Source organism: Eurytemora carolleeae, unplaced genomic scaffold (genome assembly GCF_000591075.1).
Source record: "Eurytemora carolleeae unplaced genomic scaffold, Eaff_2.0 scaffold113, whole genome shotgun sequence".
NCBI classification, from domain to species: Eukaryota; Metazoa; Arthropoda; class Copepoda; order Calanoida; family Temoridae; genus Eurytemora; species Eurytemora carolleeae.
This window is the reverse complement of record NW_019396138.1, coordinates 23749-84696: the sequence shown is the minus strand read 5'-3', so window position 1 is coordinate 84696 and position 60948 is coordinate 23749. Positions and strand designations below refer to the sequence as shown.

Genomic DNA, 60948 nt, shown 5'->3' with positions numbered 1-60948 from the left:
ATATAAAAAAGAGGCACAATTTACTTCATATCAGAACCATGACGATGAAAACAAATTTGGTTAATTGATAAAAAAAATGTATTATGTGATTACTGATTTTTGCTTAGAATTCAGGACAGGGGCGGATACAGGATTTAAGTGAGGGGGGGGGGGCAAGATTTTTTAGGAACAAAAAATTAATAATTAGGAACAAAAAATCGTGCCGCAGGCGAAAATTTCTTTTGACTTAAAAGACTCAAAAAGAGGCAAAATTGATGACTAAGGACTAAAAAACTAGATTTTTAACTTTTATTACTTAAATGCATGAAAATTAGGAACAATATTACAATTTTTATAAATGAGTATTGATTAAGGAACATTACTAGATATGAGCAATATTATAACTTAAGTCTAGTTTCTTACAAATTTCTAATTCTAAATTTATCGTTAGCAATAACATTTACTTGTTGTCTTTGATTTCTAAATTAAACTGAAGAAAATAAAGTCAAGATTTCCATTAATTAAAAAAAGCTTGAAATTGAAAAACACATACGATTTATAAAATTGGGAACATTTTTTGCCTCGAAATCTCAGGGAGGGGCTACGGCCCTCCCTGAATCTGTCAGGGGGTGGCGAATGTCCCCCTGGCCCCCCCCTGTACCCGCCCCCGATTCAGGGGTGTCATCATGTCTCTTTGACAAATATAATTACTGTATACTCCGTAAGAAAACGACTATTGAATAGTTTAAACATAGATACAAAGTTTACAGGGCGTTTCGTGTTAAAATTTTCGGATAAAATCTTAGCTTTTTGTTGATAATCTTTCTGATAGAACTTGATTCATTTTTAAAAAATAACATAATTTATTTAACATTGGAATTAGTGTGAGGTAACATTTTTAAACTGAGCTGGAACCCTTTCATCCGTACTTTTCGCAAACATATGACGTCTCCGACTGCGACCGTCCGAAGTACGGTGAATCACGACCCCTCTCGGTGAAAACAAATTAAAAGCGTAGTAATATTAGATTATGTGCTAACACGTACCTATATTTTGGGTGACGTCTAGCGGACAAACACTGTAGAGTACGGAGACATAACAAGTATGTCTTATATATACGTCTGTTAATTTGGGACAATTCGGGCTCTGGGCTCATGTTAACTACTCTAACGTTTGTTAGCTACAAACAATAAAACAGATAAATAGACTGACAAGCCAAATCTAGAAACCCACTTAAAACCTGTTGGAAAAATAATTTTATTGTTCTAAAAGACTTGAGAGAATTGAAATTTAACATGTTTTTAAAGAGGATTAGTTCTGAAATCCCGACTGTGAGACAATTTTGTGTGAATTGTGTGGATTATCCTGTCAATGCTTTACTCCGGAGCCGGGGCCGGGTCTAGCTTCCAAACCGTCTCTTCTCCAAGAGTCCGGTTCATCAGTTCTTCTCCAGTATCCAGACAGAACCAGTCTGCAGTACTATAAATGCCTTGTCTGTTTTTTGGGTTGAATCCAATAAACATGAAATGCCTGGACCTATCGGGTTCAATAACTAGTAATGTGACCTAGGAGGGGTCAGGTTCAGGACTCTAAAATGTTACGGTAATATTTGTTTTCATTTTTGAAAACTCACAAATAAAAACAGGAAAATCCGTGACCAACTCAAATTCTCGTTAGGAAATCAACATTTAAAAACTTATATTATTCTTAGGCAGAAGGTCCTGAAGCACCCTTAGTATTTATATCATTCAGGACAGTGCCAGTATATATAAAGCGTTTTGCTCTAGTTTTTTAATGTTTTTTAGTTTTATCTGTTTGTTGACATTAATGAGACTCATGCGCGTACACAAGGGGGGGGCAGTATTCTCTTTTACCTCCCCCACCCCTGGGATTAATAGGCAAAAGTTAAAATCAGGTGTGAAGGGTAAAAAATGAGCTTGCCCTCATCTTCCCCCTAAAAAAGTAGTTGACAATTTTGTTGGCGCTTTTCACCATTTATTTTCAAATTTTACACTAGTTTTTATATTTTATGTAAAATCTTCCCCCCCCCCCTACTTGAAAAAATAGCTATATGCATTATGCAAGTGTTTGGCATGTCTTCCCGCAACCTGTAAAGGAAAGTTGAAAGGGGGTATAGGCTGAAAGCTTATCACTTTTTTTGGCCAGGGGGGCCCCCCTTGCCAAAATCTTGTGTACGCACCTGGGACTGGACAATAAATTAGAATGTGTTTGTAAATCCTTTGCTTTTAATATATTTGATAAAAAATAATCACCTTCCTCAAATCTTCCTCTAACATCTAACAGAAGATTTCTGGGTAAGTAAAGAAATAAATTTAGAAAAAATAATTCCAATTTTCTCTTTATATTCTTGTAAAATAGAACTTTTGCAAATGCAATCAAAACTAAACTTCAGAATAATTTAAACTTTACTAAATAACTTTTCATATTTATAATAAATTTTAAAGGACATACTTTTCATTGGCCCTCCATTTGTAGAGTGCCATAACTGATTCACAACGGTACCCTGTAGAACATTAACTGGACATAAAAGGTTTTAACACAATTTTTGGCGGATTTTTCCGCCTTCGATGATCTAATTTAAAGGGCACCGTTGTGAATCGGACATTTTACTCTATAAATCAAGGATCAATTAAAATTACATATACATTCCCTTTAAAAACTGAAGGTGTAATATTAACCTAGGTCTACTAGTCGGGTTTAAATCAAACTACCAGAGAAACTTTTATTTGCAAGCTTTGTTTTTACCCGGAGAAGGTTTTAAATCTCCAGGTGGGGGTTTTCTCAGGGACTGATGGATCTTAACTTACAGAAAGGATAAAAGAGACACAATTCAGGTTTAATATCAGAAACAAGAAACTAAATTAAGGATCCATGGAAAGGAAGCATGTTAAAGTTCTTTATAAATCTTATTAAAAACTTAAAGGAAACAGAAGTCGGGGAAATTAGCAGAATAAAGAAAGTGGTTTCTTGGGCAAAAGGGCCTTAGATAAATTGTTGAAGGGAGGTAATAAACTGAAAATAGGTCATCCCAAAATGTAAATAAAAGAGCTATCAATAAGAGTTTTGATAAAAAACTTTAAAAGAATTCCTAGAGATGGTATAAAAACTAACGTAACAACCCTGTCAGAACTAAAATGAAAAAATGACAAATTTTTTAATAATTTAGTTTCTCAAGGGATTTATGTATTTTTTAACTTGTTTGCAGTATGTTTGAATATTAAAATTAAATCCTTCTATGTAGATTTCTTTTAAATACTTGTCTTTCTGTCTGTCCTTTATCCATTAAACGTCAAAACAGCTGAACCAATTGGTCCCAAAGGAATTGAGTCTTTGCAACAAACTCAAATTTTCCGATCCCTATTTCTATCGAACTGGACGGTATAAATCTTAAATATTTCAAACTTAGATTTTAACCTCTGGCAGAATTAATAGTTTGAAATATCAAAGGTCTACGACATTGAATGGCAAAGACATAGAAGTTAGAAAATCAGAGTTTGTGGCAAAGACTCAATTCCTTTGTTGCGGCAACTAACATGACCCCAGGGAAGGTTGATGGATGGTTGAAATTAAGAAATAAGCTTGGAAAAAATGTCGACATTTAATATTTTTAAAAATACAGCAAAGAAAAAAACAAGAAAAATATGCGAAAAATTAATTTTTACAATTACGAGGAAAAAATGAGAAACATCTGAACGCAAAATTCGTTAATAGAATAGAAAAGGGGGTATAAGAGAACTCTTAAAGCCTAGCATTATATTATTTTTCAAGTTCATTTACTTTGATGGATGTTCTTTCATAAGATCAATTTTCTCGTTGTTTCAGATGAAAAAATGTATTCGAATTGATTTCGGATATTTGCCATCTTAAATCATGAACTGATGATGGGAAATTTAAACTCAATTTACGTACATACTCCATAGTTACAGATGTACAATATTCACATTTATCCATCTTTCTGTGGACGGGGAAAGTGAAAACAAATAGTTAAAAGTGTTAAACTGATGCATGATGGAAATATGTTTTAAGTTCTAGTTATTAAAAACGTGAAACTTATTATTAGAAACATTCTGGAATGGTAAATTTTTCTTTTAAATCTAAAATGTGAAACCGTTCAAATCTATTTTCAATTCCACGAACAACCAGTGAATTCAAATCCTTTAAGCTTGTGTGTTTTAAATTGAACTTTGGCCGAAGGAGAAATGAGAAAACGAAATAAAGTGAAATAAAGTGAAATATTTTTCGAATTTTACTAATACTGGAGCATTTCTTACCTCCAGATCATCTTATCACTGTTTGATAGACCATTTTTTGGACTATATCTCATAGACCTCAAGCATCTCCGAAAAAAACTCAAAGAACATTCTGAAGCATCTATAGACCAAAGTAAAAGAACTGTATGTAGCATTTATTATCTAAGGTTCCAAGAACCGAAGCATCTATGATCTAAGGTTCCAAGAACCGAAGCATCTATGATATAAAGATCCTAAGCGGCAACTTCCCCAAGTACGTCCTAGCTGCAGCGCTCGTCCCCCCCCCCCATTGCTCCCTGCGGCGCCTAAGAAGGCCTCACATAACCCTTAGGAAGTTGCCGCGTGGGAAATTGCACATTTGGGAAGTCTCTCTTGGGAAAATACAAAACCGCAGTTGTTCGCAACTTTTATATTATCAAATAAGCTCTTCAGTACCCTAAAACCTCTACCATCTCCCCTCCCCCACTCTCTCATTGTGGCCTCTTGGACTTTATATTTCCAGTAAACCCAAGTTAAGAATTTTGACATTTACTCATTGAAAATTGAATCTGATGCGAGCGGTGACGTAATACCAAAAGCAGAAACCTAAGCGTTGCGACACTTTAGAGTCGACACGGCGCAGTCTTAAAACTTATACATTATTTTCAAAGTTTTCTGGATCTTTGTGTAATATAGAGTCATGTTATGGATTAATAAGTGCAATCGAGAACCTTTAAATGTTATAAATTTATGGTTCTAGAATAGGTAGATCTCTTTTTCTATCTCTGTAATCTGTGTTCCATACATACTGTACTAAAACCAATCCTGGAAATTTGGGAGAGAAGAAATAATTTGATGAGGACATCTCAGAACTGGGACGTATATGTGGGTTTGCATTGAGAGGGAGAGGGGGGGGGGGGGGCTTAGGGGACTAATGCTGACAAAGAATTTTTCAGAGCAAGCATTAATATGTGTCTAGTGCCTGGTGTTGTCGCCTGCATTGGTTAATCAAATATATGTATAATGATCCGGACTTCAAGCTGATTTATAGATTTAAACCCAAAAAACGTGTTCTAAAGAAGAGAATGATTATGGAAGGTTTTGTTGGTTTCCTGCACATATGGATAAAATTATGCACGGATGAAGTTATATAGACCAGGGTGGGGGAGAAGGGTAAAGAGAGATATTTAGTGGAGCTCGCTCAGGGGACGGAAAGGAATAGAAGAGACCCCCCCCCCCTGAATGTCCGGGTTGAGATAGATAAATAGATGGCTAGAAAGTTAGCAGTGTAAGATGGTTCAAGGGGGGTCACATATTTCTGCTTTCTTTAATTTTCAGCTATTCAATCGATCAATCAATTACTCAGGTGGTTCATGAAATATTCACTTTAGGATTCTATACATCATACATATTACATATGAATTATACAGGCAACATGGGTACATTTACCATCAGCACAAAACCTATTCACGTGTACTGTTAAATCTAATAAACGAAGCAACATACAATACTTAAGCACAACTCAAAATCATTCAAATTTCAGAAAGGAATGGATTCTTTGCCTCAAACTCTGATTTCTAACCTCTATATTTCTGCAACCCAATGTCTAAGAGCTTGGATATTTCAAACTATGAATTCTGTTTGATTAAATAGTCTAAGTTTGAAATATCAAAGGTTTACACCATCATGTTACAAAGATATACGGATATGAGTTTGTGACAAAAACTCACTTTCTTACTATGGAAGACGACAACAAATCTTGGTTACAAACAATAGCTAAGGAAACAAATCATACACGAATCAAACCAACAAACCACACATTCATACAATATTCATGATCACAAAATAATGATAACAAGTATAATCCATACATAGAGGATTAATCGATTAATCAATGATTAATTATATCATTTTGAATAGACAGGATAGACAGGATAGACAGGATAGACAGGATAGACAGGATAGACAGGATAGACAGGATAGACAGGATAGACAGGATAGACAGGATAAACACGAAATAAACGATATAATGTTAACGTATTAAATAGAATTTACTTTTTTCAGAGGCATATTATTATTTAAATGTGTAAAATATATGTTTCTAAAAAATTCTGAGTATAGAAAAAATTGAAAAAGAAAAGGAAAGAGAGGTATTGGAGAGATAATCTAGAGTATGTAAATCTATACTGCACTGATCATTCTGAATATTGATGAAGGTAGATAGTATATACTGGATACTTATACAGTTTTCAGAGTTCTAGGTGAAAACTGGATACCTATCCAGAGTTCTTGGTGGATACTGGATACTTATACAGTATCCAGAGTTATAGGTGAATACTGGATACTTATACAGTTTCCAGAGTTCTAGGTAAATACTGGATACTTATAAATTATCCAGAGTTCAAGGTGGATACTGGATACTTATACAGTATCCAGATTTTTAGGCAGATACTGGATACTTCTACAGTATCCAGAGTTCAAGGTGGGTACTGGATACTTATACAGTTTCCAGAGTTTTAGGCAGATACTGGATACTTGTATAGTATCCAGAGTTCAAGGTGGGTACTGGATACTTATACAGTATCCAGAGTTTTAGGCAGATGCTGGATACTTCTATAGTATCCAGAGTTTAAGGTGGATACTTATTTAGTATTCAGATATTTACATGTAACAGATATTTAGATTGTATACTGTATAGATATAGTCATTTTCTATTTACAATAACTATCTATTTTCTCCAGATAAGAATATAGATATTTCAATTAGCATAGAATAGGAGTTTAGACTTATTAGATACAGAATAGATATAATGACAGGCTCTAGTTAGAACAAATATATAGAGTAGGTTTAGTTGTGGTTAGCTAGAAAAGTTGGCTGAATTGTGTTGAATCAAGTAGGTCTAATCATGGAAGAAGTTAAATAGAGTAGGTTTAATTTTATTAGAAGTTTGATGAAGTAGGTTTAATTGTGTTACAAGTTTGACGCAGTAGGTTTAATTGTGTTACAAGTTTGGTGGAGTAGGTTAAATTGTGTTAAAAGTTTGATGAAGTAGGTATAATTGTGATAAAATTTTGATGAAGTAGGTTTAATTGTGATAAAAGTTTGATGGAGTAGGTTTAATTGTGATAAAAGTTTAAAGGATTAGGTTTAATTGTGTTGAACGTTTAATTGAGTTTTGATAAAGTAGGTTAATTGTTATAATAGTTTGATGGTGGTAGGTTTAATTGTGATACAAGTTTTAAGGAGTAGGTTTAATTGTGTTGAACGTTTGATTGAGTTTTAATAAAGTAGGTTTAATTGTGATAAGATTTTGATGGAGTAGGTTTAATTGTTTAAAAGTTTGATGCGGTAGGTTTAATTGTGTTAAAAATTAAGAGCAGGTAGAGTTTTACTGATCGGAACGTTGAGTAAGAGTAAGGTTCAGACAATAGAAGAGAATAATAATATTTTAGTATAAACCAGATTGAAGTTTGGATCAATTTTGTTGTGTAAACTTTAGAAAAGTTTATCCATCTGTTCCAGGTCTGATACATAAACTTATATACAATATAGTAATCCTTGATACTGTATATTTACAGTACTTTACAGAGCTAGAGTTCATATGGTTTATACAAACAAGAACACAATATACTCCTATGTTTTCCTTCCAACCTACTGCGGTTAATCTCCTATAAGTACTTAATTTTCACGCCTTTTTACAAGGTTTTCAACTCTTTGTTCTCAATCATTGATTTGGAGAGTTTTAAATCAAAGATAAAACTTGATAAACTTGAAAGTAAAATTTATTCTTATCCTGCTTTTCTCTCTTGAAAACACATTACTCTTAACTTATTTTTAATAAATTTGTTTGTACATATTTGTATATCGTTTGCAAACATACATCTTCTCATCTCGAACCCCATTGTATGTATTGTTTAATGCAATGGTATGAACTAAAAAATAAACATTCCAGCTCCAGTATATCAGGTTACCTAGCTCCAGTCTATACATCTCAGATCTCCTTTACATCTGGAACATTCTTCGGGATAATCAGTACTGTATTCAGGATTCTAGTAAAAACAACATAGGTTTTAGAATACATTCAAGAGTATAGATAGGATACTCAGGANTAGAGATATATTCAAAACAGAGTTAGGGAAGTTTTCTCAATGAGAGATGTCGAGAGATGGGATGATTAAAGAAGGGTTGTAGAGACATAATACCAAATAAGATCATATCATTAAGTTGACCAGTATTTAATTTTAAAAAAACCTAAAGAATCAAAGTTGACAGTTATTTTCTTATGAAAGGGAATTTACGAGAAACTATGCTTGTTTACAATATGTGTATTCGTGTCATTTTTCTAATCACAAGAAATTATGAAAAAAAGCTAAAGCATTGAAAAAAAGTATATTTTCACTTCAATAAAAAGACATCTAGTTATAAATGTTTTTTTAACATAATCAATTCTCTGAAAAAAGTAATTTGTAACTTTTTATAATGGATCATATTATATTAGATAGTAAACATATTTTTATCCATTTAATTATTTCTAATAATTTTGTGAAGAAATGCCCTAGAATATATAAAAACTTACAATTTTAAGAAAATGTTAAATCCATTTTTAGTGACTCTTTTAGTTAAACAATCTATATACTTTGGTTATCTGTCTGTCTGTTTGTCTGTCCGTTTGTATCCAAAAAACGGTTGAACCGATCGGGCCCAATTTCTTTTTGGACCTCACATGACCACAGGGAAGGTTTATTGATTCTCAAAATTACAAAAATTTTGTGTCCAAAAGTTTTTGATTTTTGTTAAATTTAGTAAATTCACGAAAAAAAGTATTTGTTTTTGTCATAGTTTACAAAAAGAAGATGCTTACAGATAGAACCACAATTATAAGTTGAAATAGAAGATGAGCCTAGTTATATAAATGATTCACAACAATATCCTGGTTTCCTCGCTTTCTGCAATTTTCTTGCTGATTTTTGCTGTAGAAGTGCATTAGTTAACCTCGACGATGATGTCATTTACATCTAAAAATTAAGTTATCTTTTTGAAGTTTTAAATTCATAGTCGCCATTTTGAATTATTTTCAGCACTATTGATGGTCCTTTAGTGATTTTTATAATTTTTGCCTTAAACATATTCTTTTAAAAAAGTAATCTGAACAATTAATTATCGACATTTTTTATTATTTAGTTTCTGAACTGAAGAGGTTTCTATCTCCGGGACAGGATGAAACGGTTTTATTCTCCGCTACCTCAGATATTCTCATAGTTAGAACAAACCAGGTTATATTTCATTAAAGGGACTAGACACATGCACTTATCATGGTTCAGTAAATATTGTAATTTTTAGTTTTTAAAACCAAAAACTATTTAAAGTGTCAACTATAAAAAATATTAAACTATTAAAAAGAAATTGTTTAGATTATAAAATAGTTTTGAATTATTGATTTAAATAAAAGAATTAGTTAAATTAAATAATGTTTGTTTGTTTTACTGTATCAAATATATTTATAATGATTTATAATATATACAAGTAAAATAGAATAAATAAAAGACAGTACAGACAGTACAGACAGTACAGACAGTACAGACAGTACAGACAGTACAGACAGTACAGGCAGTACAGACAGTACAGACAGTACAGACCGTACAATCCACATTTCTTGTTCAAGGGTATGAAGTAAACAGTTTTGTAATTGAAAATTTTAAAGTTTAAAACTGTGTAAATACCATACCTCATACTTTTAGTTATCTTCCGTTATATAGAATTTTAGCTGAATGGAGTACCCGTGTTGCCCAGGTTTAAAAAAACTTTGTACAAAAAAATTTAATTTTTTTCGCCTATGCCATTTCCCGGGGCATCCATTGGTTCCCTAAAACATTTGCAGCCAGCTGTTAGAACAGCAATAAAGAACTTATTTATAGATATTATATTGATATACAGGTTTTCCAGTTTGAAAACTGTTTGATTCTGATAATTACGTCCCATTGTATCTGCAGGAGAAATTCACAAGTTACTATTGTAGAGAATCCACATTGAAAATAATTAAATTTAAAAGAGATAAAAATGAATTTTTCTTTCATTCTTGATCAAACAGAGGTTTCAATAGTACCGTTGTAAATCGGACATGAGTAGAGTAAAGCTGAGAGTAATTTGAAAATACGACAACAATCTCTTTAAAGTCTTATTCTTTGTGTCTAACCCTGTAGTAACCTGTTTATATAATATATATGTATATTGCACTGGTATAAGAGTACTTCATATACTCTTCAAGTATAGATAAAGTATTCATGTATTGATTGATTGATTGATTGAGAACTAAATATTCCCCAGAATTTTCTTTACTCGCTAGAGACGCTGAAATATTATAAAAAATGAATACATAGTGATATAAAGTTTAAGGTGTCATCTCTTCGTCCATCAATTATAAATAATGAACACTTTCTTCGTCATTTTCTCCTCATCCCTTTTTCTTCGTCCCTTACTTTTCGTCCCTTTCTCCTCGTCCCTTAGTTTATATTATCCTGCCGAACTTTTGTACCTCCTTTCTTACATTTCTTCCTTTCTCAGTTTTTCTTATTCTCCCAATCTTACTCTCCCGTAAGCCTAGCTTCTCAGTACTCGAAGGGAGCTTCTTATTATTCCAGAATCTTTGAAAATATCATATATTTTTTTTAATATGTTTCTATTTCATCTAGATTTTACACAACATGATGTTATTTCAGGATTTCGGAAGAGAAAATATTTTTAACCTGAGTTTATGAAGTGTTAATTAAAATACTTTTTCATCAAATTCATTCTTTAATCAATACGAGTTGATAATGAGAAATTTTTAAATGATAAAGATTTTTTGATTAATGAATATAGATGGGACATCAAAACTCCGGGTACTCTACTAAACTTTACACTTTTGATAGATGGAAATAATTTAATGTATTTTTAGTTTGACAAATGTAACCTTTCATAACAAATTTTTTTGTGGCGCATTCCTGGTGTTCTATTTTGAGCATTCCACCATCTTTGATTTCCAAGTTATTGTTTTAGGTTGAAGCTAGGACACTGTCTAGTGCAGCTGGTGAGGAAACCCTGAAATGGATTTCTATCTCCGTATCAATTGTTATTATTCTCTTCGGAATTATCTTCTTTCTACTTCGGCTCAGGGAGGATAATCTTCAAGTTTACTCAACATCTAGATATTAATGAGACTGTCTTTGGGATTTTCAAGGTTGAATAGTTTTATTTATGACTAGCTGAAAGGCCCAGCGTTGCCCGTGGAAAAAAGAGAAAGTTTTTGAACTTTTTTTTTTAAATTACGAATTTTTTAAGTCTATAACACCCCTGGGCCACACATTAGTGCCTACAAAAAAAATCAGCCCAATCCGTCCAGTCGTTTGCAAGTCACAATAAAAAATAATCAATTATCAAAGAATTGAAAATGCCTGTTTCATACATTTTTGATTATAAGAAAAAATGTTTTAGGGTACCGTTGTAAATCTGAGACATGAAACTTTTTTTTTAAAAGGAAAGTGACATGAAATTACGACTGCAGTCCCTGTTCAACAACTGTCATTTTTTTTAGCAGATTTATACGTAATCAGAGTCCGGCAGTGCTCAGTTTCTAAATTTGGCTCAGTTACGTTTGCCAAAATACTTTTGCAATAAGTAACACTTGCCATAAATACAATTATAGTTAGAATTAACATCCATACATTTTTTATTGAACAACTACAATTATAACTTTTGTGACTACAATTAACAGATCTACATGAGGGCAGCTCATGAGCAGTGAGATTAAGTTACTTCTCTATTGGAAAACTATTGTATTGTCTTTGATTCTTCACCAAGCTCTTTTCATGAGAAAATTTAACGCCTTTATAGAAAAAATAATTAGTTGTAAATGTTAGCAAATTATGGCAAGTTTAACTTATGGCAAGTGTTACTTATGGCAAAAGTGTTTATGGCAAGTGTAATTATGGCAAATGTAATTATGGCAAATGTATTTATGGCAAAAGTATTATGGCAAATGTAACTGAGCTCTAAATTTAATTCTAAATTTTGTAAAATCTTTAACTTTAGGTTCATAAACATCAACATTATTTCGTAGAATTAAATCGAAAGGAACTGAGTTTTTGCCACAAACTCAAATATGCTTATCCCTATATCTTGGCAATCCAATGTCGTAGACCTTAGATATTCCAAACTATAAATTCTGTTAGATCAAATAATGTAAGTTTGAAATATCAAAGGGTTAAACCTACTGGTTGCAGAGATATAGAAATTAGAAAATTTGAGGTTGTGGCAAAAACTCACTTTCTTTGTGATATCCTGGATTATATTTTCATCTTATTTTTTGTATTTCTCTTCTATACGCTAAGTATGGAAGGTTTTGTTAAAAACCCAAATAGGTCCTAAGATTAGGATATTTAAATACCAAGAGGTCAAACTTTTAATAACAAAAAAACAGTTTATTTACAGAAGCAATAATACGTCTTGGCATTAATGTGACTGTAAGGATAATTTCAAGTGACCCTCCATGCAAAGATGGCAATACCCGATGGTAAACCATGTCTGATCAAGTATGAATTAGATATCAATGTTTGTAATTTTGAAAACTGATTATTTTTAATTGCGGTTCCTCTATAAAAGCGACTTGTGCATTTCTATTGCAGGAACACATGTGGGAATTGCCAGAATTAAAAAAGCCTAATAAAATGAAGATATCATCCACATTATTGATCAGATAACGGTTTCAAAAAGTACTGTTGTGAATCTAATATGGCCATCTTTCCATTGACAGTCATTTAATATTACACTTACAGTCCCTTTAAAATAAAATAAAAAAATGTTGAATATGTGATTAAGTTGTATAAATCTAAAACTCTAAATCTAAGGTGCTATTTGATGATAAAGAAAAAAAACATTAACATAAAAATATGGATTCCCTTTAATCCCATCAGACTGTATATTAACAACCCACTGTCTGAAACTATTTTGTGGTGCATTAATATAATATATAAGAATATTCTTCCAGATATCTCTGTATACCCTGTAAACTCTGTATACAAAGGTTGTAAAATTAGGTTGCTGACTCTAGATGCGCTCCAATGTACGGAAATGTCGTCTCCTTACCATAGATAGATAAAATAAGTATATGACGTCACGCTCACCTCTATAATCAGTGACGTCATATGAGGATTTTTATCTATCTATGCTTAAGAGACGACATTTTCCGTACATTGGAGCATATCGAGAGTAAGCAACCTTATTTTATATACCACTAGTATATCTAATATCTATATACCCCTGTATACCACTATACACACTAGTACGTGTATCTATTTTGACAGCTCAGACCAATCTCCAGACAACCAGGATGGATAGCATAGTCTAGAATACAAGAAGTTATTCAAGGAATAATAATTAGATTATACAAGTAAACCAGTACTTTATTTGTCGGTTTGATGTCCCCTTTAAACTTAAAAACCCCGGTCCGATTCTAATCTTTTAATCTTGTCTCTAAGTGGGTTCTGCCAGAGAAATATAATATTCTGAACTAAGATTAAATTAAACTTGTTGAAAATAAAACCTCAAATTTTACAAATTATAAATCTCATTTTTGAATCCCAGGATGCCTGAATATTTATTCCCAGTTTAAACCTTTACTTTCATCTGTTTTAATCATTTTCCTTTTGCGCTAAAAGTTTTACCTCTTTCAACTAATTAATTATATTCTCCTAGTATAATACCACGTATTCTTAAGAGTTCTATTCAAGTTAAATGATACTCTAAAGTATAAACTAAACAAACTTCTTACAAATAAAACAAACTCATTAAATTAATAAGCGAAACTGTCTTCAAGGATTAGTCCAGACATTTTTCTAAATGTGTACTGTTGTAAGTGGGAAAATGTAAACAAAAGTTATTTAATTTCTATTAAAGAACCTTTAAGATAATAGGATAAATGTACCAAATTAATTGTACTCAGGGGGAGCTGCAGTACACTTTATTGTAAACAAAGCTATGTGAGTTCCTTGTATAGTTCTTGGTTGCAGTGCATATTTAAATATGGGATTCTTGTCATACCTTCCTTGGTCTGTCTCTTATCTGGTCTTCACTCTATATATTCTTTACTCTGTGTTGAATGTTTCAATTTTTATAAACTCCTGGGATATATTCCTTGGTCTGTCTCTTATCTGTTCTTCACTCTATATATATTCTCTACTCTGTGTTGAATGTTTCAATCTATATATAAATTTAGCTTTTCTGTTTGTCTGTTTGTATCCAATAAACGTCAAAACGGCTGAACCGATCAGGCCCAAATTTTGTGTGGGACCTCACGTGGTCCCAGGGAAGGTTTATGAATGATCAAAATTTCAAATATTTGTCTCCATCAAAATTCGATTTTCATTAAATTTTTGAAAATTTTGAAAATCCACGAATTTTTTTGTTAAAATCCGCGAACTTTTTTTGTTTTGTTTTACGATGTACAGAAAGAGAACATGTTCACAATTGAAATAGAAGATGGGCGCGAGCCTAGTTTTTTATAAACTCCTGGGATATATTCTTTGGTCTGTCTCTTATTCGGCCTCGCTATATATATATATTCTTCACTCTGTGGTTCTATGAATATGGGATTCCTGTGATTTATTCCTTGGTCTTTCTCTTATCTGGTCTCACTCTATATATATTCTCTACTCTGTGGTTCCAGTGCATATTTCATTTTTAACTCCTGGGATATATTCTTTGGTCTGTTTCTTATCCTGCCTTCACTCTATATATATTCTCTACTCTGTGGTTTCATTGAATATTTAATTTTTTTAACTCCCGGGATATATTCTTTGGTCTTTTTTCTTATCCAGAAGCGTAAACAGGGGGGGGGCTATGGAGGCTCAGCCCCCCTGGATCATTTTAATTTATGGTTTCCAGGGAGTTTTCAGGCCCCAACGAGTGTTATTGGGGGGCCATGGAATAACTACAAAGTTTAAGCCCCCCCCTGGAAAATTCCTGTGTACGCCCCTTCAGTCTTACATATATATATCAAAGACACAGTTATTACAATAAGTTTTTTTACTAAGCTTTCTTTAAATTTATAAAACGAATACCTAATAAGATCTGTAGGGGTTGTTGAGGAGCATAGAGTGTATTAAACATTTTTATATTATTTTCTTATATTTTAACTTTTCAATATTCTTTCTTTATATTTTAACTTTTCTATATTTTTTCTTAATATTTTAGCTTTTCTATATTCTTTCTTTCAATTTTAACTTTTCTTTATTCTTTCTTTATATTTAAGCTTTTCTATATTTTTTCTTAATATTTTAACTCTTCTATATTCTTTCTTTAAATTTTAACTTTTCTATATTCTTTCTTTAAATTTTAACTCTTCTATACTCTTTCTTTAAATTTAACTTTTCTATATTCTTTCTTTAAATTTTAACTTTTCTATATTCTTTCTTTATATTTTAACTTTTCTATATTCTTTCTTTATAAAATAAAATAAGAATAAGAGCTTTGAATTATGTAAACTATGTAAAAAGATCAGGAGAAGCACAAAAAGAGATTTGGATGTATGTAAACAAGTTTGTGCAAGTGATCAGGCTAGGTTAGTTGTGTTTTGTTAATATTTCTCACAGAAACTGCAGTAAACTTTTTTTGTGAAAAAAGGTTTGGAGGTTCCTGTTGTACCTTAATTGGTTATGTTTATATTCCTGTTAAAAACTTGAGTACTTGTAAACAAAGTTATATAAGGGGTTCCATGCAGATTTGTTGTAATTCTATTCTTTTCTTTGTGAACCAGAACCTAGTTTGGCAGCTTCGTCCTGTAATCTATACTCATCTCTCACTCTGGGAATAGTTCTTGCTTTCACCTTGCTTTCACCTTTATTTTTATTTCAAGGATCAGTTCCCAGCTTAAGGTTCAGTTTTTAGCTCCAGGTACAGATTTCATAAATTGGGTTAGGTTTTAGCTCCAGGTACAGATTTCATAAATTGGGTTAGGTTTTAGCTCCAGGTACGGATTTCATAAATTGGGTTTGGTTTTAGCTCCAGATACAGATTTCGTCATTAGGTTCAGTTTTCAGCTCCAGGTATAGATTTCATCACTAAGTTTAGTTTTCAGCTCTATGTACAGATTTCATCATTAGGTTTTGTCTTCAGTTCCAGGTCTAGATATCAGCACTAGCTTTAGTTAACTGCTCCAGGCCAAGTTCTGAGCTCTAAATCTAGTTTTCTAGTTTTTTGCTTTGATCTAGATCTGAGTACCAAGTCTATAGTTTTCTACCCAGGTCTAGATCTCAGCACCTTGTTTAATAACGTCCTACATAGCAAACTCTAATTATTTGGTTTCTTCTTTTTATATTTTGTTATATCTTGGTAATTCCTTAGATGTGAGAATTGACGGGAAAACAACTCCGGAATTAATTCGAGATCAATATTCCCGGAGCAGACATACTTGAGATTTTAATCCTATTTCATTCACAGATTAAACCAGATTTTTATATTAAAATTCCTCCCTCGTACATTTCCACCCTCACTCAACACCTTCTAAACCTTTCCTTCATCCTTAAACCTTCAACATCTCCTTTAGCACCTTTCCTTTGTTCTCAACACTTTCCTATTACCCCTCCCTTAACACTTTCCTATCCTTTCCTTTATCTTCAACACTTTCCTAAACCATTCCTGCATCCTCAACATTTTCCTAAATCTTTTATTTATCCACAACACTTTCATAAACTATTCCCCCATCCCTCAACACTTTAATAAACCTTTCCTTTATCCACAACACTTTCCTAAACATTCCCCTTCCCTCAACATTTTCTAAACCTGTATCCACAACACTTTTCTAAACTATTCTTCCCTTCCTCAACACTTTCCTAAAACATTCCTCCTTCACTCAATGTATTCAAGACCATTCCTCCCCCCTCAACACTTCCTAAATCTTTATTTGAATCCTTAACTCTTTCTTAAGCCATTTCTTCTTCCTCCCTTAACGCTTTCTAAACCATTTCTTTCTCCCTCAACACTTTTTAAACCTTTCCTTTATCCTCAACATATTCCTGAACCAATACCACTTTCTCTTATCACTTTCTAAACCTTTATCATCAACACTTTCTTCCCTCTACGCTTTCCTAAACCATTCCCCCATATACCCTTTCATAAACCATTCCCCCTTCCCTCGACCCTTTCCTAAACCGTTCCCCCTTCCCTCGACCCTTTCCTAAACCATTCCCCCTTCCCTCAATCCTTCCTAAACATTTTCTATATCCTGAACACTTTCCTAAACCGTTCATCCTTCCCTCGACCCTTTCTCAACCTTTCATATATCCTGAACACTTTCTTAAACCATTTCACCTTCCCTCAATACTTTCCTAAACCATCCCTCCTCTCTAAACACTATCCTAAACCAATACTCCCTTTACTTAACATTTCCTGTATTGTCGTTTAGCCCCTCCTATACCTTCCCTCCATACTCAGCAACACTTCCCAAACCACAAAATCCCTCTCATCATCACCTCAACGCTAAATTCAATTCTGCAATTGCAATTTCGGAATGGAATGGAAATTTACCAAATTACGGGAATAGAATATTAGAAAATGAAAGTAGTTCAATAATAGTCAAATTGAGTCTTTGTCACAAACTCGTATTTTCTAATCCCTATAACTTTGTAACCTGATGGTTTAAACCTATAATATTTAACTCTTAGATTATATGATCTAAAGGTTATCATTGTTTAAAATATCTAAGGTCTACGACTTTCGGTTGCAAAGATTTCTGGATTAGAAAATCCGAGTGTGTGGCATTTGATATTTGATATTTGATTTGATATTTTTCATTTTGGGAATATCTTTTTTGGAATTTTGGATTTGGAGTACGACTGGGTCCTAACATCTATATATAGAGAGTTGTAATCTCTGTTTGTTTGTCTGTTTGTTTGCCCTATCATAACTCAGGAACCCCTGGACCGATTTTCCTCAAATTTTGATTGGGAATTTGGAACCCACGGGAATGTCCTTAGCTTGATTTTTAAGATTCTAAGTTGAGTATGAGCGAATATTTAGTTTCCCGGTAAAATCGTCCGAGTGCGGGTAAACGGCGTTAGTAACTTTTAGTCACATTGGCAGAGCTGGGTTCTCAAGCTAGTTTTTAATTAAAGTTTCTTCATAGAGCCATGATAAGGTTCCCTGTAAAGTGTCTTGAAAACCTTGGTTGGGTTTCTCTGAGAGCTTTGTTGGGGTTCTTTGGAGAGCTTGGTTTGGTTTCTCTGGAGAGCTTGGTTTGGTTTCTCTAGAGAGCTTGGTTGGGTTTCTCTGGAGAACTTGGTTGGGTTTCTCTGGAGAGCTTGGTTGGGGTTCTTTGGAGAGCTTGGTTGGGTTTCTCTGGAGAGTTTGGTTTGGTTCCTCTGGAGAGCTTGGTTTGGTTTCTCTAGAGAGCTTGGTTGGGGTTCTCTGGAGAGCTTGGTTTGGTTTCTCTGGAGAGTTTGGTTTGGTTTCTCTGGAGAGCTTGGTTTGGTTTCTCTGGAGAGCTTGGTTTGGTTTCTCTAGAGAGCTTGGTTGGGGTTCTCTGGAGAGCTTGGTTTGGTTTCTCTGGAGAGCTTGGTTTGGTTTCTCTGGAGAGCTTGGTTGGGTTTCTCTGGAGAGCTTGGTTGGTTTTCTCTGGAGAGCTTGGTTTAGTTTTTGGCATTGATTGACAAACTTGTCTCTATCTGTATAGTGTATATATACTCAATATAAACTAAATTCAATTAAACTAATCTGGTTACTGACCTGAAATCTGATTCGGGTGATTGATAAACCCAACACCTTCAACTTTGAAATACAGTTGTTTGAAAAATAAAACATTTTTGGTATTATTTTATTCATTTTGTGTCTTTTTATAACATTCAATAATTTTTAGCTATTTTCAGAAACTGTAGGGGAAAAAATATAAAAATCACCAAATCAATTAATCCTTAAAAACTTGCTTTATTAGTCTCTGCTTCTGTTTTAGTTTTTATTTTCCTAGAATGTATGGTTTTACATTAAATAAAAACTCATTTAGGGTACTAGCACAAAAAGTATACCACGGGTGTCAAGTAAACCCGGTGCTGATCCATTTTCACTGATTCCAAATCTAAATTAAAGTTTTTTCTCCGTCCTTAACCTTATTCTCCGTATCAGACGAGGAGAGGGAGAATATGAGGTTACGGTTTCAATTAACTCCGGAACCATTGAATCCCAGTCCTCTCTCTCTCTACCCAGGTTAGTAAAGGGAAATAAACATGCAAAACTTCAATCAATTATTCCTTCTCATTCATTTTAAACCAATTTGTTCCCTAGTGAGTTTATTAATGATAAATATTGCAGAAGTTTGAAGAACGACGAGGATGTTTACAAACAAACCAAACCAAACCCTTCCAGTAAACTTCAAACCACAGGTTTATATAATATATAATGAAGAATAAAAAAATTGAATAAACTGGAAAATGATGATATCTCTATGGAAGGACGTGTCCGGTACGAAAATGATGTAGTTATTCCTGAATCTTCTTTCTCAAAATTGATTATTTTAAAAGTGACTTTCGGTTATAATTGCTGAAGAAACTAAAGAGTACATTGTTTTAATTAAATACTTTTCAATCTGGAAAAACAACGATATCTTCCACATAATTGATTAGATAAAGGAATAAAGGGTGCAGAGTTGTGAATCGGACACATCCCTCTATATATAAAGGGTGATTTTAAATTACAATAATAGTACCTTTTATCAAGGATTAATAATAAAAAAGTTAGTTTTCAATAAAATTAACTTTATTAGAATATTTGATCTTAGTTTTCTATTCGTCTCCTTCTCTAATTAATTCATGTTTATGTTCACAGGAGGTTCAATTAATAGATCTGATGAATCCCGACAAACCTACCGGAGGCTTGAATGTCTGGATCTAGCTCCGCTAGAACTTAAAAGAGAAATGAGAAGTGTTCCGGAGCAGAACCGGAGCCAAGTTGAACCCGACCCTGAAAGTAATTGTATAAAGGTGAAACCTTTCATGCGCTGCTCAAACCATTGTTTGGAAGAACTGAAAGGATTAACTAGAGAAGATATCATCTCCAGGTCTGTGCTCCAGACTAATCTCCAGACTGAGAATAGAACCGGGATGAGAATATGTAATGTGAATATGGAGAGAGGACTTGAGGGAAGTAGTGTTCATTCGAGTGTAGACAGAGTCGGAGAGGAGGGGAGAAAGACAATAGGGGTTTACGACAAAAACATTGTTGATTTGGGTTCCTACATAGAGCAGGACGGAGTAAAAGAAGTCCTTGATCCATCAGAATACTTTATTCCCTCCAAGTGTTCAGGATTAGTATATTCTCCAAGTGATGAGTCGAGTGAACTGAACGAACTATTAAAGAAGGTTGAAGAAACAATGAAACCTTACTCCGGGTGTGTACTAGTCACAGAGCAGGAGAAATTCTTTCCAAAGATTGAAACCAAAGATTCTGTGAACAGTGTATCCAGACTTTTGACATTTCAGACCTTTAAGAGGGAAGATAGAAAACGTGAGAAAACTTCTCTGCCTGATATTCTCCAACCCTACTATGGCAGAAATGTTAAGTGTTGAATCTCTGCATTTTTATCCTTTTCATGTAAAATATTCATAAGATGGTGTTACTTAGGAAAACAAAATCCTTTCAATTTCTTCTTCAACGTTTTAGAAATTTTGTTGGATAAAATGTATCATAAACTAAAAAACCTCGATTAATAAAGGAACTGTGCTCGAAAATTAAGTGAAACTCTTTATCCTGTTTAAAAATAAACAACTGGCGCAAATTTCTTTAAAAAGCTTGTGGATTTCTTCATTACCCTCGAGCACGAAAATGTGATTTATTTAATTTCAGTACATTTTAGAATATATAGCGATTGACTGTAAAACATTATTATCAAGTTACTAAGCTTAAGTCTAATTGTATTTCCACCCGAAATGTTGAACCTCGAAAATGACTGGAAAATATGAAGAAAAAAAACTTAAGAAAATTTTCAAATCGTTGTCGCCATAATTACTACCAAATAGATTATCAAGTACAATAGGTGGCAACAGAGAAATTAACAAATTATACACGACGTCACAAGTGTCAAATATAACAAGGAAAGCGAAATTTTCTCACATTAGTTGAGATGTTTTCCAAGATTAGATAAAGAAGTGTAAAAACAGAAACTAAAGAACACATAAAATTGCACTTATTTCACTGTAAGAAAAGCACTTTATTCTAAAATTATCAATATTATTAATAATTTTGTCCGACACAAAAACTGAACTGACACTTGTGACGACAGAATACAACTGTACTGAGAGTGTACAAATTCTACGTTGCCATCTATTGTACTACAATCTATTTGATTACTACATTATTGAAGAAATAACCACAAAATATTCTGCAGTTTATATTTAGTTTAACATATTCTTTTTGGTAATTAATTCCTAAATTTGACAGACATTTTAATCATGAAAATGTTACAAAAACTTACAAAATCTTAAATTAAGTAATCTACATGTTCCGGTTTAATTTTTTCTGTTAATAAATGTTAATCGATTCCTTGTTAACCTGTTTCTACCTATTTATGTAAAAAAATAAATGTGAATATTTAAATATTGATTTTTAAACGTCATTTTTACTTCAGTTCACCTCTTGGTCCATTTTTAGAGAAAAATGCAGTTTACATAAGCTGACGATATACAGCGATTTATACAGCGTACTTATAGTTTGATATTTATGGCACCAAGATATTAAATAAAAAAAATATGTAAATAAGAAAATTGTCAAGAAATAAGCTGCAGCTCTAGGCAATATGCGTAATATTTGGAAGAAAAAAATGTGGTGTATGTGTAAAAATGCATATTTTTTGTGTTTACAAGGGATTAGAGTGTATAGATCTACAGAAGAGGAACAGAAAGCAGATATATGATCAACTAAGAAAAAGACACAATAGTCAGAGAATAAATTCACTGCTCTCTTTGGTGAAAATTCAAATTAAAATATAAACGTTAAAAAACGTTTTAAAAAGCTACTTTATGAAGTATGTATTATGAAGTAAACAAAGCATTGATTCTGTGGCAGAAGCAAACATTTTTTTGTTCCTATTCCATTTTATTTTATTGACCACTGTCGGCTATGTTCAGGTATCCTGAGATAATTGTGTTATCTGAATCCTATTACCGGGATTAGATTCAAGACTAGGAGTAGTGGGAGCTGGGATTAAACACTAAATTGCAAGATTTCTGGGTATACAGTATACATAGAGGAATACAGATTAATATAGGGATAAGAGAAGTATTGGTCGAATAAATCAAATATAGATATTACCATATTTAACAATTGCTTTGAAAGTTTTTAATCAAAGGAAATTGATAATTTGTCACAAACTCTGATTTTTTAATCCCTATATCTAAGCAACCTGATGTCGTGGATCTTAAATATTTCAAACTAAAACTTCTGAGATTAAATAGGATAAGTTTAAAATATAAAAGGTTTACACCGCCAAGTTGCAAAAATATTGGGATTCGAACATTTGAGTTTGTGGCACAACCCTTCCCATACCATAGTCTTACAATGGGTGTGGGTTAAAGGGACTGTAAGCTTTATTTCAAGTGACTCCTGTTTCTATAAGAATCATAAAGTAGGTTCACGACTGAATGCTGCGAAACATCTCAAGAAGACGACATACATAGTTATCTACTTATCGACTTGTTTGTTTTCGCAGGACGCACTGTGGCAATTGTAGTATTCTTAGTAAAACATTCATTGGTGTATACTCCCTTTTTCATGCAAAAATCTGCTGAGAACAGTTATTTTCTTCATAACTTATATATTACATTATGTGTTTTTAAGACTATCACAATTTCTTCTTATTTTAAAGAAACTGAAGATAGATTGACAGCTGTAAGAGACATGTCATCTACATAAGAAGGAGAAGGTTGAGAAAGTAATTATCAAGACTTAATACTTTTCCCTTCTGTTCAGAAAAAAACATTGATAATAATGTGATGTTTTCTTTAGATAATTCCTACATCATTATAAAATCAAATTAAATCTATATGCTCTTAATGCACTTGGGAAAATCTCTTAATCTAGGAAAGGTAAAATATTTGTACATCAAAAGGACCGTCTATTTAAAGAGCCATGGACCGATTCCTACCGTGACCCTTTAAACCTGTATCTCAGCTAAATGAAGAGGATATTCTTGTTTTTCTCTCTATAGTACTTTTAATTGACAGAATTCCACACCTTTTCAGAAAAATGGTTATACTTCCTTATTGTATCGTTGTTTATCAGCTCACTGTAAAATACGTTTACAGATTAGTCATGTATTAGAAATATTGTATATTGTTATTTATATCCGTTTACGTTGCAAGATGGAGACAGGTAAATTTTGCTCCGGGTCTAGTGTTCTACTGCTCTGTGTTTAAATATTATTCGTCCGAACCCTAGATCCAGGTTTCCAACTCCAGGATCCGTCTCAGTTGATCAACCTTCGCTTCGTACCTTCTTCTGATTAGTCCTCATACTAACTCTGTAGACAACACGTCTGGTTTTCATTTTGTATTTTCTTAAAATATGCGAATATGGTGTCCTCAGGTCCCTTCAGTATATTTTTATAAAAACAAAATACGAGTTTTAGGTAGGTTTATCAAATCTCGATATAAGTCAATGATTAAGTTTTTACAGCATTACCGGTAGGCTTTATTTACAGGCTAACCACTTTATTGTCCCGGCTGGATTTTAAGCATTAATATACAGGGTGTCCCAATAAACATGGGAACTAAATGACGACTTATATATCGTCTTTGTTTCATGCAGTATTATTTCGTTTCCCAGTTCGAAAATTGAAGCCGAAAACTACTAGTCTCAGGATTTACAAAATGTGGTCTACCATGTTTTTACCTTCAGAATTGACGGAGATATTAGGAAATTCTTCCAGAATCCAGTTTATTAAAACTCAACAAAACTGTTCAAGCTCAATGGACTTTGAATCTTTTTTTGGTGCACTTTATGTCATTTATTAATTATCGGAAATCAAAGACGATATTCAAGTCGTCTCTCAATTCCCATGTTTATTGGAACACCCTGTATGATAGACGTTTGTAAAATTTGTTTAATTGTTGATGTTTCTTTATGGTGTGACATGCCAACAACTAATGTGCCTGGTCAACCAGGTTATGTTATGACATTTATTTTGAGATTAAGTTGGGAATGCCTAGAATTCAAACTTTTGTGTAAAATAGCGCTAATCTACAATATTTGATCTCGATATCCTCAGGGGCAACTTTAAAATTTGAGGGATTAAATGCTTAACCAATCAATTTAAGGTTATTACTGCATGGTTTCCGACCACGGGCTCTCCAAGAGGAATCAATTTTATTCTCCGGATACATATAAATGCTTAATGTAGGGATTAACACAAAAGTTTAAAAAATCAGATTAATTTCACCAAAGATGTAATGCAAAGGAAGTTATTTCAAAAGTGTACGCATCTTTTGTACTGCAGTGTACTGTCTCTGGGCGGTAATGTAAACACAAGACGGATGTTACAGCCTGACATGGTATCCATCTTTCACATAAAAAATCAATGAAATATTCTGGTCATAGGAAACTATTATGTGAATTATCAAAATTATCAAATGCAATGCTTTTAACCTCCTCGGATACTAAACGAACACTGATGCATCTATTCTTGTTTACAAATTCCGCCCAGAGAGAACTGGTTTCAATATGCACGCAGAGTATACGCAACCGCAATTAACTTTCCTTGCATTACACCTTTGAATTTTACTCAATGCACAAAAAGTAAAAAATCCGGCTCAAAACTTTACCAATTATACAACAACTAGGCTTTTAGGGCGCTTCGCGCCCATCTTCTATTTAAATTGTTAACATGTTCTTTTTGTTTACATTTTAAAACGATGAAGAAAAAATTTTGCGGATTTTTAAAAAAAAATCGCGGATTTTCAAGAATTTAAATTTTTTTACAAAATTAAAAACCTTTAAAACACATTTTTTTAAATTTTTTATCATTAATAAACCTTCCCTGTCACGTGATGTTCCACAAAAAATTTGGGCCCGATTGGTTCAGCCGTTTTGACGTTTATTGGATACAAACAAACAGACAGACAAGCCAAATTTATATATAGATGTTAATTCTGTCAATAGCTCTCAATGTTCTTGAGGGACAGAGGATTTGTACAAACATTTAAAACTTGAATTAAAAAACGAACCTTTATTAATTTAATTAAATGTTTTGTGAAGCATGGAATACATTAAATATCTGGCATCAAATATAAGTAAACTAAATATTTCTATTTCGGACATGATTTAAATTTTAAAAATATTTTCAGATTTTATTAAAGGATAGATGATGTTTTCGAAAAGGATTGAATAAAAGGATAAGAATGAGAACTTTATTATTGCTCCTTGTCCTGGTTGGATCCGGTCACCCGCAGGACGGGATTGAGATAAAGAAGAGATCTGATTATATAACCGTTAAAAGAGATCCTAACGCTGGCAACCATGAGATATATACCAGTATGCAGGTAAACCAGGATATATATACCAGTATACAGATAATCCAGGAGATATATACCAATATACAGGTAAACCAGCAGATATATACCAGTATACAGGTAAACCAGCAGATATATACCAATATTCAGGTAAACCAGCAGATATATACCAGTATTCAGGTATACCAGGAGATATATACCAGTATTCAGGTATACCAGGAGATATTTACCAGTAAACAGGTAAACCAGGAGATATATACCAATATACAGGTAAACCAGCAGATATATACCAGCATTCAGGTATACCAGGAGAAATATACCAATATATAGGTAAACCAGGAGATATATACCAATATACAGGTAAACCAGCAGATATATACCAGCATTCAGGTATACCAGGAGATATATACCAGTATACAGGTAAACCAGGAGATATATACCAGAATACAGATAATCAAGGGGATATATACAAATATACAGGTAAACCAGGAGATATATACCAGTATTCAGATAATCCAGGGGATATATACCAATATACTGGTATACCAGGAGATATATACCAGTATACAGGTATACCAGGAGATATATACCAGTATACAGGTAAAACAGGAGATATATACCAATATACAGGTAAACCAGCAGATAAATACCAGTATGCAAGTATACCAGGAGATAAATACCAGCATACAGGTAAACTAGGAGATATATAATATAATCCAGGGGATATATACCAATGTACAGGTAAACCAGGAGATATATACCAGTATACAGGTATACCAGGAGATATCTACCAGTATACAGGTATACCAAGAAATATATACCAGTAATCAGGTAAACCAGGAGATATATACCAGTATACAGGTAAACTAGGAGATATATAATATAATCCAGGGGATATATACCAATGTACAGGTAAACCAGGAGATATATACCAGTATTCAGGTATACCAGGAGATATATAACAGTATTCAGGTAAACCAGGAGATATATACAAGTATACAGGTATACCAGGAGATATATACCAGCATACAGGTATACCAGGAGATATATACCAGTAAATAGGTATACCAGGAGATATATACCAGTATACAGGTAAACCAGGAGATATATACCAGTATACAAGTATACCAGGAGATATATACCAGCATACAGGTATACCAGGAGATATATACCAGTAAATAGGTATACCAGGAGATATATACCAGTATACAGGTATACTAGGATAAAATATTTCGATATCACAGTTTCTCTAGAAAACAGAACTTGTTTAAGTTAAAAAATCTTTAAATGATTTTTATTTCAGGAAATGGAACAATTCTTCCTGGAGGAACTGGAATACGTGGAAGATATCAGGGAGGGTTAAACTATCAAGGAGGGTTATCTTAGCCGGGAGGGGTAAATTGTAAAAAAGGGTAAAGTATCAGGGAGGGTTATCTTAGCAGGGAGGGGTAAATTGTAAAAAAAGGGTAAAGTATCAGGGAGGGTTAAAGTATCATGGAGGGGTAAAATACCAGGGAGAGTAATGTACCAGGGAGGGGTAAAGTATTAAGGAGGGGTATAGTGTCAGGGAAGCATGAATTATAAAGAAGGGTAAAGTACCAGGGAGGGGTAAAGTATCAGGGAGGGGTAAAGTATCAGGAAGGGGTAAAGTATCAAGGAGGGGTTAAGTATCAGGGAGGAGTAAATATCAGGGAGGGTTAAAGTAGCAAGGAAGCGTAAATTATAAAGAAGGGTTAAGTATCAGGGAGGGGTAAATAGCAAGGAGGGGTAAATATCAGGGAGGGGTAAAGTATCAGGGAGGGGTAAAGTATCAGGAAGGGGTAAAGTATCAGGAAGGGGTAAAGTATCAGGGAGGGGTAAAGGATCAGGGAGGGGTAAAGTATCAGGGAGGGGTAAAGTATCAGGAAGGGGTAAAGTATTAGGGTGGGTCAAATATCAGGGAGGGGTAAAGTATGAAGGAAAAGGTAAAGTTTTAACAAGGAGTAAAATTTAATGACGTAGTTATCTTGAATAATTGATTATTTGAGCGTCGGGTCAGAAGGTTTAAATTGATCTAACCTGATTCTGTATAGAGCTATCTATGATAAGAAGTTGATTTCTCCAGAAGGGAAAGATAAGATCGCTGCGTATATTCAGAGCTTCGAAGATTTAATTGGAGAACAGGTTGGTTATTTACTTCAGGACATGATTAGGGCAGGAAAAGAGGGTTAAAATAAGGTCGAGAAGATTAAATTATGATTAAAATAATGCTAGAATAAGAATGTTTTCTTTTTATAAAATGCAATTTTTCATCTGAATGTTTGGTTTAGTATATAATCATTTCATATATTTCAGGAGGAAGATGTATCTATTGTAAGAAACCCATTGAACGCATACAACCTTCTCCGGCATGTTGCTATAGGTTGGGCAGTAGTTGAAGAAGCCGTGGAGGAGGAGAAGAATAAAAGAGGAGGAACCCTGGGAAAACGTTTACAGAAGGTTCTAAGTAGAAGAGATAAATCTCATGTTCCTGATGAGACTGATGTAGATGGAGTAGCCAGAGGAATTGTCAGGTAGATCCTTCGGCTTCTGTCAGGTAGATCCTTCAGTTTCTCTCAGGTAGATCCTTCAGTTTCTGTCAGGTAGATCCTTCAACTGCTGTCAGGTAGATCCTTCAGCTCCTGTCAGGTAGATTCTTCAGCTCCTGTCAGGTAAACTCCTTCAGCTCCTGTCAGGTAGATCCTTCAGTTCCTGTCAGGTAGATCCTTCAACTGCTGTCAGGTAGATCCTTCAGCTCCTGTCAGGTAGATCCTTCAGCTCATGTCAGGTAGATCCTTCAGATCATGTCAGGTAGATCCTTTTGCTCCTGTCAGGTAGATCCTTCAGCTCCTGTCAGGTAGATCCTTCAGCTCCTGTCAGGTAAATCCTTCAACTTCTGTCAGGTATATCCTTCAGCTTCTGTCAGGAAGATTCTTCAGCTTCTGTCAGGTAGATCCTTCAGCTTCTGTCAGGTAGATCCTTCAGCTTCTGTCAGGTAGATCCTTCAGCTTCTCTCAGGTAGATCCTTCAGCTTCTGTCAGGTAGATTCTTCAGCTTCTGTCAGGTAAAATTCTTCAGCTCCTGTCAGGTAGATCCTTCAGTTCCTGTCAGGTAAATCATTCAGCTCCCGTCAGGTAGATCCTTTGGCTCCTGTCACTCCGTACAGTCGTCTCTGAAGACTTATCTTTTGTGGGTAACCCCACGTAAACATATACCAGAATAATTTGATAGTTGAGAATATTGTTTTCCATCAAACTAAAGTTTGAAATAGGTGACAACCGAACCACCAACCCTGTATAAAGCTATTGATAAAATTGAGAAAGATAATTTTCAAAATTGTCTTTTCTATTTCTTTTGGAAATCATTGATAAATAATGTATTTTGGTCACAACTCTGAAAACAAGGGGAAACCAGAGAAAATGCTGGAAAAGAATAAACATTTGATTTTACTTTTATATTTGTTTAGACTGCACGACTACTACAGATTCAACCTCACGGAGTTTGTGAATGAAGGTTCTTTTGTCCTGGACGGAGTTCGTCATGAAACTTCAGGAGATCTCACAGTTTGGGATGCTTTCAAGATAGGTAAACAGGAGATCTTACAGTTTGGGATGCTTTCAAGATAGGTAAACAGAAGATCTCACAGGGATTAGGGACTAATGAGATTTGGAACTAATGAGATTAGGAACTAATGAGATTTGGAACTAATGAGATTAAGATTTAATGAGATTATGAACTAATAAGATTAGAGACTAATAAGATTAGGAACTAATGAGATTAAGAAATAATGAATTTGGAACTAATGAGATTGTGAACTAAAAAGATTAGGGACTAATTAGATTAGGAACTAATGAGATTAGGTACTAATGAGATAAGAGACTAATTAGATTAGGAACTAATAAGATTAGGGATTAATTAGATTAGGAGCTAATGAGATTTGGAACTAATGAGATTAGGAGCTAAACTTATTAGGGACTAATAAGATCAGGAACTAATGAGATTAGGAACTGATGAGATTAGGGACTAATTAGATTAGGAACTAATGATATTAGGGACTAATGAGATCAGGAGATAATAAGATTTGGAACTAATGATATTAGGAACTAATGAGATTTGGAACTAATGAGATTAGGTATTAATGAGATTAGGAACTAATAAGATTAGGAACTTAGGAGATTAGGGACTAATGAGATTAGGAGCTAATGAGACTTGGAACTAATGAGATTAGGAACTGATGAGATTAAGGACTAATGAGATTAGGAACTAATAAGATTAGAAACTAATTAGATTAGGAACTAATTATGCACTTACCTCAAAAATTTTTTTCCTACAGTGGTCAGAGTTTTAACAATTTCTTATTCAATTTCTATTTTCTGATTGTTAACAAGCTTTTTTCAAATTAAAAGCTTACAAGTAAACAAAGAGAAGCAAGAGAAGCTGTTATTTGAAATCTTTACTTTATTTCCATGATTATGCGTAATTATTCTGTTTAAAAGCTTTGTAGAAAACAAAATTGAAATCGAAATTAGTCTTCATTGTATTACTATAAACGACAACGACTATATAATCTGTGGAACCACAGAACAGTTAGTATAGAATCAGCCCTGACGCGTACCGGCGACTAACATAGCCGGTATGTGTCGTTTGAAAGTGCCAATGCCGCAACGAGGGGAGGAAGGCCAGCCACAACAATTTCTCGTCCGAGCCACATTCTCCTCATTTTCTCGTCCAAGCCACCTTGGAATCATTGTCCTTTGATTATTTTATGTTAAAAAGTTTCCAATTCTTGAAGATAAACCGATGTTTTAAAATCTGGCCACAAATTAGGGCATAAAATATGGATGGACTAGAGTATTGCAATGATTATATCATGTTGGAATCTTCAAACCCATGAGAATAATGTCAAACTTTATTTAGGTTAAACTTCAATCTCTTCTGCCTCCGTAATGGCTAACCTTTGTGATATAAGATAAATAGCAAAATATTCGGCATACCTCTGCCTATAATTTTCCCCATGGAACCACCCGGAAAAATTCTATGGTTTTCACTCTAGTTAACGAAAAAGATTGAAGTTCTATAAACTTGGAATTATTTGCGGCATTTTACGTACACCAGGAATATCTGAAAATGCTCGTAAAAAAGGTGAACCTTTTTAAAGACATTAAACTTGACATCTTTAATTCAATTGAAACTTTTTTTTCGATTTACAAGTATTTGATATTTCATTTATGCCCTAACGTGGCTTGATTCTTAAAAAATAGTTTTATATGGAAGGATTAGACACTTTAAAAAAATAATATTGAAAGGACGAGGATTTCGAGGTGGCTCTGACGAGAAAATGAGGAGAATGTGGCTCGGACGAGAAATTGTTGTGGTTGGCATTCCTCCGCTCCCGCAACGTTTATTTAAAAATGCGCAATGGACTTAAAGAAAGAAATTGTTTATTTTCCATGATTACTAAGACCCACTGTAGAGAGTTTTGTGCAGACAATAATGTGGAAAACATATACAATGACCCAAAACTCTCAATCAATTAAACGGATTAAATGAAACAGTTAACGTTTATAATATCTTAAAGGTTTATATCATAAGGTTGAAACTTGATTCTTTCTATCAAATAAATGGAGAGAATTATTTCATTAAGATAAATGTTTGACTGTTAGTTTTGTTCAGGAGTAAAGGGAACAAATGGATTGATCCTGGGTTCTGGGATAAATATTCTCGAGGAGGCACTAGCTAAGGCTAACGTGGACGGAGTAACTACTCCGGTGTTTGTGGAAAAGCTGGATATTCAGGTCTACCCTTAACACTCTATCCATAATATTTCTATTAACATAATTTTTTTTTCAGTTTAAATTTTGTTTGTTTTCTAATTCTAATAAGCCCCTCTAAATATAACTTTTTAAGTCTAAACTGCAGACCAAGTTTGAAAAGTTTAATCTAAAATATATATTAAATGTCAATATCCAGGTGTTAAAGAACCTGATAAAGACAGCCAAGACAGTTCATGATCAGAAACTAGATGTTTGGGGGGATAGAACAGATGTACACAGTACCAATTCTCACCCATACAGCAAGAAACTCCGGAAGAAGAAGAAGTTTCAAAAGAAAATAGATCAGCGAGAGAAAAATATAGAACTCGGAAACCCTTTTATATCTTCAGATCAGGAGATGTATCAATACATGATGATGTGTAGAGGGGTTGAGCTCCGGTCTGTAAATGTAACCAGTAAACTGTATTGTAAGTACTCTACTGGATACAACCCAACCTATAAGATAGGTCCGCTCAAGGTAGAAATAGTATCATTGAGCCCCTATATTGTTATCATTCATGATTTTATCCATGATGCTGAGATCAAGGACATTATTAAAACTGCAACTCCTTTACTCCGAAGATCTGAAATGGTGGGAACTGGGATCAATGGATCTATCAATGATAACCGAGTGAGTGAAACTGCTTGGTTGAATGAAACTAATTCTCTTTCTCTGGGTATAATGACGGACAGGTAAATGCCATCTCAATGTTGATATTTGTCAAACCTAAATAAACGAAAAAATATATTTTTAATTCCTTATTTTCTTTTCTGTTTCCTTGGTAGTTAAAATAACCAACTCATTCCAAATAACCTCCCATTAAAATTTCCCTTTCTCATAATTTTGGAAATTTTATAAAAAATGAAAAAGTCTGAGACATTTTGTAGTGTTTAATGGTTTTCACAATAAAATGTCCAAAATTTAGTAATAATACAAAATGTCAAGTTTATGCTTAGAAAAAGGAGACTTTAGTGCTCTGGAAATTTAATGAAAAATGCCTAATACCTATAAGTGCAAAGTACAAAAAGATGATATTCACTTTTATATTCTGTTAAAGTAACAAATTGGAATAATGAAACGAAAGCAAACTTTTAGAGAATATAATTTTGAGATATATATGATATTATAATAATTATAATGATAATATAAATAATATTTTTGCGAAAACTCTTGAAAGTCAAAAACCTTTATACCTTTCAAAATAACCCATCCAAAGTCATCACTAAAAGCCTATTTAAAAAAATTGTTTGTATGTACGTTTCATGTAAAAATTTTAAAACGTTTATAATATTTAGAATCTCTGGATTTCTGAACCTGAATGGTACATCTGCAGTTAGCTCTGAGTTGTACCAAGTTGTAAACTACGGTCTGGCGGGACAGTACATTCATCATTTTGACGCGGTAAGCATGTACGGTGCACTAAATGTACAGCAGGGTAAGCAGTGCACTATAATAAAGGTACATTAAGATAGCAGTAAAGTACACTATAGGTACAGAAGGGTAAGCAATACAGTAAACAGCTACAGTAGGGTAAGCAGCACAGTACACTTTAGGTACAGTAGGATAAGAAGTACAGTACACTATATGTACAGTAGAGTAAACAGTATAGTACACTAGATACAGGAGGGTAAGCAGTACAGTACACTAGATACAGTAAGGTAAGCAGTATAGTACACTAGGTACATTAGGGTAAGCACTAAACAGTACAGTACACAAGGTACAGTGGAGTCAGCCATTCTTTTCAAAAAGCCTTAGCAAAAAATATAAACGGAAAACGTCTTGCTTTAGGCGGTTTTTTTTTAATTTGAAGCTAGTTATAATGGTTCCAAATGTTCACTATTTGAAAGAAACGAAGCCCCCTTAAAAAGTCAAAAAATCAAAATCTTCAAAACATCCAAATATGAGTTAAAACTGACGCTGCTGTTTTATGAAGGATATTGAAAGAATTTTCTCTATATTTCTTTCCATCAGGAATCGAAAAAAAGACGTTCCGTTCCTTCTTTCAAAACTAAGTCTTCAACACGTTCCAAATAATAAAATCATGCTTTCTACTACTTTTAAATCGAATTACTAGACATCACATAAGCAAATATGCTAACGTAAAAACGGAACTTACTTTCCGAATGTTAAGACAGCTAATAACTTCTCTCCCGTGCTATTTACGAGTTCAACAATCAAAATTTAAGGCAAATCGGTCCAGGGGTTCATGGTTTATGATCGTATACAAACAAACAAACAGAGATGTATATATATTTAGAACCAATGAAATATACATATATTTAGTGGATATCGGCAAAATATGTTTATTTTTTATACTTTAGATGGCAATAAATTACATTAATGAGAAAATAGGGAGAGACAATTTTCTGTTGTTTGGTTTATGGAGAAAAGATTGGATACATTAGTTCAATATGTTCCATTTGCCACAGTTTTAATTACAAAAACTAGTTGGGAGAAGGATAAGGGGTGGGAGGGAGTAGGGAAGGTTAGAGGGAAGGGGAGAAGGAAGTTAGGAAAAGGACAGGAGATACAAATTGGAGGTAAGAAAGTATAAAGGAAGGCGAACAGTGGGTGGGAGAAAGAGTAAAAGGTGGTAGGGGGTGAAGAAGGAAAGGGGAAGGTGATAGGGGTGGAGTAGAGGGTAAAGTACCGGGGGGGGTGAAAAAGGAAAGGGGTGGGGGAGGAAAAGTCCGATACCAAGAAATCAGCATATCTCCAGTATTGATAGGAGTTGGGGAGAAAATGGATTAGATTATTATGGTATCCTGAATTTCTGATTAACCTAATATTGGCCTACCCGCAACCCCCCCCCCCCATCGTCCCTCACCCTCCTATCTTTCACGAACAAAGCATATTTTGTTTAAACTCTGATCACCTTCTTTTGAAACTAATGAGTATTATTAATTAATTATCTTTGAGAGAAAGAAAAATTCTTAATCAAAGTTTATTATACAATGTAAATAAAGGTTTTTATAATTAGGATAGATTGTTTTTGTTTTAATCCTGTAAATCCGAAGAGAATAGGAATTCTAATTCATTTAAATCAATTTCAAAAACAGGTTTAGCAGAGAATTTTGGCTGTTCTGGTTTAAAAAGTGTAAATATGAAATATGTATATTATAGAAAAAAGAAACCCTCACTTTACAGAAACTTTCTTTTGGTATTGTTGTTCTCTCGACTCTGATATATTACAGAAATAACAATACTTAGGATTCGTAATAAACATGAGTAGGAGAAAATTGCCTAATTTCCAGAATAATCAAATAACGGAGATGGGGTCAGCTGGTTCGTTTATTCTTTAGTGTAAGAAAGGTTTATTTAATTTTTAAGAGTTAGTGCTGATGACAGGATGAGACTGCAAAGACGACCTTAAACTCTTTAAAGGTTAAATTAAATCTTCTGCCTTGAAAACAGTTTTTTATGGCCTTTTTCATCTCGCAAAGAAAGAAAGAAGTTTAGAGTTGCAGAACACCATAAATGTAAGAAAAAAAGACAATATAGATTGCGTACATTCGTCTCTGAAGTCTTATCCTTTGTGGGTAACCCATCGCTCCCACCTTTCTGGTAATAGTCTTAGATTTTGGATCTACCCATGTATGCTTTTCTACACTGTAAAAAGTAACAATGAAAATCTTTAGTGATTTTGCTGTCTTGGCGGATTAAAAAAATTAAGTTATTTGGGGGGGGGGGGGAATTGTTTCCTGGGGTAGTGTGAGTAACTACAATAAAATTGGGCCGGAAAGGTTCAGCCGTTTTGGCGTTTATTATTAACTTCATTAACTTCATCTTTCCCTAGCCGGTATCTATCTATATATCTATATTCTATTATGTAGGTTTTGATGGATAAATCAAGTATACAGAACCGGGACGTTTTCAACATGGCAGTTGGAGACAGGATGGTAACTATCATGGGATACCTCTCAGATGTTGAATCAGGTTCATTTTGGGCATTCAATATACTACTGAATTGCACACAATATTTCTCAGATATTGTAATTTTGGCAGATTTTGATAAAAATGTCCTTAATTTTTTTCCAGTAGTCTAAAAAATTTTACAATAAGAAATAAAGAATATATTCCATCAAATCTTTTTTTCCATAAAAAATTATCAATTTCAAGGCTAAAATAATATCCTTAATCTTTGTTGCCTTTTTCTAAACTGGATTTAAAAATCTTCACTGTGCTTATGCCTAATCTATAGCTATTATTATATGTACATTGTACAATGTACATAGGTGGGTACACAGTGTTTCCCGCTGTCGGAGCTATCGTGAAACCTCGACGCGGCAGTGTTGTGCTCTGGTGGAATATGGATAAATCCGGGGGATATGATCAGCTGGTTAAACATGGCGGCTGTCCTGTTATGATCGGATCCAAGTGGATTACTAACAAATGGATTCGATCTAATGAGCAAATGTTCAGAAAGCCTTGTCCAGTGTAAGTTTTAAATTTGAAATTTTATTCAGCAGAAAGAAATCAGCATTTGGACATTTATTATTTTTGATTGGTTTCATGTCGTTTTTATCTTCTTTTTATTTTGACGACAACTGTATATTTGTTACTCCAGGTACACCAGGAAGCAGGTACGAGACTTTAGGAATAATCCTAAACAAAAATTGCAGAAAGGTGAATTCTTCTCCGAGCCTTAATAAGGAACCAGAAGAAATAAAGAGGAGAAAAAAAAACAATAAAGACAAGGAGTAGAAAAGTGAATAAAGAGAAATATAAATAATATAATGATGAAAACAATGAAGATTAAGATTTAGAGAAGATTGTTTCCATTATTCAATTAAAAAGTTTTGATAGTGACAGATTAGTTTGCATTATCTTTCCTTTCCAGAGCTATTGACCTACTCTAAATTCTCTTCATTAAAATATATACTTTAAGAACCAGAAACAACTTGAGCAAAATGTACCTGAATATTGGTTTAAAGTCGTCTCCCTTTTCCACAGATAACTGGGTTTTAAATATATAAATGGTGATGAAGAGATTGTTGCGGTGATTTTTTTGCTTAATTAATTCTGGCAATTTTTCATACTTCAAAAGTAAACGCCACCATAATTTGCGAAACAGTATCATGACGCTTGCGAAAGCACAAAACAAGTTTTAGACAACTACGACACAAGAAATTCTTAAAAAACCTGTTGAGGAATTCTTCATCTGATCTGTCTGTTTGTATCCAAAAAACGTCCAAACGGCTGAACTGATCGGACCAAAATTTTGTGTGGGACCTCGCACGACCCAGGGAAGGTTATGGATGCTCAAAATTACAAAAAGTTGAATCCAAATGCTTATTATTTTTGTAAAATTTTAAAAATGCATGAAAAAATAATTGAAAATTTACAAACTTTTTTTGATGTTTTATTCTGAAAGAGAAGATGCTTTCAGATAGAGCCACACTGAAAATTAAGAAAAGAAGATGGGCGCGAAGCTTCCTAAAAGCTTAGTATATATATTTTGTTTGTCCAAACGGCAGAACCGATCGGGCCATCATTTTGTGTGGAACCTCACATGACCCCAAGGAAGGTTTATGGATGCTTAAAATTGCAAACATTTGTGTCAATTCAGTTTTTGATTTTTGTAAAATAAAAAAAATGCGCGAAAAATATTATTAAATCCGCGATCCTATTTGTTTGTCATTGTTTTATATTGTACAAAGAGAAGATGCTCGCAGATAGAACCACAATTAGAATTTAAAGTAGATGGTCGCGAACTCGAAGCGCTCTAATAGTCCAGTGTTTTATATTTAATAATTGCAACGCACACAGCTAAGACCTGGGATAGGGAGGGGGTTCCGTGAGTCATCTACCACGACGACCTTCCTGTTCTTCCTGTTTAATGTTGAAGTTGGTTATGTTTCCTATATAATACCAATGAAAAATATAAATTCCTTTATTAAAAATTCATTTTCACATTATATAAAATTAGTCCAGTGTTTTATATTTAATAATTGCAACGCACACAGCTAAGACCTGGGATAGGGAGGGGGTTCCGTGAGTCATCTACCACGACGACCTTCCTGTTCTTCCTGTTTAATGTTGAAGTTGGTTATGTTTCCTATATAATACCAATGAAAAATATAAATTCCTTTATTAAAAATTCATTTTCACATTATATAAAATCATGTAGGGAAACATTAAAAAACTGTATTTTATTAGAAATAGAAACAGACATTTAATAATAGTGCACATTTTAAAATGGGCGTCACACTTGGTTAAGTAAAAGACAAGTGAAGATTTTTGATGACTGTCTAATGACATCAGATTTTGACCAATAAATGTAATCTACATTAAATTCTAATATATGTCTACTGCAGAAAAGGCACATTTGGAAAATTCCGGAGCTATTGTCAATAATTTCAAAGATTAATATGTTTTAAAATGAATAAATGTCGCTGACTGTTCCCCTTCTCAACTGTTGCCCCACAATGTTAAAGTATAATCACTTTGGATATATCTGACCGATGAAAGTAAGGGTTTGATGTATCAATAATAGCAAGGAGAAAATAAGAAAATAAGGGAAGACGATATTTAGAAGAATATCGAATGGTTAAACAACTTGTTTGGATTACGACTAGTACGGTCATGAAAGGGTGGGACCTATTTATTTTTTTGGAATTTATGTTCAAATGTTTTTCAAATGTCAAGTAAAACAGGGATATAAGTTTGGTTATAAACTAAAATGTCGTCTTCGAGTTTTTATTTCAAATTTGGGGTTTACCTTAACTGCTCTAACTTGTCCAACGGAGTTCTATAATTCTCCTTACCCGACCCGACCTTCCCTAATTTACTCTACCCAACATTCCCTACACAACCTTTCCTAGTTCTCCTTACACAACCTCGTCTAGTTCTCCTTACACAACCTTCCCTAGTTCTCCCTACCCAACCTTCCCTAGTTCTCCCTACACAACGTTCTCTAGTTCTCCCTACACAAACTTCCTTAGCTGTCCCTTCACAACCTTCCTTAGTTCTCCCTACACAAACTTCCTTAGTTGTCCCTTCACAACCTTCCTTAGTTCTCCCAACACAACCTTTCCTAGTTCTCCCTACACAACCTTCCTTAGTTCTCCCTTCACAATCTTCCTTAGTTCTCCCTACACAACCTTCTCTAGTTCTCCCTACACAACCTTCTCTAGTTCTCCCTACACAAACTTCCTTAGTTCTCCCTTCACAACCTTCCCTAGTTCTCCCTACACAACCTTCTCTAGTTCTCCCTACACAAAATTCCTTAGTTCTCCCTCATCAACCTTCCCTAGTTCTCCCTACACAACCTTCTCTAGTTCTCCCTACACAACCTTCCCTAGTTCTCCCTTCAGACTTTCTTTATTTCTTCCTGCCCAGCCTTCTCTTGTTCTCCCTACCCAACCTTCTTTTGTTCCTTACACAACCTTCCCTAGTTCTCCCTACCCAACCTTCCCTAGTTCTCCCTACACAACCTTCTCTAGTTCTCCCTACACAAACTTCCTTAGTTGTCCCTTCACAAACTTTCTTAGTTCTCCCTACACAAACTTCCTTAGTTCTCCCTTCACAAACTTCCTTAGTTCTCCCTTCACAAACTTCCTTAGTTCTCCCTATACAAACTTCCTTAGTTCTCCCTATACAAATTTCCTTAATTCTCCCTTCACAACCTTCCTTAATTCTCCCTCATCAACCTTCCCTAGTTCTCCCTACACAACCTTCTCTAGTTCTCCCTACACAACCTTCCCTAGTTCTCCCTTCAGACTTTCTTTATTTCTTCCTGCCCAGCCTTCTCTTGTTCTCCCTACCCAACCTTCTTTTGTTCCTTACACAACCTTCTCAAATTCTCTCTACAGACTTACTTTAATTCTTCCTACGCAAACTTCTTTATTTCTCCTCTTCTCTAATTATCCATAAACAACCTTCTCTGGCTCAGTATAGGAGCTCTAATGATAAAATAGATCCGAACAAAAAATAGGATTAACAAAAAAATTAAAAAAATTTACAATTATAAATAATATATTTGGCATGAAGATATAACAATGAATACTAGTGTGTTCCCTCTACACCTAACAATTCCATCTGTCTCATATATATGTATCTAAATATCCAGCCAATTAACAGTTTTCAAAGTAAAACCACGAAAAAGGAAAGGTTACATAAAATTTTCTCATCTCTATCCAGTATCCAGTCCCCCCGTAGTATACAAAAAGGAAAATACAGTTTACAATGTCTATGTGAGGAGGGGAGGACTAGGGTTAAAACGTTGATCCAACCAGTTTATAGTATCAAGAGCCCCCTTGAGAATAAACAGATTGTTCAAGTGTTTAAAATTGAAAGGATCGCATGTGGTCTATCTTCCTTCATGCTCAGGTTTGTCAAACAGACTGAAATCAATTATTTTATAAGTGGCAAGTTTCGTTTTCTTGGTTATTTGCTAAAGGATGTATTCAAAAAATGAAGTGTTCATCCATCCACGCATTCATAAATTTTCAACATTTAAACATTTAACAAGGTTTCTTTAGAAATTGAGAGGAACAATAAAACATTTGAACATGAGTAGAACATGGTGACATCGATGACAAGAGGTACACTTCCTCACATCGGTGACAAAGGGTTCACTTGTTCACTTTGGTGATGAGGGCGACGACATATTACTTGTTGACATCATTGAAGACGGTAGCAATGACGATTACAAGATGTTCAATATCAGCAACTCGATGCAGAAGGTTGGGCGCAATCCTAAATAAAAAAATATTAATTTTGATATAAGAAACAAGATAAATGTTGGTTACATAAAATTTCAATTTAAAAATTTAAATGAATTAAACGTTACCTTGCTAGGTTCTCGTTCGCAAAATCACAGCTGGGGAAAACATGAACAATAGCAGGTTGGTTCTCATTATTCACAACATTAACGATTCCAGCAGCAGACTTCAGCTGGAGGTAGGTTATGAAGTTGTTCCTCAGGATCTTGGACTGCTTCTCTATCTGATCCTGGTCTGTTCCATGAGGTAGAGCCAGAAGTAAACAATGCTCAGATTTAGTATCCATCTTCTTCTTAACTCCGTCTATCTGAGCGTCCTCTAACCTCATTCTCTGCACGATCTTGAGCGTAGATCCATGGTTGGGTAGATATGCACTTGCAAGATCTCGACACCCACTCACATAATGCATTTGTACATTTGCCATATCGTTCTTAAGGCCTAGTATCCCTGACCAGCAGATAGGATAGGCTGCCAGGTGTGGCATTCTGTAGTTGGTGAGAGCGGTGGAGTCGGAATACATACTTGGTGGAGGCTGAGGTTGTAGCAACGCTGGATTTAAGGTCTTGGTGGAGAAATCTGTTACCGCTGATGAGTGGGTTAACCTAGTTATCTGACTACTATGAGCTGCAGGAGGAACTAACTCCTCTCTACGGTATGGATCCATGTGTGCACTAGGAGGGCCCACTGTATCACGAGCTAGGTACGGATGCTGACTTCCGGTATGCGCTGGGGGCAAATGATGGAAAATAGGAGATTCAGTCTGTCTATACGGACCAGAGCTATGGGCAGGAAGAGGTTGACGAACAGGTTCTCTTCTCTCCTCTTCAATATGATGGAGATGAGGCATTGGAGGAACTGAACCTGGTCGCGAGTCTTCCATAATCCTTTCTCTAAGCAATGTTTGAGCATACTGAATTGCAACAGGTTCAGGATGACCAGCATTGACAAGCTGATTATACAGGATTGTTAGATCTCTGTAGTTCTGGAACTTGAGAAGCTCTAGGGTCTGAGCGTTGAACTGCTGATGCTGTGCTGAATATGCTTGTTTATCATCCTCCTTCGGGTGTTGAGGTTCTGAATGGGAGGAGAGAGGAGTGCTGGAAGGACGGAGTCCTTCTTGTTCCCTAGGTTGAAGATATTCTCTCTTTAGTGGAGCATGCTGACTCAGTAATGCTTCCAGAGCCAATTTCTGATCTAGCTCTGGATCCTTGGTACCTTCTCTCTGTTTCAAGGATACTCTCTGTCCCTCTATTGATGGAGTAGTTCTTGTTACGGAAACCATGGACCTGGATACTGGAGGACCAGGATGTCGAACCATATTAAGTTGACTGCTCACAACCATAGGAACTGGAGCACGAGCATTCACTAAAATAGAACTGGATGCAGGCATCCTAGTCATGCTCATAATAGAACTTGAGCTCGGCATGCGTGGCATATTTGATCCAGGGTTTGTTAGTGGCATCCTCGACATACTGGTGACAATACTGGCCAAAGACATCCTCGGAATATTAGTGGAGACTGGGCTTCCAGTGGACATTGCAACAGATCTCGGAACAGGTTCAGTTGGCAGAGAAACCGAGATAGTTGTTCGAGGGATGCTTCCAACTTGAGGAACAGCTGGAGAAGATGGATTCTGTTCCAGTAACACAGGTTGAGTTTTCCTCACACTCTCTGGTGGTAAAGGTTGTGTGGGTAGTTGAATAGGAAGAGGAGCTCTAGGAGTTTGCATGACTGCAGGAACAACTGCCGGAGCACGAGATGGAGGAACCATGACTGGTGGTCGAACAAGCTGATCGTGTCTAGGTGGTAGTACTGTTGGTTGAGGTATTCCAGTTCTAATGTTAGAAAAGGACATAACAGAACTACGAGGATCTTGAACTGGGGGAGGAGCAGCAGCCTGAAGCGCACTCTGAGGGGATAACAGGGCAGCTTGAGTAGTCACAGCAGTGATAGGTATTCCACCCTGGAAAGCAAAACCAGGCATAGAGACTAGGACTGCAGCGGCCTGTTGTGCAGCCTCCTGCTTGGCCTGCTCTAGGATCAGCTTGATCTTATGATCAGTATCTGCAGACTCTTCTTCACTTTCTCTAGACTTACCACCAGTTGATCTTCTCATTCTAACAGTTCTTCCTGCTCCAGGACTAAGAGAAGGAGATAGTTTCTCCTCCGTGGAAAGCCTAGTAGTAACTGTTGGAGAAGACTGCATTGGAGACATGGTTTGTATTAAGGGTTGAGCATGAGCAGCTGGACTAGATTGTGTTATACTGATGGAAATTGGAGTTGTTACTGGAGTAGGAGTAGGAGCAGCCACAGGTTTAGGACTGATCTGCTGAGGAGCAACAGAAACCCTACCTCCTCGTCCTCTTCCTCTTCCAGGACCAGGCCGAGTAACTTCTGGTTCAACCTCTTCCTCCTTCTTCTCTACTGATTGGGTGACCACTGGTTTCACTGATTCTTGAACCTTGCCAGGCTCTTCATCTTCGTCCTGGAACTCAAACACATCATGGGATTTGTCGTCATTAATCAGAGCTGTAGAAAACCTTTTCAATCCTCTTCCAACACCACGAGCTACCCGACCGCGGCCTCTACCACGGGGAGTACTGGCTGATTCTACGGTTTCAGGTTCAACAATTGGTTCAATGATATCCGCACCAAGTGAAACCTGACCACGGACAGACCTTGCTCCGCGTCCTCGACCCCGTGAAAGTGGAGTAGTTGGAGTTGTTAATAATGTAGCTCCACGTCCTCTTTTCTGTGCGCCACGTCCTCTGCCTCTACCGCGATAAGTGTGTTCTTCGGGAACTGAGATCTCTTCTTCTGATTTAGTTTCAACTATCTCCGTCTTTTCTTCAACAGAAACATCTTCATCTATAGGTTTTTCAGGAGATAACAAAGGTTTCTCTTCAGGAGGTGATGGTTCAGCTGGGATTATTAAAGCTGCAGGAGGTTTTGTTTGCTGCACTGTCTTGGAAGTTTCTACTCGGGTCCAAGTTCTTTGAGGAGAAATATTAGCTGGAATCTGTTCATCAGGAGTCATCTCTATCCCTAGACCAGCAACAGCTGCAGCAGCCTCATCATCTACAGGGACTCCAGCAGACTGTTCAACCTCGACATTCTCAACCTGATTCAACGCTTGCTCCTCGGTGTCAAATGAATCAAATGATTCTCCAAGCAGTGCATTGACTGCACTCTCAGTTTCCTCCTGCGATATCACGGTTCTCTTGACAGGAGGCTCGACCTCAACAACCGGGTTCTCCAGAGCAACTTCAAACTGTTTAACCTCGGCAACCTCCGTAGCAGGAGCAAGCTCAGCATTGATAGATGTATCACTGGTTTCCATCTCACTGGTGATGCTGGCGATAGATTTCTCCAGCTGCTCCTCTCTTGAGGGTTCTTGGGTTTTAGGAATTTTATTTTCTAGATTTATAGATCCATGAGAAGTATTGATGTGCTCTTCTATGATCTCAGGTTCATCCTCATGTGAATCCTCTCTGGATAGTTTAGTTGGTTCAACTTGGACAACATCATTATCACTGTTATCATCTCCGTCTCCAATAACCAATCTTCCTTCCTCGTAATCTGATGCTGGGCTCGGAGAACTGGCGGCATCGAGGTTACCCTGAGCGAATATATTATATCCAGACTCAGCAGAACTATTAAACATCATCAACTCATCACTTGTATTCCGACTCTTGTCTTTCTTTTGTGGTGATGCACTTTCAGATACAACTTTTTCATCAGATTCTGACAAAGATGAATTATTCTCTGTAGACACCTTTGTTTTGTTCTCACTGGGCGTTTTTTCCTCATACTTCATCTCAGACGTAGATTTAAGTTCCAAAGAAGAGCTAGATGACTTGTCCATTTCTTGAGAAAGAATCTGACAATCGTTTGATTCTGAGGGAACTGATTCAATCTTAGGTTTTGATTTCACCTTCTCTTCTCCTGCCTCTACACCTGGACTCTTCGCAAGTACCGCAGGTTCATCTCCAGTCTTAAGTATTGGTTTCAAGGATGAACCAGTAGCTAAAGATTCAACTCTAGGTTTAGGAACTTCCTTTTTCTCCACAACCTTCAACCTGTTCGTCTTGGTCTCTTGTTCCTTATGTCTCTTCTCTGCCTCCTTGTTTGCCATCTTGTTAAAGGTGTGAGCTAGAAGATAGGTTGGTTTACCACCAGGAGACAGAAGAGGAGAACGATGGCTTCCTGGAGATTTTTGTGGTTCGATTAGTTTTCCGGATTTGATTCCTGGGGATTTTGCACTAGCCGGGGATTTTAATCCCCCTGGGGATTTCCGGGACATTTTGGCAGGCAAATCTACATTCACTGTTAGTAAACTATCAAATAAATTTTCTGCTTGTTTCTGCCTTTCATGAGATGACAGGCGCCTACTCCTCTCTAGATCCTTCTTAATCCCAACCTCAGGATCTATTTGGATGCATTCGTCCTCACTAGAATCAAATAAATTCCTTGAAGCCGCCTCCTTCGGTTTACTATCCTGGGATTTGATGCTTGACAAGCTGCTTGGTAAATCCTCTGCTGTCGGCTGGATAATTCCTGCTAAATTAGATTTCGTGTCCTCAACTTTCTTAGTTTGGAAGGTAGGAGTTGGAGGCCTACTATGCACGTCATCATCTGAGTCTGACATGAGAGCTGGAGAATTTAACATTTTATTCTTGTCAACAGCGGAGAAAACTTTATCCACACTTAGCTGAGCAACAACAGGCTTCGATGAAGGAGGAACCTGTTTACTTAAACTTGTATTTGGAGTTGGAGGTTTGCTGTTTCGTCCAAAACTTTCGTCCTCGGAAGAAGTGCCGAAGATTTTAGCCATTTTCTGTCCCAAAACTGATTTATCCTTTTCTTTGGAATCCTTGTCTCTCTTTTTCTCCTTCTTGAAAGATTTCTTTTTTGCGGTCTTATCATGCTCAGATTTCACGTTAAAGAAAGGCTCAGTTTTAATTTCAGACTTGATTTCATGTTTGATATTCAGGTCAGAGCCAAGACTAGGTTTTCTTTCAGTCTCCGACTCGGATGACAAGCGTTCTAATTTAATGAGAGGTTTAGTTGTCTTTTTCATCTCCATCAAATCCTTTACAGGACTCTTTCTCTTACTCTTAGCTAGAACTGCCAAGGCACTGGCTTTAGGTTCACCTGGCTCCGACTCTGAATCAGATATCCTGGTAGATATTTTCATATCATCACGTGAAATAGGTTTGATAGATTTCTTGGCCATAGTTTCATTCTTACTCTCCGTATTGGATTCAGAATCCGAATAAATATTATTTTTAGTCTTTTTATGAGATTTGACCGGACTATCATCATCCGAACTGTAGATGGCAGAAGAAGGTTTACTTCTTTGAAATCCATTGGAGATTTTGGCTTTAATGGAGTCCATTAAATCATCGTCAGAGTCTTCGGAGGAATCCATCACAGATTTCTTGGAGAAAGATTTCTTTTTCTCCGAGCTCGAACTAGTTTTCTTCTTTCTTCGTCTCTCCTGTTTAAATTCATCCTCGTCGTTCTCGGAGCTGGAAACAATCAAAGCAGAGGATTTCTTTTTCATATTGTGAGTTGGATCCCTCTCATTCTCCGCGTATATGTTCAACATCTTCTTTCCACAGTCGGACATAGAATCATCCGAAGAAGCAAGGTTCGTCTTCTCACTAATCTTTGCTCTCTGTGCCTTGAGCTTAGAAAACTTTTCCAGGGCTTCCTGTTGTTTTCTAGCCTCCTCCTCCTCCCTGGCCTTTACACAGGACCTTCGCGCTTTAACCTGCGACAAAAAACATTTTATTTTAGAAGTAGTAGAATACTTCAAATATTGAAATAAAGGCGGAAAGTCCTATTCGTAGGATACAAAGGAATTGAGTTTTTGGCCACAAATTCAATTTTTTTATTATATCTTGGCAACCTAATGGTGGAAAACCTTGATATTTCAAACTTGGGCTATTTGACCTAACAGAATTTATAGTTTGAAATATCTAACGTCTATGAAATTGAATTGAAAAGATATAGGTATTAGAAAATCAGAGTTTGTGACAAAGACTCAATTCCTTTGGAAAAAATATTCATAAAGACTGCACTGTAAACATAATTTTCTTCATTTCGAAGTGGCAATCAATTCACATTAGTTTTTGATATTTACATTTGAACCTGCTTTAATTTTTAAAAAAATCTTGATGGATTTCTATAAAATGAACAAAAATAACCAATTTCGGTTCCATTCTAAATATGGCGCTTTTCACATCGCAGTTTAAAGGGTAATAATGAATATCTTTTGTATTAGTATTGTTGACAATACTTTTCAGAACATCGAAGCACTATTTTTTATGATATCACAAATTCTCTATAAAAAATCTACAAGATTATCTAGGGATCAACAAATCTTTTTTGAACTTATCCAATTTCCCCTTTCTTTAGTGTATATTTCTAACATTTTTAATATAACTTTATGTAAAGCTTACCTTGTCATACATTGAAAAGTAAATAGGATTATTCGGGTCGAACACAGGTTCATCAAAAATACTGAACTTGGGTTTAGAATCATCCGAGGTTCCAGACCCGTCCGTGCTACTGTCATTTTCAAGCCTTTTCATTCTTTTAACATGTTCTATTTTCCTCTTCTCCTCCTCCTCTTCTTTCTTCCTTTTCCGCTCTTTCCGTTCTCGTTCTTTCTCCTTATCTTTACTCCGCTCCTTCTCTTTATCTCGGTCTTTCTCCCGGAACTTATCTTTGGAATCTTTTTTATGTTCCCTTTCCTTTCGATCCTTGTCTCTATCAGAATCTTTCCTATCCTTTCTTCTTTCTTTATCAGAATCCTTTCTCTTCAATTCTTTTTCACGCTTCATCTTCTCATCATCTGTTGACAGAGACAACGAGTTGGATTTCTCATGTTTCCGGATCCTCTCTTCGTCATTCTTACTGCTTTTCTTCTTCTTTGACTTGTCTTTATCACCTTCCTTGTCCTTACTCTCCTTCTTATCCTTATGCCGGTGTTTATCAGACTCGTGTCTAGATTTAGATTTGGAGGACGTGGAAGAAGAGGAATGACGGTGTTTATTCTCTTTCTTAATTTCATCCTTCTTTTGATCTGATCTGTGCTCCGACCTCTCCGATTTCTCTAGCTTAGGAATCCGTCCCATTGACAGCTTATTGGATGAATCGGATCTCTGCTTTTTGAAGTCGGGTTCATTTTCTGACTCTGAGATAAGTTTAGCCTGTTTGGATTTGGGTTGCTCCACGTCCTCTATCTCAGAGTTAGAACTTAGTCGTCGTTTCTTTTCCTTAGATTCCTCGACCTTTTTTGGTTCTTCCTTTTCATGAGGTTTCTTCTCATCTTTCTTGCTAGTTTCTTTCCTGATGGTAGCAGTAGCACTGAGAAAATCCTTCAGATCATTTTTATGTTTAAGTTTCTGCTTGTGTTTCTGGGAATCCTTGTTGGACTTAAGTTTGTCTTTACTCAGGGTTGAACACAAATCTTTATACTTCTTTCCGTCCTTTCCAATCGTGTCAAGGATGTCAAACTTCTTACTCAGCTTCTCAATTTTAGGCTTGGTTTGAATTAAAGTTGGTGCAAATAATAATTCTTCCTTCAGATCTTTTTTGTCTCGGTGTGAGAACCCATCTAGTTCCCTTTTGATCATTTTGATTGGATCTCGTGAAATTGCCGAGTCCAACTTTTTCTTGGCGTCTATACTCGGATCCTTTGTTGTTGATGTTACATTTGGATCAGAATCTGTCTCCAGTACCACAGAAACAGGTTCGGTTTGGCTGGCAGGGACAGTCGTATCCAGTTTGGGAGAGCAGGTGGTTGAACTTGCTTCTCCCTTCTCAACAGACGGGATGATAATATGAGAAGGAGGTTTAGCGGATGAGACCATGGTGCAGGTTGAAACTGTCTTGGTGGAGGCTGTAGTAGACAAACTAGGCCGAGCTGTAGAAGTAGTTGTCCCTGTAGATTTAAGCGTAGGGGTTACTGTAGCAGAAGGTTTCGTAAAGGCAGCTGGCTTGCCTAGTTTATCAACTAAAGGTTTAATAGGGACAGTAGCTGAGGTGGCTGCAGTCCCTGCTTTGTTGGGTAGAGGTAGGGGTCTGCTAGTTAATTGTTTATTAGAGGAGAAATCCTCTGTAGGCCTGATCGGTAGATCCAACCCTTTAACTTGACCTGGTATTGGGATAGATGGAGTGGGATAATATATACGACTGGATAGAGATAAACTTCGCGGGGAGATAGGAGTAGATGGGGACTGCGGAGCAGGAGATCTACTTGGTAAGGGTGAGGGCTGAGGTTTGGTTGGGGCTGAAACTCGAACCGAAGCCAGGGACTGGACAGGCGACATCACAGATGAGACAATAGGAATTAAAAGATTTTCTCGGGGAAGAGGAGGAATAGTAGAGAAAGGGGTGACAGGGGTGGACAGGGGAAGTAATGGAGAATCTAAGCTGTTTATACTGTCTCCACTAGGTTTCCGAACCATAAGATCTCTTGATTTGAAACCTGTGACACCAAAACTTTGTCCGGGAGAGTTTTCAGATTTCTCCTCAGCAGGACATTCTACTTTCTCTGCTGTCAAGTTTTCTAAACGTTTAGAATCGTCATCTAGAACAGATTTTCTAGACAACAGCTTCTGAACAATTGCAGATGGTTGGTTCGGCCTTAGATCAATGTTAAACCGACCCGAGGCATCTGCTCTTCCTGATCCTGGCCCTGCTATCTTGACAGATCCAGACCATTTCTCATACTGTTCATTAAAGGATTTCATTCTTTCATCCAGGTCCTTAGCTGGAACCTTACTCTCCTCAGGTTTCAGAGGAACCCGGGGAAATGATTTGGGACTAGGAGAGGCAGGGGACGGACAGGACATTGCACTGGGAACTGCTACAGCCAGCAGTCCTGTCATTAAACGAGGATCCTTTGGTTTCGTCTCGACATGAGTGTTTATTTTCACCATCAACGACCCTGTGGCAAGGTCCGGAGAAGCGCAAGCCAAATTGGAATGAGTCTTAGGAACGGCAGGTACTGTCGGAGAAATTCGCAATTTCATTAATCCTCCCGCAGGGGATGAAATTGGAAGGCTTGGAGACTTCAAGCTTGGGGACTTTATGCTTGGGGATTTCAGTCTTGGATCCCGGGAACCCAGAGAGGGGCTCCCGAACTTGGTCGGTGAAACGATACTCAGTTTAACGAGATCCGGTCTTCCTTGCTTAAGGACTGAGTGAGTGGATTCTCGTGGTGAGATCTGATTAGGGCGGAGCAATCTTTCTGTACTGCTCCGTCTGTCCCCAGGGGAGGTAGATAAAACATCCTGTGCAAACCTGAAATACAAATATTCATGAAAGGATTATTTGATTAAGCAACACTGTATGAAAAGAAGAGTATTCAAATTGGAAGATTAGAAAACTGTTGGATTCCATTTCTGGAGATAATTTTAATTCTATTTTAGTTGAATCAGAAAATGTTTCTTTTCATTTTTCTCTGAGAAGATAAGAGAACTTTTAAGACAAGGGAAGTTTCAACAAAAGAACCCCAGACTAATATTTTCTATGTGCACTAGAAGTTGGTCTGGATAAAGAATAAATTCTTAACTCATTTTCTTTTATATTTTGATGATTCTCTGTAAATGTTGTCATTGAAGAGAGAAATATGATACTCTCATTAAATTGAAGATACTAGGAAGACAACGGTTGTAAAATAAAATTAACGATTAAGAAAATATTTCATAATAAAATATAGATTAAAATACTCACATAGGAAGAGGTAGTGACATGGGTTCCGACGTAGACGAAGTTCTGAGATGAGAAGAGAGACGGACTGGTCCAGCGGACTGCCGACACATCAGGTTCTCAGGGTTTTCATCACAGAGAGGGGTCCCAGGTCTAGACCCATCGGAGTCTGGAGGTGGAGACGAAGGGGTTCGAGGGGCTCCGAACCCAGCTTCAGACTCCAGCTCATGGGGGGTGGTAGACATCACTCTGAGGAGCGAGGACGCTCCCGCATACACCGGGATATGAGAGGGAGTGGGAGGCCTGCTGTCAGGCCCAGGTTGGGAGGAGCGGGAGACTGCAGAGTCTGTTGAAACTCTGCGGGGTGGTGCAGATACTCTAGCCAACAGTTTAGCATTATCTAGATCAGGTACACTGCCACTGCTGCCACTACTCGTATCTTCTGACAATCCGCTATCCACTCCTACCAACTTATACGCACTTTTCTTATCAATGTCTTGTTCTATCACTCGGGGATCGGTCGGACGTTCCCGATCTTTGACTCGGTCTCCGGAACCTAGTCTAGAACTTCTGTAATCACTGGATTCTCCACCTTCTAGTGGTCTAAAGGATCTCCTGCGACGATCATAATCGTCTAGATGAGCAGGGGAACTATGTCTGGAATCAATAGGAGGGGGTGAGATCGCTGAGGTTCTTGGTTTATATCTTCCAACTCTGTATGTATCACGTGCAGGAGACCCGTGGCGGGATCCATCAGAAACAACGGAATCTCGGTCAGAAAATGTTCTTCCGTCGTTTCTGATCTCGTATCCCGAGGAGCGCGAATGAGCTCCCGGAGACCGAGCTAGTCGGGAGGGGGGTGAAGGAGACCTTGAGACGGGTGGAGGGGCTCGTCTGTGTGGTGGAGTAAAACACCTATCACTGTCGTCAAACTTTCCTCGCTCAGACTGAAACTTTCGTAGTTCCTCGTCATATTCGTCCCGTCCCTTCCTATGGGATCGGTCTCCTCTCTCTTCTCTTCGAGTACTTCCCCTGGGAACATCACTTCCTCGAGAGTCGATGGAGCGCTCTCTCCCTAATCTATCCCGACTATCTCCATCCCTGAAAAATAAATTAATTGTTAATGAAGGCTAAGAAACGGACGATAAGTACTCCCAGGAGTATCAAATAAAGTAATAGAGCACTTAAGTTGGGAAAGTTTATAGAAAATTGGATAATGACTACCATATTAACATTAAATAATCAAGTACTCGATATCAGAATCAATAATTCTAAGAATACTCGGAGCTCGGTAATTGACCAGAAAATTATAAATATTTAATTTTACCTGCGCTCTGAGTTAGGTAGATGTTCTTGGTCCCAGGGTTTAGCTCTCTCCCTCACATCCATCCCAGACTTCTTACAGTGGTCAAAGAATGCAGCTCGGCATTCATGGCTAGCATAGTCAGTCTGTAGTCTGGAGTTGAGAAGGGTTCTACCTCTCATCTCTGTCACAGCTATTGTAGCTTTCTTCAGCTGGAATAGAAAACAGAATTAAACTTGAAGTATTATCATTGATAGCGTGTAAAATTGTGGTAAATCTTTAGTCTACTGTTTACTGAGGTTAAGCAAGAATTAAAGATAAAAATATGTTTGCACAATGAACACTGCCTTTACCTGATCCAAGTACACAAGAGCATGACCCCTGGACCGGTCAACGATGAGATCTTGAATCTTCCCAAACTGGGCAAACTCCTGCTGAAGCATCTTCTCTGTTACCTCCGACCCAACCCCGTCACACCAAACACACTTTGTAGCAACGGAGGGACCAAAGGCCAACCGTACCCTCTGCCCAGCTATCAACTAAACATAAAAGGTTAAAACCTTATCTTGCAATATTTCTATACACCACTGAGTCACTGGATTAAGTTAAAAAGTAAATATTTTGACACTAGATCATTGCTCTGGTAATTTTGAAGGTAGGAAAGAACTGAAAGCAGTATTGCACAGGTAAAAGAGTTAAAGAAACTATATGCAAGGTATCCATGTATAACTATTATAGCTTGGTGTCTAGTTTCAATAAATTGTATCGGTAAAAGATTAAATAACAACAAGTGAAGCCTTTAACGGATCCAGTTACACGTTATCCTCCCATAATTAATCCGAAATATTATCATACAAATTGGCTAATCAAATTAAATAAAAGCAAATCAAATTAAATAAAAGCAGATCAATTTTTGCACATGTTTATTTAAGCATTAATGATTAAACTAACCTCCCCATCCACGGCTCGAATTGCACGAACCACAGACTTGATGTCAACAAACTGAACTAGGGCATAATCAGGCTTCTTGATGTCGATCTCGAGTATCTCTCCGAACTCCTTGAACCTCTCGTTGATCTGGTTCGGAATCACCTCTCTAGAGATGTTACCAACGTGAAGAGTTCTTGTCGCTTTAGGATGGAACTCACTTAACTCAGAATCTCTCGGCCTGAAAATATGAAAATAAACTTAATTACTGAAATACATTACTGAGCTATGTATTATGTATCCAATATATTTACAAAACTATGCTTGTATCCGGACAAGGAAAAAAAGCTAAGTTAATAAGTGCTAAAAATACATGAGAAAAAATAAAACTGTTGGTTAAAGATGTATTCCTACAGAAATGCTTGATGTATGATTGCAAATATACAGTAATACAAAATAAAAGGATTGTAAATATTTCAAATAAACGCATTAATGTAAATTAAACAATATACTCAAGCAAACTAAATAAGTTACAAAAGGTTTAAGGTTAAAAACAAATAAATATAACAAATAACGAATTTGGTGAGGTGCGGTTAAACATTTACACAGGTAAAAATGGGTAGTTTTATAGTTTTTTAAACAATAAAAATAAACGCAACCATGCAGGGATTTCTCCTGTTCCCGGAGTTGAACAAAACCTACACCACTGGAACATTTCACGCTTCCATTCTTCACAACCATAACATTTATAATTGTACACGTCCAGATATAGATTTGGTTCAAAGCATTTCACGCAAAAAAAAAACAAGATAGATTTTCAACTTTTTCAAAAGAGAAAGGAAGAGTATGCAGGGCAAGGAGTGATAGAACTAAGGAGAAGAAAATAAGAAATTATTATTATTTAGCTACGACAAACTATACGAGAATGAGATCTGCAAGAAGTCCCATTTTGAGAAACCCAGACCGCGTACAGTAGTATCTGACACTACAGGTAAAATCAATGAAGAAGCCTGAAGAACAAATCAAAAATACTGATGCAAAGGGACGTTTTCAATTTCTCAGGTTGATATCCAATATTTATATCCATATCCGTCAATTCCAACTTATTCTTGGAACACTATAAAACTAAAACTGGTTTTATTTTACAAAAAACCACAGGAATGCCAAGGTATGTTCCCATTCCCAATATTAGAAAAAAAAACAGTAAAATCTTCATTAACCCCTATGGCCCATTAGTTCTTCTACTACTTGTTAAAGGGTATAGGGTGCTGGTTAACTTGAAATAATCTAATAAGAGAGTGAACAGATATCTAATCTAATCTAAACTAAGAAATTAAATTGTTTCAGTCCAACCTGAATCCGAAGCTAGTGGTGCTAAAGATTAGAAAATTAATAATTTTACTGAACACATAAGTATAAAAATTCAAAACACGGAAAAAAACGCAAAAAAATCTCCGATTTCTTGACGAAAGAGTGGTTAGAATATATAGTTGTTTCAATTTAACTTAATTTTTTTTATTTTGGATTAGTAAAAATAATCCTTCAACATAATTTTCTTTGTTCTTAAATAAGCTTAAATTTAATAATATTAAAGCTTTCCAATTCAGGGCATAAAATCCCTTTTTTATTGCTTGGGAACCAGATGTGGATTCAGGTATTAAACAATATTAAGAGCCTTTACTATCTTCGCTTTGTTAAACTAAATCATATTTAAATTTTGCAAAAAAAATAATTTTTGTATCAGATCCAGGATTTTGATTGGTATCTGATCCTAAGGAATTAAGAGGACAAAATAACCCACCTCTCATCCTGATGACTGTTAAGTTTCTCAGCTTCGATCAAGGATCCGAAAATACGTTTATTTCTTGAATCCTCGAGAGCCTTAGATACGTCGGCTGGATCACTGAAGGTTATAATAGCAACCCGGAGCGAACTCGCCAGGGTTTTAATTCTGACAGCTCTGACGGAGCAACCTCCTTTCTTGTACTCATGGTGTAGTTCGTCTTTTAGCTTAACATCTGTAAAGAAAAGATTTATACAACCTTGAAATGAATGAGTTTAATGAACTAAGATAATTATCAACTTAAATGAAGTTGCGTTGAGATAACTATAACGGAAAACTAGGGTTTTCTCTGAAGTAAGAAGCTAGGAAGATAATTTCAAGTTTAATTGGTTCTCAGGAGCTGTGTCTCTAGGATAAGAAGAAAGTTTTGAAGAAATATAAAGGATGACGGGGAATGAGCTAGCAACAAGGATTCAAATATTCAAATATTGGAATTACAGCCACAAATCTAACAGAACTCAATATAAAGATGAAAAATTAGGACATGCAAAAGAAAACATCGGTGGTAAAAGGATTCTATAAAGAGAAGGGGAATTCCCTTTGAAGGGAGTGAATAAGAGGTGAAATTAATTGAGTCGGATTGAGTCAATGGTGTGTTAGACCAATTATTAATTCTCTACTAAGAGACGGGAGCAAGGTTTAAACTAAGAATAAATGGGGACCTAGAATTGTTAATGATATATTCAATCTTCTAATCTTGTATGGATAGAGCTAAGATGATGCATAAAAGATATAATGGAAAGGTTTATGGATAGAAAAATGAAACAGAATGGAGGAAGTAAATGGGTGTACTTGAAACGGATAAATATTAAAATCCCTGAAACTAGAATAAAAAGAATAAAAGAAGGATTTGGAATGAAAGGGAAGTTGTTACAGAAATTAAAGAAAAACGGAAACTGAATGAAAGGAAAACACAATCCTATAACTCGAAATATGAAGAAAGGAGTAGGAAACTGAATGAAAGGAAAACACAATCCTATGACTCGAAATATGAAGAAAGGAGTAGGAAACTGAATGAAAGGAAAACACAATCCAATTACTCATATGAAGAAAGGAGTAGGAAACTGAATGAAACGGAAACTGAATGAAAGGAAAACACAATCCAATTACTCTAAATATGAAGAAAGGAATAGGAAACTGAATGAAAGGAACCCTAAAACAATCTTTGAACTCGAAATATGAAGAAAGGAGAAGGATTACGAATAAAATGAAACCTAAAGCAACCCTTGAACTCGAAATATGAAGAACAGAGAAGGAATATAAATGAAAGGAAATCCCTAAATCGAAATATGAAAAAAGGAGATTGATTATGAATGAAAAGAAACCTAAAACAATCCTTTGAACCCGAAATATGAAGAAAGGAGACGGAATATACATGAATCCCTAAATCGAAATATGAAAAAAGGAGATTGATTATGAATGAAAAGAAACCTAAAACAATCCTTTGAACTCGAAATATGAAGAAAGGAGACGGAATATACATGAAAGGAAACCTAAAACAATCCTTGATCACGAAATATGAAGAAAGGAGAATGATTATGAATGAAAGGAAACCTAAAACAATCCTTGAACTCGAAATATAAAGATAAGCTAAGGAATATAACTGAAAAAAAAAACAATCCTGGAACGAGAAATATGAAAAAATAAGGATACGGAATGAAAGGGAACCCAGAAGAGTCCAGGATTTAGAAACGTGAAGGAATGAAGGGCTAAAAAAATATGAAGAAAGGAGAAGATATATAAATGATAAGAAACTACAAGAACCATTATAAAACAATTAAGAGGGATTTGGAATGAAACATAATGCCCGTGCCACTGAACGGAGATATTTTAAGATTTAACCCACAGAAAATAAGATTAGGAAGCATTAACAAGGTTAGGATGAATTCTCACCTTCGATCCTATGAGGAAGATTTCGAACTATGATGGTACACTGTTTATCGAACTCTGTATGGGGTAGGTAGTTTCCCAAACTAGACTTTATTTTTGAAGTAACTGAGGCTCTAGACGGAGATCTAGATTTACTGGAGTTGGACCCGCTGGAGCTAGATCTTGAGCTAGAACTAGAGGAGGATCTAGATCCTGAACCTGAACCACTAGAGTTAGAACCGGAGTCACTAGACCGAGATTTTCTTCGTTTCTTCTTTGTTCTGTGCGTGGATATGATTGGTTGAGGGTGGTCTAGGATACCAGAATGTCCATTCACTGGTTTGGTCCTATCCAACTTATCACTGTTGTATTGGTCCGTCCTTCCAGCCCTCTCCTTCCACGCATAATTACTCCTGTATGAACCTACTCCCACCACTCCATTTCTCCTGAATAAACATTTATTAATATTTGGAGAAAATACATTCACCAAGAATATTTTCTGTTTTATGTTTATGGCGAGGAAAGATAAGCAAATTATAAAATAATCAAACAAGAATCCAAGATTAAAATAAAATTATTTATTAGCATCATAAATAAGAAAAATAAACTGTTGCAAACAATTAAGGGAATTTATAATTCTATATAAAGCCGAGAATATCTGAAATTTACACTTCAGAATACGCAATACTTACATTGACAAATATTATTTACGTGTGTTAGCAAAAAAATAATTAAAGAGTTAGATCCCATAAGTAGTATAAACAGACCAGCTTTTCTTTGGCGACCTAGCCTTTCACTGAGAATTATTATGGTCGAAAATCAATAATAAATTCTGTTTAGAGAAATATCGGAACAAAATAAATTTAGTGCTAATGAATTCATAATTCAAATTATTGGATTTATTTAAAGTTCAATTCGTTTAGAAACATTTTCCATTATAATTAAGATAAGATAAGATAATTGGGAGGATCTGAAGACCCCCCCCCCCCCCCCATCTTGGAGAGGCCAGACCGCCATCGGTGCTAACTCCCATGAGCTCCGGCATGATTAACAAGAAACACAAAAAAGGTTCAAGATCTATCTTGTGCTTTTTTAAGACCCTTTTTTAACAGAACCTCCCCCCCCCTCCCTCCCTCCCATGAAAAGTTACTGAAAAATACTCACGTATCCTGGTTGAAGTTTGGGGTTCTATACTGATGACGAGGCCTGGTTCTATAATCATCATGATATCCTCCCCCTCTGAACTTGTGAGGGGTGGGACCAGGTCCCCTCAAGTATGCCTGACTAGATCTCTGTTCCAGCGTGTTTATCCCTGCTCCCTGTGTTACAGTCTGCTTCTCATCTGTATGTGTGAGAGTGGAGCTACCCTGGACTGCAACCGAGGAATCAGGATTGTAGAAGTCCGTCTCTAGAACTCTGAAAAATAAAACTATGAAATATCTTCAATGTACCTTCAATATATTATGAAAAAATTGTAGACGCACTTGCAAGATTTAATATACTCAAAGCTCCAGGTACTAATTGTACCACGGAGAATATAAAACCGTTGCTCTACCAGTTGGCAAAAATAAAACCAGCCAGTCATCTTTCCATTCTTACCACTCAGCAGTTACAAAGGAGGACAAAAGACGGAGAAACCAATTTGTCCAAGAAAAAAAACCGAAAAAATATCACGAAGTCGGAATAAATTCTTGGTAAAAACATGTGAAGGTTCATTTTATCAGTAGGATTAAGTTAATTTCTGAGAATTAACTCAGCTCAGCTCAAGATAACAAAATTTCCTCCGAAATCAAAGAATATTAATCTAAACCAAAACGTTTTTTTCTGTGCAAGCAAGCCCTACACTTTCAGGAAAAGCAGTAAAAAAATAAATCTGTAATAGTTAGCATTCAAGGTTTCGAGGGATATTGTGTTTCTTAAAAATAAAAATTTCTAATAAAAAATAGTACGATGCTTCATTTCTTAGAAATATTGAATGCGTCTAAATATTAAATTTCTAAACTTATTTATAGAATGTAAAGACTTGACTGAAACAAGGATAACGTTTAACTGAATATGAAATTAACCATAAAACAGCTTTAATAACTTTAAAGATGTTTATCATCATGCAATTACAGTAAAGAAACACATTTGATCTTAAGTTCAACGTTTATCTACTATCCGTAAAGTATCCTCGCTCCTTCAACCCTGATCATATTAAATAACGCTTGTTAATGATCTTGATTTCCAACGTGGACACTTTTAAATTTGAGGATGCTTTATCACTCAATTGAGGTCGTTCCTGCAGGGTGAACGCATCACAGGATATTGATGAGGAATTAAGACGGATTTACAACACACAAATCCCGACTTCAGGATCAATAACTTAAATGCACCCTCCCTTTATATCTTGGTTTTTTACCTTTCGTCGAACTTATGCTCCGATTGTCGAGCCTTGAGGGCGGATGTGATGTCGATAAAAGCGACAGTGACGGAGGTGGAGCTGGATCCGTCCCGCTCCTCACGTCGAGGGAGCACTCGTACACTCTGTACAGGTCCATACCTAGACAAAATAGTTGTTAAAGTATATAAAACTAGACATCTTCTATTTCAATTGTGAACATTTTCTCTTTATAAACATTGTTCAACAAAAACAATAAAGTTCACAGAATTCACAAAAAAAAATCGTGGATTTTTAAAATTAAATAGAAATAAAAATTTGTTGGAGGCTAATTTTTTAAATTAAATTTTCCTTGAACCTTCTCTTGGGTCATGTGGGGTTCCACAAATTTTTTTTGACCTGATCGGTTCAGCCGTTTTGACGTTTAATGGATACAAACAAACAGACAAGCAAAGTATATATTTAAAATAGTTGTGAAGTAAATAAAATAATTAAGTATAACTACTATTTTGGGAACCCAGCTATGCATGGAAACTAATCTTTCTCTGTTACAGTCAACCCGTTTAAGAAGTCTAAAGCTAGGCTAAAAACATTCCCGTAGTGCTACTGTAATTTTAATTGTGAACATGTTCTTTTCGCGAATTTTATGAAAAAAAATTTGATGAAGGCAACTTTTGAAATTTTGATCACCATAAACCTTCACTGGGGTCACGCGAGCTCCAACAAAAAATTTGGGCCCGATCGGTTCAGAAGTTTCATTTAAAACCAGAAAATAATTACTAGATTTTTAACTAGTATGTTTAGATACATAAATACACACCTCAGAATTTTAATGGTGAAATAAATCTACAAAATAAAAATAAATTCGATAATGAATTTAATTCATTTCATACTATCATTACGGTTTAAAAATTGTTTTATCGACACGTAAAATTTCAACCTTGTCACAGTTGAACGGGTTTAGCTGTAAATTTAAATGATAGTTTCAGGGTTTAGCAAATCGGAGAAATTATTGCTTGAAACCGTGCAGGAACCAGTTTCTACGCGCTGCTGGCGTAGGGTTCGGAGTAAAAACTCTGCCTAACGATATAAAAGATATTGAACCAGGACCGGTTTCCCCCCCCCCTCCCCACTCTATACTCCAGGCACATGTGTGTGCGCCTTATGATAAACTATGGCCTCTAAGTTTCCCAGTATGGATAACGGGGAAGGTTTCATACAATCATATTATCAGACCTACACTCGTTCTTCAACTTTAATCCCTATACTTCTAATCCCAACATCACAACACAAAACCATGGATTTTAATCCTATCCCGTGCTACAGAATAGAAGAATAAAGGTACATACAAAGAGATCAAGAAACTTATCATGAGACTATGTGGTAGCCGTGATTATAGAAGGATAAAATGAAAACTGGATGCATTTCATCCTGAAAGGTTGATCCCCAGAAATTAATCAACCTTGAAATATAGAAAAACAGAGTTTTCCATTAATTATATTTGTTCTAATGTTCGAGGTTGATTCTTTCGTAAATCAATAGTATTCAGATTTCAGTCCTAAATGCACATTTTCCTGCGGACAAGGAAGAGATTTTGTTTCTACATTTTATAGTTAACCGACAAAACTTGATTGAACCAATGTTTATATGTTTGTGTGTCGTGTATCCAAGAAACCTGGGGTCTCTGTTGTCAAAATAAAGAAAAGAAATGGAACAGTTTATGAATATTTTATCAACCCTGATCCTCAGTCCTGACTCTAGGTTGGAAAACTTTTAATGAATCCATGTAAAATAAATATTGCTGTCTCAGGTTACCAAAAGTTCAAGTTCGCAATACGCAGATAAAGCAGGAATAAACTTGAATCTTAAAACGAAGTGAGTTGAAGAATAGATAGGATATGAAGAGATATACTTGTTCTCTAGACCACTTAAACCGAGTGTTAACTTATTAAACGCTTGAACAATAGATAGGATATGAAGAGATATACTTGTTCTCTAGACCACTTAAACCGAGTGTTAACTTATAAAACACTTGAAGAAGATTGAATATGATGTGACATGCGGATCATAATTTTGTATTCCTCCGGAAATAAAACAAATAAAAATCTTAAAACGCAAATTCCAAAAGGAGACATTAATGTAAATTTAAGTGTGAAAAAAAAACCAGAAACTTCACTTGAGATGAGACATAAACAAGAAGAGTGTAAGTATATGAGATGAGCAAAAGTAATTAGAAAGAAGAGTATGAGAGAGGAGCAAGAAAAGTATGAGAGAGGAGCAAGAAAAGTATGAGAGAGGAGCAAGAAAAGTATGAGAGAGGAGCAAGGAAAGTATGAGAGAGGAGCAAGGAAAGTATGAGAGAGGAGCAAGAAGAGTATGAGAGAGGAGCAAGAAGAGTATGAGAGAGGAGCAAGAAGAATATGAGAGAGGAGCAAGAAGAGTATGAGAGAGGAGCAAGAAGAGTATGAGTGAGGAGCAAGAAGAGTATGAAGGAGCAAGAAGAGTATGAGAGAGGAGCAAGAAGAGTACGAGAGAGGAGCAAGAAGAATATGAGATGAGCAAGAAGAGTATGAGAGAGGAGCAAGAAGAGTA

At 35.6% G+C, this 60948-nt stretch overlaps 4 protein-coding genes across 5 annotated transcripts in view; 3 read left to right on the top strand and 1 right to left on the bottom strand.

Moving 5' to 3' along the window:
- The first annotated feature begins 9385 nt into the window (after window positions 1-9385).
- On the top strand, window positions 9386-21274 carry LOC111696048 (uncharacterized). The gene is made up of 5 exons (XM_023465571.1): window positions 9386-9502; window positions 11265-11380; window positions 19377-19457; window positions 19563-19633; window positions 20076-21274. Exon 5 carries the CDS (start codon window positions 20165-20167, stop codon window positions 20813-20815), a length of 651 nt encoding a protein of 216 aa, XP_023321339.1. The 5' UTR covers window positions 9386-9502; window positions 11265-11380; window positions 19377-19457; window positions 19563-19633; window positions 20076-20164; the 3' UTR covers window positions 20816-21274.
- Window positions 21275-25589: 4315 nt separating this feature from the next.
- Window positions 25590-36823, top strand: LOC111696102 (prolyl 4-hydroxylase subunit alpha-1). The gene is made up of 11 exons (XM_023465643.1): window positions 25590-25780; window positions 27054-27103; window positions 27823-27913; window positions 28085-28302; window positions 29235-29353; window positions 31442-31563; window positions 31739-32274; window positions 32878-32983; window positions 35416-35518; window positions 35818-36019; window positions 36150-36823. Exons 1-11 carry the CDS (start codon window positions 25640-25642, stop codon window positions 36229-36231), a joined length of 1770 nt encoding a protein of 589 aa, XP_023321411.1. The 5' UTR covers window positions 25590-25639; the 3' UTR covers window positions 36232-36823.
- A 1305-nt stretch (window positions 36824-38128) lies between these two features.
- On the top strand, window positions 38129-39457 carry LOC111696083 (mucin-2-like). Its single transcript, XM_023465615.1, has 2 exons — window positions 38129-38175; window positions 38407-39457. Exons 1-2 carry the CDS (start codon window positions 38129-38131, stop codon window positions 39455-39457), a joined length of 1098 nt encoding a protein of 365 aa, XP_023321383.1.
- An 84-nt stretch (window positions 39458-39541) lies between these two features.
- LOC111696076 (protein split ends) overlaps window positions 39542-60948 on the bottom strand; it is a 39145-nt gene continuing 17738 nt past the window's right edge. Inside the window, exons 2-13 of one of the 2 annotated variants that reach the window (XM_023465602.1) lie at window positions 58378-58518; window positions 57141-57392; window positions 56001-56422; window positions 54066-54282; window positions 53618-53638; window positions 52289-52505; window positions 51691-51876; window positions 51362-51549; window positions 50059-51135; window positions 46776-49626; window positions 40377-46084; window positions 39542-40282 (exon numbers count right to left, since the gene is read on the bottom strand). In XM_023465602.1, the coding sequence (XP_023321370.1) occupies window positions 40195-40282; window positions 40377-46084; window positions 46776-49626; window positions 50059-51135; window positions 51362-51549; window positions 51691-51876; window positions 52289-52505; window positions 53618-53638; window positions 54066-54282; window positions 56001-56422; window positions 57141-57392; window positions 58378-58518 (11368 nt within the window). In that variant the 3' untranslated portion in view covers window positions 39542-40194. The remainder of the gene's footprint in view (window positions 40283-40376; window positions 46085-46775; window positions 49627-50058; window positions 51136-51361; window positions 51550-51690; window positions 51877-52288; window positions 52506-53617; window positions 53639-54065; window positions 54283-56000; window positions 56423-57140; window positions 57393-58377; window positions 58519-60948) is intronic. The other variant, XM_023465603.1, reaches the window with a different exon arrangement.

Coding starts and splice junctions, on each gene's coding strand:
- LOC111696102 (XM_023465643.1), top strand. CDS start 25,640: ATGAGAACTTTATTATTGCTCCTTGTCCTGGTTGGATCCGGTCACCCG. Junction 25,781..27,053: donor AGATATATACCAGTATGCAG/GTAAACCAGGAT, acceptor TTTTTATTTCAG/GAAATGGAACAATTCTTCCT. Junction 32,984..35,415: donor ACATTCATCATTTTGACGCG/GTAAGCATGTAC, acceptor TCTATTATGTAG/GTTTTGATGGATAAATCAAG.
- LOC111696048 (XM_023465571.1), top strand. CDS start 20,165: ATGAGAAGTGTTCCGGAGCAGAACCGGAGCCAAGTTGAACCCGACCCT.
- LOC111696083 (XM_023465615.1), top strand. CDS start 38,129: ATGGTTAAACAACTTGTTTGGATTACGACTAGTACGGTCATGAAAGG. Junction 38,176..38,406: donor ACTAGTACGGTCATGAAAGG/GTGGGACCTATT, acceptor AACCTTTCCTAG/TTCTCCTTACACAACCTCGT.